The sequence below is a fragment of the Dromaius novaehollandiae genome, chromosome 27, assembly GCF_036370855.1.
Source record: "Dromaius novaehollandiae isolate bDroNov1 chromosome 27, bDroNov1.hap1, whole genome shotgun sequence".
Taxonomy (NCBI): Eukaryota; Metazoa; Chordata; class Aves; order Casuariiformes; family Dromaiidae; genus Dromaius; species Dromaius novaehollandiae.
In genome coordinates, this window is record NC_088124.1 from 782,938 (window position 1) to 852,879 (window position 69,942).

The following is a 69,942-nucleotide window of genomic DNA, read 5'->3' on the forward strand; positions in this document are numbered from 1 at the left end:
AAGCTGGCAGAGCCATTGCTGCTCCCATTTTCACACTCATGTGACTCTCCCCATCTGCGGCCTCTCCCTGTGCGGTGCGCAGGAATAGGCGATGACTGTGACTCTGAACTGCCACGTGCCTCCAGGCTGCAAGTGCCCTGCAGCTCAATGACACAGAAACGGGCACTGGCAGGCAGTGGAGGAGCAGGGGCCAGAAGGAGGGCAGGAGGGTCCTTTCCTACTGAGGACATCCTCTCCACCTGTGCTAACCCTGTGATCCTGATGTCTAGCACACAGCAGAGGCAGGGCATGCAGAGCTGGAGGCTCAGTCCAGAACTCACCCTTGGCCCCATAGACCTGAGCCTGTGGTCCTCCCTGCTGTCCTCGCCCAGTGATGCCCTTCATTTGGTACCTGCTCCTCCCCAACTGCTTCATATCATCCCTCAGTATGCAACAAGTTCATAGGAACTCACCTGGCTGGCAGCAGCTCCATAGTCTCTGGCAGATAGAGGCACCTCTTAGCGATGTACATGTCCTTCCATTAGGCACCAAGGATTGAAATAAAGTTTTGTTTCAACTATTATATCCATAAAGGTCAGGGACAGAGAGGACACATCAAAAATAACCAGTTGTTATGGCAACCAGGAATAATCTCCTTAGAGATTGTGTCATCCCAATCTATCTCCAGTCCAGACCCCGGCAATACATCAGTTCCCTGATACAGGAGACTGCACAATAGGTTGGCCACAAAAACCCTTTGAAAGGACCTATGTGATCTGAAATAGAGACTAAAAACAGCAGGCTCCCTTGACTGCTAAGCCCTGCCAGTCCCCCTGACAAGCCTTTCCTCTATTCCAGCTCCCTTTTCTAGCTTGTCCCATGATGCTCTAAAAAAAAAAAAAAAAGGAAACAAAACACAGGAATTTCTATAGTTTCACAGATGGAGGAGCAGGACAGGGACCTGCCCTTGCTGAGCTGGTGAGTCAGCAGCCAAGCCTGCACTGCCATCAGCTCTTTGCTACAGATGAGTGCTCCTCACCCATGTTCTCACCTGGGGCTGGGGAGAGCCCCTGCCCCATCCTGCATTGCTCCAAGCCCCAATGGAAGCTGGGGCTGGTGACGGAGCACCCCTTGGCCTGTCACACTGTGAGTCAGTGTCAGGGGTGTTCCTATATAAAGATCTCACCGTAGTGTCCTGACAACCTGTGATTTTTGATGACGGGATGCTGGGACAAGGTGGTGCATGCTGCTGTCTCCTCATTCCTACATGGGGCAATCAAAGCTGGAGAGGGATGGGGCCCCACCACCCATCTCCAGATCAGCCTGAGTTGTCTGTTCTGTGGCAGCTTGTGGCACCACATGACACAAAGCCCCCCATGGCCCTATCTGGAGGAGTCCCACTATCAAACCCTGGAACGGGCTGCCCAGAGAGACTGTGGAGTCTCCATCACTGGGGATATTCAAAACCCAACTGGACAACACCTTGGGCAACCTGCTGTAGCTGAGCCAGCTTTGAGCACAGGGGTTTGACTAGACAGTCTTCAGAGGTACCTTCCAACCTCAGCCATTCTGTGATCTCAGCTCTGGGAAATCTTTATGGTTCCTCTACTGCTCTCTAGAGGGAGGCACCCACACGGGAATGTCCCTGTGCCTTCCTCTGGCCCAGCTAAGGGTCACAAGCCCTGTCAGAGCCATAGCTATGGCTGGGAGAGGAAGATGTCTAGACACTTTGCAAGCTCCAGGTATATCACAGGCCAATTATTTCAGCTTCAGCTAGTCTGACATTCGTTTTGTTTTGTTTTGTTTTGTTTTGTTTTGTTTTCCCAACAACAGGAAATTCTGAGGACCAACTAGCCCTTTTTTAGTAGTCACTTCTGGTTGGCTCCAGCGCAGAACATGGTGGTGCCCAGGGCCAACCAGAACACAGATTTCTCTGACCAGCTGACGTTCCCACAGGTACAATGGCAAGATCTTGGCTCTGATTGGCTGCTTGGGTCTCTCCCACAGGTTTATTGGTGAAAGCTTGGCTCTGATTGCTCGCTGGGGTCTGTCCTTTAGCATCTCAGCCTGGGGCAACACCTTGTGTCACCACTGCACTGTCTCTCCCAGCTCCACCTCCCCCTCTCCCAGCACTGGCCCCCAGGGAGCCCTCTCCACAGGGCAACTGGAAGGCTCTTGAAGACTGGTGAGGCCCTGCACAGCCTGAACCCCTGCCCCATGGTGTGGGGGCAGCATCACTAGGGCTGGTCACTCTGGTCCCTTTTGCTTGCCCATGTCACTGTGAAGGCAGGGGACACGGGTGCCCACGGTGTAAGTTGTGCCGTGGGAAGGTAGTCTTTGCTCAGCTGGTGGCACATAGGACAGGCTGTCTGCAGGTCAGTGAGCTTTCCATGGGGTCATAGATCTCAAGGGAGAGACTTCCCTTGTCAGAGGTGAGCTCAGGTGCATGTGTTCCAGTTGAAGGAGCTCGTGTCACATCCTGAGGATGCTGAGACTATCCGAACTTCCAGCCTGGGGATCATGTTCTCTTGGGAATGCCAGTCAAAGTCCTGGACCACTTTTTAAGCATCTGTTACCTGTCTATTGCTCCAACCTGTAGTCTCAGAGCAAATGCCAGAGTATGAGAAAACAAAGCAATAGAAGTGGAAAATTATTGCTGTTGGCAGTCCTGAGAGCATTGAACAATATCTCTGATTTCTTAGGAGAATAATGGAAGGGAGTGGCTCCATGCAGCAGAGCATGGAGTAGGTCATAAAGCATATGGGTAGGCAGACACACTGGGCAAAATAAAAGAAAATGGGTAAGAGAGATCACTTGCATTCCTTCCCTCATTGTCTGGAGCATGTTGAATCTCCCTTTGTGGTTCTGGGTCAATGAACACAGCACATAAAAACAGAAAGGTCCTTTCCTACCCCATCATACACACATGGGGGTTTTTACTGGAAATCTCTGTCATTATCAGACATCAGACACCAACTTAATTCCCAGTCATTTGTCAGCATAAGCTCTTTCCTTAGCTTTTAATGCTATCAGCAACACCAGCTCCAGCAGGGTTCCCTGGGAGACTTAACCAGTGATCTCCATTTTTGGAGGGAATCCTACTGCCAAAATCACTCTGACTCTTCCCCATAACACACTGCTAATTCACATGTCCATGGATCCTGCTAGTCAGCAATTTCACCCATGAGTTCCCCTAGCCTCTCAGTGAAGAGTATCTGGTCCTGGCCATTTTTTCCCCCCACTATTCATGTAACCAATGTGTTCTGAAATTTTGTTCTACTGACATTTCCATTTGAGGGAGCTCATCTAACTTCTCCACTAGGAAGAAAGAGTCCAGCATGGGAAACCCCTGAGTTCCTCAGTAGGAAGCAACAATGTGATGGATTCATCTAACTTCTCTTTTACAGCTTATCTTCCATGAATGCTTTTGCTGTACTCCATCATATGTGGACTCCAGCCTCTTTGGCAGGCATCCATCTTTTGTGTATTTGACAAACTTCTGAATGCTAGCTTTTGTGCCTTTAGCAAGTTGTTCCTCAAAAAATTTTTGGCCAGTCTTATTGTGGTTTTACATTTCACTTGCCAAGGTTTACACTCTTTGCTGTTTGCGTTATTTAGATATGGCTATGATTTATTCAGATATATCACTTTACTTCCAACAGGCTCTTATACTTTGCTTTTTAATCACATTTAGTATAGTATTTCTAGAATCTCTTTGGATAGACAGTGTACATTCACTCTCTGCTTCTAATATCATCTCTAAATAATGTTCATGCTATCTGAAAACATTTTACCCTTTTTGGAGCTACTTTTAGTTTCTTAATTTCTTCATTGTCTTAATTTCCTCATTTTAATGCAGTCCTTCTTGCACTTAACTATTACTGCTGGTTTTATACTGCTGGTTTTCCTGTCCTAAGATGTTGATCATTTTGGTCATTATAATGATATTTTGGACTAGGTCTGATGTCTTGCTTGGATAGATACATAGCAGAAACATTAAGCCTGGGATGGATGAAGTGTGGTGGGAATGTCTGTTTGTGAAAGCACCAGAAGAAGCTGTAGAGAGGAAATTTAGAGAATGGCATGCATTGGTAACCAGAGTCACAATCAACATCAGTCAAGCACTGAGGAATGTAATGTTTGCATCGAGCCCAGATGGCTGCCCTCTGATAAGGTCCTGGTATAGATGACTGTCCAGCAGAAGACTTATGCTGTGATAGCAGGAAGGTGGCAACAAGGTCCCAGCACATCCCTTGTGTCTTCCTCCTATCCCAGCATTTAGACAGACGGCAGCCATAAAGACATCTAAAATGAGGAAGCCAAAACAAAGGGCAGCAACCCTGCCCAACACTCTTTGAGGGGGAAGTGAGCAAGATTCAGAGGCATAAAACATCTCTATAAAAACTCTTAATTCCTGAAGCGTATGAGAGACCTGACATCACCAGTTTGTTGCCAATTAAGAGGAGCCCAAAAGATGGAGTGAGGATTTGACTGTTGGCATCCTTTGTCCTCTATGTCACAGACTGGTGACCGCCAGGCCTTGTGCATGCACATCTAGGTGTGAGGGAGTGTGGGGTGAGTGAAATTAGGAGACAAGTGGTGTGAGAGACTGGGTCAGTTCTGTTTAAAATAAAATTCCCCTATTCCAATGTCTGGCACTGGATTCTGTTATTTTAATGCCTGACCTTAGGATCATGTACTGCATGTGAGTGGCAGCACCAGCCCCAGCCTGCTCCCAGCTGGCTCTGCCTTAGAGGCTGTTCCTGAAGTGGTCCATACCTGGGCTTGTGGTGGGGGGGCTGAAATGCTGGTGGTATCTGTGCTTCTTCCATCTCTGCAACTCCACCTGGTGACTTGGCTAGCTCAGGGTTCTGCCCCATGCCTGTTCCACTTACAGCAAAGCATGTTCTTGGAAGCAAGATGCATTAGCGCAGTACAGCTACACAGAGGCCAGGGAGTTGTCTGCGATGTGCTGGCCAAGCTGATGGTCCTTCTTCCACCTGCTGCTAGAGGTATTCTTTTGAACAGCCAAGTCAGATCCGACAAAGGCAGAGCCCTTGTAAAGTCCTGAAGAGATGCAAAGAGCCACCACTGTGGCTGCCAGCTGGAACTCCTGCTGCAGAAGACAAGGAATGGCTGGTTCTCTGCAGTGCTCATACCCACTCAAACACAAAGAGGTCCATGGAGAGGGGGTCTCCCAAGGGTAGCCCTCTGTTGTGGTTGCTCCCTGGTAGGCAGCATTGCTTCTGCAACCTTGAGCCCGGGTGAAGTTTGCAAGACAGCACTAATTTGCTGCTTAGCAAGTGCTCTCCAGCACTGCAAGATGATGATAATGATGGGGAGTGTGTACCTGCTTCCAAACACACTGACTGGCTTTGCTGACACCCAGCACATTTGGGGCAGACCAGGCTTGTCTAGGAAAATATCCCTGCTGTGTCATCCCTGATGCAGTGAATTTGGGGGCAAGGAGGGTAGGAAAAGGGTTATACAAAGGACACTACTGTCCCAGTGGAGGTGGCCCATGTGTCCACATCAAGGTGCAGGTGTGGGCATGAGGGCTGTGAGCACATCACCCTCCTGGGAAAGAGGCTGTTCACAGGTTCAGGGATCTCCTGGCACACGGGGGCAGGTTGTTGTCTTTCTTCTGGCACTCTATCCCAGCTGCATTCCTGCCTATTGACTCACATGGCCTGGAGCAGCAGGCCAGAAGGACTCTGCCATCCAAGGTCAGACAAGTGAGAGTGAGCAATGAGGGTGGAGGACCCTGGGTACCACCACAGGCTCAGGCCTGGGGGAACAGTAGATGCATCTTGCAGGGCTCCTTGCTCCTCCCAAAGGAGGAGAAGGTCCCCCCCTCTGTCTGGACACTGCTTTCCCCTCTCATAGGTTCCCCAGGGTTTCTTTCCCACCAGGCTGCTGCTGTCTGGATCCTCTGGGAACTGTGCCACTGTGCTGACCATGGGCTGACCAGGCACATGGCTATTGAAACCTGATTCCCCTGCAGTGATCAGTCAACAGGGTCCCATCTATCTGGCCCAGCCTCTGCATCCCTCCAAAACAAGGCAGAAACAAGAGGCTCTAGGGAAACCAGAACAGCACCAGGTGGCTGGCACCCAGCAGTTAAATGCTCCTTGGCACTTTTAAACAGCAGAGTGGGAAAAGACCAGAGGATATGGAAGAGTCCATGGTCCAAAAGGAGACATTCTCCAGGTCAAAGTCAGAAAATCTCAGCATCCTTGAATAAAGGACAGGAAGAAAGGTGAAGAAATTGCAATAGGGAACAGAGAAAAGTCATCTCAGCAAGTAAAGATTATTTAAACAAAGTACATAAAACAAAGCACATAAAAAGAGATGCCCAGAGTCATCTTAGATTAGAGACCAGACGTATCTCTATGTGATAGTGGCAGATGATACGATACAGGCAGAGGAAGGCGTCACAGACTACAAAACCATGTTGGGTAGTGGAAACAGCAGAACTCTCCCCAGGTGCCAAGAACCATTGGGGAGTGAAGCTGACTCAAAATAGAAAGTCTTCAAAGAATTACTAAGCTTCTAGCCAAGGTCATGGCACTGATAGAATTGGGCTGAGGGAGATCAGAGCGGCCCTGGGAGCAGAAAATGCAGTAGTGGAGGAGAATTAATGTTTGACCATTTCTGAGCATCTATGACTTACTACTATAAAACTCAAGGTCAGATCTTGGGAAAGGAGATTTTTATTTTAAACAGAACTGACTCAGTCTCTCACACTGCTCTCCTGATCTCTCTACTCTGTTTCTCACTCCCACACTCACATGCATACAGACAAGTGTGCACAAGGGGTCTGGCCAGGCCTCTGGTCCGTGACACAGAGGACAAGGGATGCCAGCACTTGAATCCTCACTGCATTTCGTGGGCTCCTCTTAACTGTCAACAAAAATCTATTTTTTGGCCAGGTTTTGGCCAGGTATGAACAGTTATTATGGCGGGATCTTTAACCTCTGAACCATGCTCACTTCACCTTCCCTTGAGACTTAGGCAGGGTGTCCATGGTCTCTCATTTTAAGAATCTTTATGGCTGCTGTCTCTTAGTGGTGGGATAGGAGGAAGACACAAGGGATGGGCCAGCCGCTTGTTGCCATCCTCTTGTTATGAGTGCAGCCTCCTGGGCTCAGTGTGTACATCACATTTCTCAGGATGTACCAATTTGACTGTAGTCCCTTCTTGTACCTCTGATTAATCATACAGGCCAGTCCCATAATCACTACACTAGTGTTTCCTCCAGTGCATTCACACCCAGATGCTCCCATCCATGCTTCATCCAGACCAGCCTTAGCATTTTGGTTACAATCTCTACACCATGATCCTGCCAAAGTCCTTACTTGGAGATGAGCAATTCTGGGTTCAGCCTGTGAGCTTCTGGCTGCAAAAGTGGCCACTGAAACCGATGTGAGTAGCCTGGACATTTGATAAGGGAGCATTTGTGCTCCTGCAAGACTAAAGAAGATCACTCTGCATAATCAGGGCAAATTTAAAGGGGCTAGATCAAGTATCTTCAGAGTGGCTAGCAATTAAAAGAAAGCTTAATTTCAAGTGAGAGTTGGTAGTTTGAGTTGAGGAAGATGAGAGGTGGGTTGACCAGACAGGGTTTTAAGGGCTTTATAAAGGCAGTTCTAGGCTAAAAGATATTTTGAATTACCTCTCTCCTTGCTTCATTTGGAAAATCTTCCATTAAAATGTTCTGACTACTTCCCTCAGTGTGTCATTTCTGATCCAACACATTTGGTGCAATTTGCTGTTGCCCGGCCTCGGGGAGGACAGAGCCCTCCATGCACCAGGTTAAGGGGCAGGATATCCTCAGGTACAGCTTTTCCAGCAGGTGCTTGACCAGTTTACACCACTCTCCACTGTAGGAGTGTCCTTGCACCGCCTGGCAGTGTTGCCACCTTCCTGGCAGCTTGTCCCTCCACTGGCCTGGGAGCCTTGCATGGAGCTAGCCCAAATACCCACCCGTGGCAGCTTGCCTGACATTTTGCAGTGAGTACTGGGAGTGGGCAGAAGGCCTTGGATATATCCGCATTTCGTGAGCTTTCTGTGCCACAACAAGGAGTCCAGGCATTCAGAGCAAGAACACAATGGCTATGCCCCATCTGCCCCAGCCTGTTCTGCTCCGTGCTGGCTCTCTGCTTGCCCAGAGAGCTTGCTCACAGCCCATGTGGCTACTGCCCATGTGGCCAAATTGGTACTTCCCCCTTCTGTCTTTGGAGGTTCACCTAGCACCCTGCAGGTAAAGGGACATAATGCCCCGAGGTTCTAGGTGCTGGAAATCCTTAAGTGCTTTGCCATGATGCCGGTGGGGTATCAACATTCACCTCCCTCTGCATTTGCTCTCTGCTAGCAGGATCAGGTTTGCTCCCATACAGTGAGCTCAGACAGGGTGTTTTAACTTCTGAGTGTCTCAGAAAGCTGGGAGAGACCCTCCAAGCTGGGCAGGACTCTGCCCAGTTGAACTCACCTGCATGGCCGTGATTAAAACAGTAGGATTAAGAACAATGTCCAAGAATTAAGAGACCCCAGGAGGCATCAGAAGTGCAGGACCATGCTGGGATTGTAGCCAGTTTCAGGACGTCTGTTCTCCATCATGTAGTCCAGGCTTTCAGCTTTCCCGTGTTGTGTTAATTCCAGCCCAGGTGGCTTGTGACACAGAACAGCTGCCCTCTGCCTCCTGTGGACCCTGATGTGTAAGTCTTCTTCAGCAGTTTGCAGATGGAGATGTCAGGTGCTTGACAGAAGAGCAACACTGTCTCCACTTCCCAGGCAGAAAGCAAAGTCAGAAATGGGCCTAAAACTAGCTACTGCCCAACAACAGTGCCTGGGCCCCCATGGGAGACATGCCTGTGACATATTGCCCTCCAGCCTGAACCTGCCACCTCTGCCTGTACAGTACCTAATGGGCACCACCCAGTCTGTAAGTGCTCCCCAGCAGTTAGTAGAAGCTGAAGTGTGTCCCAGGAATCCTTGCTCTCCCCTTCTCCAGAGGTCCCAATCGCCACAGCTCTCCCCCGTCTCAGATGCTTTTGCAGTCACCCATTGCTGAATTTGGTGTGTCCCCAATCTGAGACTCTTGACACCCAGGGCCTGATACTGTGGCTTCAGGGAGCCCAGCACTTCACTGATCACAAGGATGCTGCCCAGGTCTATCTCTGTTTTCGGGCTGTGCATCTTACTCAGCAGAGCAGACTGGGAAGCTCCTAGCATAATGATGAGGATATGGCAAACAGTAGAGCATGTCCATGGCCATGTGCCTTGCTGATATGGGATAGGGACAGAGGGGTGAAGAATCTGCCATAGGCACCAGCCCCAGACAGGCCCAAAGGGTTTCCATGGAGCTGAACCAGTTCTCCCAGGAGGCAACAGCCCCAATCCTGGCAGACTTATGACATCCACCAGTTAAGCACTCTGTCTTACCATCTTCTCAACAATTGCCCAAAGCCATGAGAAGTAGGAATATTTGCCCCACCTACACAGTCATGAGTGCTGGGAAGGAGTATAAATGAGTCCATCAACACCATACTGTAATTACCGCTGCATCAGTACAGCCTTGGTGCCACTGGGCCAGCTGGGCTTACACCACTCATCACTGCCACACCTGGAAGATATCAGTGGGATGCAGCTGCATTACCTGGTGACTCATGGCCACTGGCTATGGTGTGAAACTAGAGACACTGACCTGAATTTAGGGGAGAATATCTTACAAGCTGCTGGCTGCCTCCTACTTTATTGCAGCATTGAGGAACTCCAGTCCTTTAAGAGCTGCTGGCTGGAAGCCATGTGGGTTGGTGTCTCAGGGCTGAGCAACTCACTGTGTGGGACTGAGTCACAAGGAGAGCAGGGGAAACTGCCCGGGGAGTCTGGGTTTCCCTCCATCAGTGGAAGATCTCAGCCTCTCCATCCTCCCCAGCCAGCTGCTACAGACCCTGCTGCCACGTCAGACCCCAGAAGGCTGCAGAGCTCGGAACCGCTCAGGCAGACGGTGTCAGTGGCCTCAGGAATCCCGCTTGCACCAGAGCTCAATTTTTGTGCCTGGTCTCACGCTGAAGGTGAGGGTGTCAGAGTATATTAGTCAGCCATCGATGGAGTCCCTGCCTCACCCAGCTGTGGCTGTGTCCCCTGTGGCTGTAACATGGGTCACAGCTTGCCAATCACAGGGAGTCCAGTCTCTCCTCTGACATAACTGCAGGTTAACAATTTTGGCAGGGAGTTTTTCTCCTTCCAAAACGCTGCATCATCTAGCATTCTCCAAGCCTCCCAGGCAGTACCACAAGGGAAGAGGACTTTTAAGGCAAGGGCTTAGGAATTTCTCTTCCTGTGCCCTGCCCTCCCCTGGGCCTGGCCTGTAGATGCCTTCAGCACATGGTGTGCTGACTCTGCTTGTCTCTGGGACCTCAGAGGGGTCCTGACACCCCACTGTCAGGCTAGGCCAGGCCACAGGGCATCAGTGCAATCCCAGCACCACAGTGCCGTGGGCATAGGTACTGATCCTGCATGGCAGAGCGTGGACGGACTGGGATCTTCCCCCAACCCTGCAGCAGTCTGTGTGCTATCTTCATCCCTGCTTCCTCAGCCACGGCAACGAGGATGTGACCAACTCCAGGGACACCTTGGTATTTGGGATCCTTGTGTGGCCCTGCCTGCATGGGGCTTCAGCAAGGCTGCTCCAAGGGATACTCTGGTTCCAGAGAGCATGTTCATTAGGAGGGTGAGTCTGGAGGGCATGGAGTCCAAGGGAAGGGGCATAGGGAGGGCTGCTGTGCCCAGGCTGGCAGAGGGGAGAGGCAGTATGCTGTGTGTCTGGCAGAAATCCTGGTTGAGGAAGGAGAGGAGGAGACAGGCTTTCGGGAGGGCAGCACCAGAACTAGCCAAACTGCCCATCTTGTGCTCTGAGCTGCTGGAGGAGAGAGAGGGGTGCTGGAGGCTGGCACAACCTGTGCAGATATATGCAAGGGCTGTCCCCACACAGACCAGTGGGAGCTTCACTGGGGACACAGTCATGTGTCTGTGACCAGAACCTGGGTGCTGTGGGGCCAGGTCAGAGGAGGTGTTTCACAGAAACAAGTCTGTCATGCAGGTGCCGTGGGTGGGGGAGACATGGAGACCACCCCTCAGTCCTGCTGGGGCCTTGGAGAAAGGAGGAGAGTCGTTCTGGGTTCCTTAGGTACAGGGTCTCCAAACCCAGCCTTCATTTGCATGCATACAAGGCAGGGAATTTCCCAACTTTTCCTGTCAACAAGCAGCAGAACTTTCTGGACAGTGACCTTCGTCCCCAGATGGGGTGGGGCACCCATAGCAGCTGCCAAATGTCACCACGGTGCCCCACTCCTCACAAGCAGGTAGGTGGCAAGTCCCACTGTGCCAGGGGACAGCAACCCAGCCTGGGCTGCTGGCAAGCAGATGGGGCAAGAGCGTGGTCTGGGCCCATGCCCCCAGCTCTGGGGAGCACCCGCAAGCAGGGCCTGGCTTGGTGCAAAATCAGCAGGCACATCACCCCCTTAGCCTGGCATTTCCCCCCCAGAAAGAGCAGGGTCCCTTAGCCACCGCCCCAGTGAGGCTGCCCCAGCCATCAGCAAGGCTGGTGCACAGGAGTGACTGAGCAAACACAGCTCACCTTGTTCCCAGCCCTAGTCCCTGCAGGCCCAGTCACTCATGCTGGAGGAAGGGATGGGCTGTTGCACTTGCCCTGTGGTGCTTGATGGCCTTCAGAAAGGACAGGCATTTCTGAGGACACCCAGCACATTATGGTATCAGGCCCCAGCCACCCTGGCCATGGGCTACCCACTGCTGAAGAAAGAGTGGCATATGGTCAGTCCGGTGAGGAAAAGCACTTTGAGGGCGGCATGCCAGTCTGCAGAAAAAATGGTGGGAACGGGAGAGGCTTTTTGGGAGCCCAAGGCTGAATTGCGGTGGGGGGTGGGGGAGTTTCTGAATGGCACCCCTGCAGTGTGGGTACCTGTAACCCCCTTCGTACCCCCGCCATGGCATGCACATGGTCCAGCCACATGCTGCGTGGCAGAGGTAACCCTGGCTGGGGTGCAAGGTCCCTTTAGATACATCACAGCACCTCACAGGTCCCAGCTCATGCGTGTGCTGTGCTGGACATGGGACCCCCTCCCACAATGGCAGTGCAGAGGGACCATCCCTCTACCAGCGACGAAGCCCAGCAGCCCTTGCGCAAGTTGCTCTCTCTGCCTTGGGGAACTGGCAGGTTCCTCACCCCGAGCAGCTCTGCCAAGAGCACAGACTGCACAAGTGTGCTGTCTCCAGCTTCCTCATCTCTCCTTTCTAGGACTGAGAAGTTGTAATACCCCCAGTAAGTGCAAATCGCCCTCAGTTTTGCTTTGAGACCTTCAATGGTTTGGGCGGAGCATGGAAGAGGCCACCGCTGAGCTTCAAACATGACCGCTTGGCATCTGTTTTCCTGCAGACAGGTTGTTTTCCATCGGTGTTTCCCCCGTGCCCTGATTTTGGCAGGCAGGTGGATTACTGTTGCAGGACACCCAACCTGCCTCTCCCTCTGCTGACAAGAGTGGGGATGGCAGGCTGTTCGCTTATGACTCTTGCGCTGACACAGGTTCTTTGTACTCAAAGCTCCCCAGGTGGAGCTAGACCTTTATTGAACCCTGGGACTTTAAAAAAATGATAGTTCAGATCTTCCCAAGCAATTGCCTTGCCCCCACCACTCTCCAGCCCCAAGGACATGGTCGTGCCATATTCCCAGGTGGCTTTCAACCTCCATGGCTTAAGGAGGCATTGAGGTTCACTGACAACAGTGAGGGATATGAAGCATCTTCCAGAAAACACCTTATCTTGTGAAACAGAGGCTGATAAGCACAAGCCTTGCAGCACAGTGGCTTAACCAGTCATGCTCTGAGCTCTACCTGACCTCCCCTAGGACTTAACGGGGTATGTTGCAATAGTCCAATGCAACCAGCACCCCAAACCCAAGCTCTGTACAGGTCTGAAGCCTCTCAGCCTCAGCATGCCACAGTCAGAGTGGGAGCACACAGCAGCTACAGAACCTGAGATTTAACCCCAAGGCAGATAAAAATGGGGAATCATCAAAGCATCGCTAGTAGAGTCAGAGGGACTGAACTGAGGCAAATGGAGAACACCATTCCCTGCTCCCCTTTCCCCCTATAAAAAGGGAGGATTTGAAAATGTTTGATTTTCTACATGAAACTTAGCACTGTTTTTGTTCCAAGTCACACTTTTGCATTTGTGAGTCAATATGAATCAAAAGGGAAGTTGCAGGCTAAGTGCCAAGTGGGCTCCAACAGAGGGGATGGGTTCAGGGCCTCTCCAAATGGCCTTTTACTTCTAGGAAATTGCTCATTTTATTTCACTGACAAATATCTTTGCCTGGAGCTGAACTTCCTTGGGTTTCAGTTCCTCCCCTGAATATGAAGTGATCCCCCTGCTCCAGAACAGAAAAACAGCCCCTGCTCACATGAACTGATAAAAATGCTTCCCTGTGCAGACAAGCCTATGTCTAATGAAGGCCTCAGCCCTGGAGAAAGCTGTGAGGTCCCCTGAGTTGGTCCCAGTGAGGAACTAGATTCTTGCTGTGGAACTAGATTCTTGCTGTGGCTCAAGGAAAATCCCATGGCATTTTTGGTTTCCCCACTGCAAAATGGGGTTGAGTGTTCTTGGTATGCTTTAAATTAATCATTACTGGGAAATTTGCCCACAGGGAGAAGAGCCCGGAGGCCCGCAAGTGGACGGAAAGGCCGTGATGGTGTGGGTTTGTTTCAGCACTGCCAGCTGGCCGCAGTGAGTTCTGCAATTAAATGGCTGTGGTTAGAGGGGAGAGGCTTTTTACAGGCTCCCAGAGAGGAGATGTGGGTGTAGTAAGAGGGAATCAGTTAATTCACAGCAGGCAGCTTTCAGGAGCCTTTTGATGATTCCTACTGTGCAGCTGGCTGGCACAGTCGTTTCTAGCAAAGAGTCAGCTATTGATTTGAGTGTATTGGGAACAGCTGATCAAACAACAGAAGCTGCTTCACCAGAAAAACCCCAACCTTTGGGCTGAACCATTAAACATCATCATTATGGGAGACACCAGCTCGCACGTTCAATGCCATTAGGAGACTGATGGGAACTCCAAGCATCACCGCTATCCTAAAGGACTGACCCAGGCAGGCTGGGTCCAGCACACTGAGAGTTAGTTTTGAGACACAGGAATTGGAGTGGCCAGAAATACTAAGCTGGAGTCAGCTACCAGCATGAAGACAGGAAAGAAAAGACGAATTAGAAAGATGATCATCCACAAGGAGTTTTATCATCCTGTTTCAGGGCATAAAAATTACATGGAAGCATCTTCATTCAGGATGAATGGTCATAGCTGTGGTGGGTCCAATAGTGCCGAGCGCTGGAGGACCATGTTGTAGAGCTTCCTTGCCCATGCCCACCTCCCACATACCTGCCTTCAGAGCAGGATCTGGTGTAGCATTTGTCTCAGGCTTTGCTAGGTGACTGTAGCATGCACTGGCCCTGTGTGTATTTACCCTGTCCCTTCCCTGCCCTCTCCCCACTTTTCTAAGAACCATGTAGGTTAACAGCACAGAGCAAATAAGTGTGTATGAGCCTATTACTGCTTTGCTCCTATGCAGCCCAGAGTCCAGAGTGTTTGGTGAAAACAAAAGGGAGCTGTTTCCCTCCTCGCATTGGTTATCTGGGTCTTGTCTACCCTATGAGTCTCTCTGGCAACAGGCGACGTGAAACGCTGACACCGTGAGAGGCAACCCCGGCAGAGGGTGGTGGTGGAGGAGCAGAAAGGCTGACCAGAGCAGCTTGCCCAGCCAAGCCTACAAAGGAGCCAGGACAGACTCACCTTTGTTATATGGCGTCAAATACAGCTTGTGGCAGCCCTGAGGAGCTCATCTAAGCTTGGCCACAGACAGGCTGAAACTTCAGGGTTTTTTTTCTTCTCACATGTATAGCAATTTAATAAAAAGAGTGTTTTTGCCAACAGTGAAAAATTAGGTGTGAAATCCATTCTGAAAGTGCCCACTCTTAATCCTTTTCAAGCTGCTCCTACTTATAGGGGACTCTCCTTCACTCACAGAAACACAATGCTCTGAGAGAGCTGAGCTACACTGTGTTTAATTCACCATTCAGGTTTGACCAGGGGCACGTGCCTGCCAAAAGAAGGACGTGAGATGGATGAGTTCTGAATTTCCCTCAGCACTTGGCTGAGGTTGCTCCACAGCGATTTGGATCAGCACAGCAGTGGACAAACCCACCAACCCTCACTGCACGGAGTAGCAGGAGTGTGGCCATCTGGAGAGCACTGTTTCTGCTAGACCCATTTCTCCTTGAGGACATGAATGAGCTCCTCAGGCTTAAGTTGCAGGGGTAACACACATGATGAGAAGCAGAGCAGCAGGCCCTCAACACAGACCTGCTCTCTCAGGCTGCCTGCAAACTCAGCTTGACACCACTAGTGCTCTCATGTCATAAGAAAAATGTTATTCATGCTTCACATGGACAGTCTCATTTCCCTTCACATGACCAGCCATCCATCTATCCATCTCAGTGCATGGCGTTATGCTTGAGGGGGTAGTTCTCATATTGTTGTCCAGACTTTGAGCTTTCTCCGTTTCAGCTGTGCTCCAGTGCTTGGATGGGTTACAGTTGGTCACCCCACAAATCACAAGGCCAGCAAACACTGTCATTTAAACCAGGAGGGGGTATAACTCACCCCACTAGGATCCTTCGTGGGGGTGGCACTGGAGTACATGCGTGGGATGACAGTGGGTCTTCCCACAGAGAGAACAAGGGAGTTGAAGAAACTCATTGCCTGACGTTAGAAGTCCCACCTGACATTCATACACTTCAGTATCTTGCTGCTGGTATCCTCTGGATCCCCTCTGGTCAGGGAGAGACAGTCTAGCAAGACAGTCAGACAGGTCATCCATCTTATGACCCCCAGCTTCACCACTGCCCTTGCTTTCAACAAAGCTCTCTTGCTACAAAGGAACAGTTCAAAAAAGCCCCAGAAGTCCCCAAAAGGGGAAATACATTTGGTGTGGTGGAATAGAGGCTCAGAACACTTCTGATTTTTGCCCCTTTTCTATCACATGTTTCTGAATTTGTTACTGATGTGTGCCATCCCCACAGATCCCAGGTAAAGAAACACAGATCTTAGGTGGCGTGTGATTTTTATGCAGTGTTATGTATAACTGCGGGTCAGATGAAATTCCTAGAAGAGAGCATTTAGGAAAAAACCTCTCCCAGGTTACACTCGAAGTCTCTCACCCTGATAAAGTACCTCCAAGGAGACGTCTGCAAAACCCAGACACACAATCATCTCCCGAGAAACAGTCTCAGTCTGTCTGTGAATCTGGACCGGATAAGACGCTGCAGAAGATAAACGTGCAGTTCCCAAAATGACCTCGGGCTTCTTGCCTGGTACTCCGTTTGGGGACAGCCGGGGACCCCACTGACAGCCCACTGGCTGGTACCTCCTAGACCAAGAGAGGGAAGGAAGAGGAGCTTCTCAGACAGGCTGTTTGGGCAGTGATTCCCTTGGTGACAGAACCTGTCCCAGGTCATTCCTGTGCTGCTGAAATGTCACCTTGCTCTGGTGAACCCTGCTGTTGTCTTCAAGCAATTCCATGACACACCCAGCTGTTGTGTAACTGCAATGAAATGAAACTAAAAATAGCTCCCTCTTGCAGGAAGACACCTGGCTGTGTTGCGCCATAGCGGAGGCAGTGCCAGGCATTAGCACCCTGCCAACAGCCGGGTCCCTGCTCAGGGGCGAGGAGTGCACCAAGGGCTCCCTCCTCTGAGCTGATGTGGGCATGGAGAAAGAGGCGCTCTCTCCTGTGTGCTCCTGCCCCAGGCCCTGCCCTGCCTCTGTTCAGTTCTTGTTCAACCCCGTGACCGGACAGCGTGGTCTTCCTCAGGGCCATGCCAGGCTGCACCGGTGTTGTGCCCGAAAGAAAGGGGGCAAAGGCAGCAGGGATCAGTGCCCCTCACCCACCTGTGCCCGTTTCTCCTGCTTTCCCGTTGCAGCAGGAGCTCGCTCAGCACCAGGCATTCAGTGGGGTGCAAACTGATGTTGTCCATCCTTCAGTAACTGGGCATAATTAAAATGTGAACAGTGCTTGGCTGGACAGGTTTACATTGCCCTGGCTCCGCTGCCATCCCCACATCCAACTACAGCACTGTGTCCCCATACACACAGGGACTAGTTTTCTTCTCCCACTGTTCAGCTTTTTTTGTACACTCGATATTTGGGGTTTGTTCTCCACTCATGAGAACACTTGGCTCACTTTAGTTAATGGATGCTGGGTTAAGGCAAGAGTACTCATGAGCGCTGGGGTCAGTCCCCTGGTCTTTACAGAATTCCCACCTGGCTGCTTGCGGCCTTGGATCCACACAGAGTACCTGAAACAGTTTTCAGCCCACAGAAGTCTTGCATGACTCCTCAGGCTGCCACCGGACTCCAGCTGAGCCACTTTTCCCCTTCTGTAGGTGAACTCTCATAACTTGCTGTCAGAAATTTCTTCACAAGTGCCTGTCTCTGCTGCACCCATTGCTCACAGAACAGATCTCATGCATTTCCATTGTTAACCATCTGTAGAACTGAGAAAGACATGAAATCCTTCTTTTCCCTTTCCCCTCAGCATATCCAGATTATGCTCAGAAATCATAGCATTAGAGAGGCAAAAAGCAGCACGCAGGTGTGGGAGAAGAAGTGAGACAAAGGAGAGCAGCTAGGCACAGCTGGACCAGCTCCAGCCTGCAAGGCCAACACCAGAAAGCCTTTGGGCTAAGTGCTGTCCTGAAGATGTCAGGGACTTCAAGCAAAAGTGCCAGTCTCTTGGTGTGCCTTGGACTTCTATGGTCATTGTTGACTGGCAATTGCATGCGATAGAGAACAAGGTCCAGCCCAGAAGGGATGAAGGACTTGCATATGGCTGGACCTGCCGCTTCAGGAGCAGAGATTCCTTCTGCCTCGCCATGGAGGGTTATGGGGCAATGGGGTCTCTGCCAGGCCCACTGAGGTAGCTGGGGACCAACGATCCGTTGAGTACAACGCCATTTTGAGCAGAGCATGAGTCTTACCCTGCTGCAAGCCCATGTCAGCAAATGTCCTGTTCCCTGCCAGCTTCTGGAGAGAGACAGCATCTGGGCTTTGGGCGAGGGAAGAGGGTCAGATCTCTCCTGGAACTCCATTTCCCTTCTCTGCCTGTCTGTGGCTCCAGTAGGATCAGTTGTCCCAGCTCCCAGTGATACAGTAAGAAGCCCAGGTTCCCATGCCCTGTGACTTCAGCTAAGCAGCCCTTCGCGCTCAGGGAAAAGTGGGCATGGTGCCACACAGAGAAGGCAGCACATTCCCAGCTGTGGGGGGCAATGAGATTCCCTGGCTGCAGTGGGACAAGGCATCCTGGCCCCCTGATACTACACCATGCAGTGACAAATTCACTAAAGCCCCAAGCTCCTGAGCAGCCCTGCTGCTTCAAGCCTGATGTGCAGCCCAGTGCACTGCCTATGTGCCACAGGGCTTGTTCCCACACAGTGATCTCTGCCAGCCATTTCCAGGGGAGCCCTAGTCCAGCAGGCATGGAGAAGCGGTGACAGCACAGCACAGAGGTGATGGGTAGGTGACGGCTGGCCAGCACAGGGAGAGAGAACACATAAGGGAACAGGAGAGTGGCAAAGTGGAAAGAAGATGAGTATGGGGAGAGGTGATGGGTATGGGGGAGAGATGATGGGTACAGGGGACTGGTCACCCTTGATTCTGTTTCAACACCTGTCCCGAGGGGAAAGTCAGTAGAAAAAGCAGCAGCAAACCTTGGGAGAGCAAGATCAACAGGTCTAACACCTCTGATGTGGCTACCAGGGCAGGCACATGCAAGGGGCTTCCCTTGGGGCCAGACAGTCCTTCCCCTCACCCTCCCCACCATGGGCCATCCACCCAGGTCCCCACAGCTCCTCAGACTCCAGGCAAGGTGGCTTGGCTGTTCGAAGACATCCTCAGTCCAGGTTACGTTGCGGGGAGCCAGATTGGCAAGGGGGAGTACAGCAGGGGACAGGCCTTGCAGTCCTGAATGCCAGACTTTGGGCATCCTTAATGCCATTTGTTTGGGGAGGAGGGGAAATGCGCGTGAGAAAGGCTCAGCTGAGCAGTTCGTCTCCGATGCCGGGCCTCCGGTGCACCAGCTGCTGAGCTGCTCAGCCCTGGATGCTGGCGCGTCTCTGCAGCACTTGGCAGCCTCCTCGGGGAGTGGATCCGTGACCAGCAGAGGGCCCGGCACTGCTGCGCTGGAGCACGGTTTTTATTCTGGCCAGAGCTTTCCGGAGAGCCCAGAGCAGCAGTTGGAGCTGGACAGACAGGCAGCTCCTTGGGACGTCTGCCTTGCTCCCTGCAGCCCCAGGGTCCCTGAGCTGGGGGCTGCTCTAGGACACGGTTTCTCCAGAGAGTGAGAACGGGAACATGCCTTTGCCACAGGCTCTTGTTCTTCTGCTGCTGGTGCTGCCGGCTCCGGGGGCTGTGGCAATGCAAGGCAAGGCTGGGCAGCCTGAGGAAGGCAGCACCCCTCACATCCAGGGCGCAGACGGAGGAAGGACTCCGCCGACGATAGCCCAGGACAGAACAGAGCTCCGTCTGACGAAAGAAAGGCTGCGCCGGGGGACGGAGAAGGACTCCAGGTCAGTCCAGCAGTATGTGCCGGGGGTACAGGTGGAGTTCCCGCGGCCTGTCAACCCCGCCAGCCTGCACCCAACCAAGACCCTGCTGCCATCTAGCACAGACCCATCCGAGCAGCAAGGAGGGGTCCCCACGGATGGAGAGGGAGCACAGCCCCGAGCCAACCTCACCACAGTGTCCGACAAGCGGATGCAAATCCAAAACCCCTTGTACCCAGTGACAGAGAACTCCTACAGCGCCTATGCTGTGATGTTCCTGTCCCTCATTGTCTTTGCGGTGGGCATCATTGGAAACCTGTCTGTCATGTGCATTGTGTGGCACAACTACTACATGAAGAGTGCCTGGAACTCCATCCTGGCCAGCCTAGCCTTCTGGGACTTCCTCATCCTCTTCTTCTGCCTACCTGTGGTCATCTTCAATGAGATCACCAAGAAGAGACTGCTGGGGGATGTGTCCTGTCGCATCGTGCCCTTCATGGAGGTAAGGGGCTGCACAGGGCTCTGGAGTGCTCAGAGATTTGGGTCCTCTCTTCTTTTGGGGCTGTTAATGGTGTCCAGGGCTTGGCACAAAGGCTGTATGCCCCAGAGGCCCTGTCATGGGGTACTGCAAGGAGCTCAGCCATATTCCCAGTACTGAACTCTCCAACTGTCTGGGCCCAGAAAAAAATGTGATAACCATTTGCCTGGGAGAATACAGCAGCCATAGGCCCTTCCTTGGGGGCTGCAATCAATGCAGTGGGACCTGGGGCTGGAAAGAGCCTGTGAAACCCTCCCTCGTCCAGTCAGCGTGGGGCCGTCTGTCCATGGGGTCCATCTATCCATCTGTCCCTATCCCAAACTGACACCTGTCTGACCCTGCAGGTTCAGCCCCAGTTCCATGGGGTGCTGGCCCAGAGCTGGCCGTGGTGGGCTGGTGAAAACAGGCACAAGAACAGGGGGATACAAGTGGAGAGGGCAGCTGTGTGGAGGACAGGGGCAGGAGAGCCTGTGGTTAGGTTTGGGAATCTGAAATCCATGCCGATCCACAAGCCTGTCACAAGCGCGATGGGGTGTCCTCCATCCAGGGTGTGTGCCCAGCACCCTAAGAGATGGCTGCAGGAACCGTGGAGATGGGGGCAAGCAGAATAAGCAAAAGCTCCCCAAATGGCATGTTTTTGCCCAGGTCTCTCTCTTGCATTGAGAAAAAAAAAAAAAAAAAAAAAAAAAAAACAGACTATAGGGCCTTTCCCATTTTGGGGGAAGTCTGGCATCAGGCTGCTCCCTTCTGTGCCTACACATGTCAGACAGACCCAGCCTGGTTGCACATGTCACCTGGGACTCCAAAGCATGGCTTACTGAAGAGGAGGGGCAGACACAGGGCTGGAAAGAGGCAGCATCAGGTCCCTAGGGCCCCCCCTCTCAGGTTTGGTCAGGCCGGCCTGAGTTTAAAACCCTCCCATCCCACCAGGTGCCTACTCCCATGGTCAGTGCCCTACAATATAACGCACAAAAGACAGCCACAAGATGCAGGCCATGGCTCACGCTTTAACCCTGGTCAGGCTGGAGAAGACCCCCTGACCCTAAGGTGCAGCCTGCTCCTGCTTAGGCTTCCTATAACCACTGACATTCCCAGCAGCCATGGCCAAGGCCAGCCCTGCCTGTCCTGGTGTTGACATCATGCTGAGCTGGGATCTGGATTCCTGTCATTACCAGATCTGTCTGTGCCCATCATCAGGACTCATGCCTGCAGCTACTCAGAGGAATAACAGCCTGCCCCAAGTGCTGGAAGGGGACAGAGAGTGGACCTTTGGCCTCAGATTAGGAAAGCCTGTTGCCACAGGGAACCTGGGAATGCTCCCTGGATGTTGAAGATGCATGTCCCATCACCTCCCCTCCTCTAAATTCCCCTTGATGGCCCTGGGAACCTAAAATCCATGAATTCAGAGTGGGACCTGCAGGGCCCTTTGGGAGCAGGTCCTGGCTGGCTTCTACTCCATGACTGGCTGGATTGCCCTCTACTGCTTCATCTGACAGTGGATGCAGGTTCAGGTGACTCCAGCGCAGGGGCTTAGGTGTGGGACTGTGTCAGAAAGCCCATTCTGGGCATGCTGGGCAGTGTGCACAGCTGCTGCTTGGGCTCTGACACCAACCCGGGTGAGCAACAAGAGAGCTCCAATGCTCTCCACAGTATGCTGTTGGGTCCTGGATGCTGGCAGCAAAGAGACACCTGAAATGCCCAGTGCCTGGGGCAGCAGAGGCCTAGCAGGGCTGGAAACCCTGAAGAGGAAAGAAATCCCTATGTTGGCAGGGCAGGAGCATAAGCTGCAGTGAGGAGCTGTGCAGGCCTGGCCCCCACAGCTAGGGCTGCAAGGTGAGTGACACAGATGTCACCAGTGGAGCAGCTCTGTCCTGCAGCTCTGTCACCCAGTGGCACCATGACAGCTTCAACTCACGGGCAGAAGTGCCTTTGTGCTGGGTCTGCAAAGGCATAGGGGTTCCTGGGGCTTCTCTCACGGCTTGAGATGCACATGCCCTCAGCAGGAGACCCTGGTGATGCCACTGGGTCCTTCAGGTACAGGCCTGGGCTGGTGGTCCCTGCACTCTGTGTAACCTGCTACGCAGAGCCTAAAATCTGCCTCGATCACAGCTACCAGCTGCAAGCTACAGCCCATCAAGATGAAATATCATTTGCTGGTGGAGCCACGCAGTCCCAGTGTCTCTTAGCAACGTCTTCATCGCTCAGCAAACAGGAGCTGCTCATTTCTGGAGGTCTCCCACCCCAGCCTGTTCCTAAATGAAATGTTTGTTCTGCCTCTGCCCCCCCCTCCCCCCCCCCCCCCAAGCCTCTCATCTCACAGCCAGGCAGAGGCAAGACTCAGAGAGGGCCAGGAAAGTGGGCAGTGGACAGGATGGCATTTGCCTGAGCAGCTGGGCTCAGTGCCCTGGGTGAGGCTGGAAGGGATAGGGGATGGAAGGGAAAGAGGATGGCCCCCAAACAAACCCCTTCTTGAAGTGGCTATGCCATGGCCTATTTCCGAGCCACACATGGGTTCAGTGGCCATGTCCATGCTGAGGTTCCCTGCTGGGGGGGCACCTCCACCTGCAGTGATTAAGCAGCACCAGAGTGCCTGCCAGGCCCTGGGACAGCTCTGTCCCTGGAGAAGGCAGGATGGACAGTGGGACCTTGGGGCTGCTAGTTGCGCCAGTTGTTGGGGGGTGATTTGGGGGGGGGGAGGGGCAGCCAGTGTGAAGCCCATGCATCCTCACCACCGGCCACAGCCTTTACCATGGAGCATGGAATCACACCCTGGAGACCCCACCAGCCAGCCCAGGCCTAGAACAGCACAGGTCAGTGGCATGGAAGCCCTGCGATCCCCCCTGAGCTGCTTGAGGGATCCATGTCTGCAGGGCCCTGCCCTGCTCCTATATCAGCCCCCAAGATGAAGGATGGATGTCACACAGCCCCAGTGAAGCATGTTCCCAGCATGGTCCCCAGATGAGGCCATGTCCACTCTGCTGTCCAATTGCCAATGCAGCCTTGCCCTCCTGCCTCTACAAGGCTGGCCTGGGCCACAAAGCAAGGTGAGAAAGCAGTTGCAAGGCTTCTCTGCTCATCTGCCTGTTTCCCAGCACCCAGGGACCCTTCAGCCTGGGTGAGAGGGCATTGCCAGGCCAGAGCTAAATCCCTACCAAAGTAACAGCCAAGAGGTAAATCAGACTACAGCCTAGTAGTTAGTATCTAGTAGTAGTTAATGACGTTGAGTACAGGGTGATACTGCTGAGTGTAACTGGACAGTGATGCTGGGCACCAGGCACTGTGCTCTGCAACGCTACTTACAAAGATGCCAGCCCAGGACCACTGAAGAAGGTCCATTGGGGGGGGGGGGGGGTGCCAGGCCTGTTTCTTTCAAAATCCATTGACAGGTGGTTGCCTACAACATGGGCATCATGTGGTGCCCTGGAAGTTTTTCTGGGCACTGGGAGTGTTCCTTGGCATAGAGTGAGGTTATGCGGCTTTGTGAGATCAAGAATGGCCATGGGGGTTGGAGGCGAAGTACTCCTGTGCACCAGTGTGTGACCCTGCCATATCCCAGCCTGAGGGCTGTGGGACTTGGCTCAGAAAAATGATGCAGCTCTGGAGCTTGGACTATTAATGCTGATTTTGATCCTCGGTGTCTTGCCAGCGCTCCCAGAGCCATTGCGATTCCTCGACCTCCTTTGGCCTCTTCCCTTTGGCAAATGGGGATGTTTTTCCTGCCATTTTCAATGCAGCGGAAATTGCCCAGAGCTGATTTGTGACAATGGCAGTTTCAACTTGTTTGGCCTGTCTGGGAAGCAGAAAGCAGCTCTGCATAGCAGGGCAGAGAGGAGCTACCTGGGGGCCCTGGGAAGGCATTGGTGGGGGTGATGGGTCCCTGTTTTTCCTCTCCCAGAGCCATGCAGGATAGAGAAAGAGCCTGAGGGAAAATCCTGTCATTGCCATCCTGGCTGGACAGGTGGACATCTAGTAAGGCCTCTCCCTTCCACAGAAAAGGAGGCCAAGCAGGGATGAATTGGTCAAGAGACATGTTTATCCACTGCCTTCTTAGGTAAATGGCTGCAACCTGGGATGGGACTTCTATAAAATTTTGGGGGAAGTGTCTTGGATTTTACTCTTGGGTACCCAGCGGTTGCCACCAACCTGGTAAAGGCAAGCCCATCTCAGTGTCCCTGCAGTGAGGTGAACCTGTTTTCCCTCCTCCCTTGCTAGGTGTCATCCCTGGGGGTCACCACATTCAGCCTTTGTGCGCTGGGCATCGACAGGTTCCACGCAGCCACGAGCCCCCAGGCCAGTGCCCGGCCCATCGAGCAGTGCCATTCCATTATCGCCAAGCTGGCCGTCATTTGGGTGGGCTCCATGACACTGTCGGTGCCGGAAATCCTGCTGTGGCAGCTGGCACAGGACACATCGCCTGTGTCTGGCATGGTGACGGAGTATTGCACCATGAAGCCTTCATCCAACCTGCCTGAGTCCGTCTACTCCCTGGTGCTCACCTATCAAAATGCTCGGATGTGGTGGTACTTCGGCTGCTACTTCTGCTTGCCCATACTCTTCACTGTCAGCTGCCAGCTGGTGACCCGGAGGATCAGTGGCACCGAGAAGACATCTGAGTGCCGGGGGGCCAAACACAGCCAGTGCGAGGGTCACTTGAACTGCACCATCATTGGGTTGACCATCATCTATGGTCTCTGCACCACCCCTGAAAATGTCTGCAACATCGTGGTGGCCTACATGTCCCCTGACATGTCCAGGCAGACCTTGGACCTGCTCAGTCTCATCAATCAGTTCTTCCTGTTCTTCAAATGCTCTGTGACGCCTGTCCTGCTCCTGTGCCTGTGCAGACCCCTGGGCCAGGCTTTCATGGACTGCTGCTGCTGCTGCTGTGAGGGATGCAGCCCTGACACCACCTCTAGCGAGGGCAGTGCTGACAGCAAGCTCAAAACAGAGATGTCCTCCTCCATCTTCTTTGACAAGCCCCGGGAGTCCCCCCCACCTCTCCTGGCCCTTGGCACACCTTGCTAAGTGCTGCCAGGGAGCCGTAGAGATCATTTTACCACCTTCTCCCAAGACCAAACGTTTTGCTGTTAGTGCCTGTGTCTGGACGTGGAGCATGCAGAAGAGTCAACTCAGGGGCTGCGCCACAGGCTTCAAACCCCACACCGGGCAAGGGGTTTCCAGTCCACGTGGCTACACAGGCGGCCTTCTTGCCTCTGACAAAAGGCCACCAAGGACACCGGCATCCTCCTGTCCAGGCTCCCTGGCCCGGCTCGGAGAGGTTGCTGCCCTGGGAACAGAGATGTGCTGAAAAGGTCCCATCTGACAGCAACGAGGGTTTCCATGGTGACTTGCAGAGGACATAGCAAATATAACTTGCCCTCGTCCTGTTCCGTCCCCTCCTGCCAGCCCCCTCCACAGTAGAAGGCCCCAGTGACTACGTCCCATCAGATCCAAGCACTGCCCTGTAAGAGCTCAATAAATCGGTAACCTAGAGCACCTTGCGCATGCTGCCATCCAGCATTGCAGACCAAAGCCCTTTGGTTGGGGGGGGGGGTGCCAGCATTTTGGGCTTGGATGTGACCATGTTGCTCTCCTAAGACATGGGGTCTCTGGGATGGGCACGAGCAGGCAGGGTGGGGTGGCTCTGAGCTCAGCAAGGGGCCAGTGCAAGGGGTCGGTGAGGCCCATGCAGTGCTGGGCAGGAAAGCAGTGATGCTGGGCTCAGGGCAGCACCTGATGGAAATGAGGAAAGGTCCCCAGCAACTCTGCTCTCCTCCCTCCGGGTTGCTTCTGAGCATGCTGGTGCCAGGCCAGCCCCTGGTGCAGCGCCCTCCAAAGTGCCAGGCTCAGGGTTATTCGCAGGGCTCAGTCCAGCCCCAGGAAAGCTCAGTGCTGGGCTGAGGTACCCTGCGGCCTGGGAGGCACCCAGCTCATCTGCAGCAAGGTGCAAGCGCTGGCTCTCTTGCCCGGAGCCTCAGTGCAGCCCTGGCTCCGCAGTGCCTCGGGGCAGCGCCAAGCAGGGAGCTGTGCAGGACCACCGGACCCCAGGACCCCAGCACCGTCTGCAGCAGCCGGGCCCAGCTGAGCAGGGTTCCTGGCCTTTTCCACCTTGCTCATCAAGGGTATAAAAAACACAGTCCTGAGATGATGCCTGCAGGGTATCGGGGTTTCTAAGCACCACATCCGCCCCCTTGCCCACGGCTCTGGAACCCGCGCGGGCTTTCAGGAGCGCTTCGGGCAGCCAGGGCAGGTCGGGGGCGGCCGAGGGCAGGCCGGGCGCAGAGCGGCCGCGCGGCTGGCCGTGCCTGGGCCTCCCTCCACGCGCTTGGGCCTCCTGGCCCCGTTCGGCGGAGCTTGTTAAAGCTCCTTGTTCTCTCCCTTTGGCGTCCACCCCCAGGCCCGCGAAATGCCAGGGAAAGGGAGATGGTTGCTAAGGGAGCTGAATGCGAGGGGCTCACTGAGGGCTTTGTACAGGCAGCGACACCCACCAGGCTTTGCTTTCTCGGCCCAGTTGCCAGGGAAACAAAAGCCCCAGTTTTCTTCGAAGAACACGAGACTAGACTTTTTTTTCCCCTTCCTCCCCAACCAGCCCCAGGGGAGTCCCCGGCCCGCACCCTCCCCCTGAGCTGCTGGGGGCCGCGATGGGTGTTTAGGAGCATCTTGCAGCTCTGAGGATGGGGGAGGCAGGGAGAAGGGGGGTTTCCGTGCCGGGTGCAGGGATGAAAGAGGTCCAGAGCCCCCACTGCCCACCATGCCCTCACTCCCTTCCGCATCCCTGTCCAGATCCAGCAGGCGAGAGCCGGGCTCCTGGCAGGAGGAAAGGGTGCCCGGGGCGGTGAGCCCCCCCGCACACGGGCCTGGGCGGTGGGAGGAAGGGAGAAGTGGCTGCTTTCATGCGGCTCGCTCTGTGCCGGTTTGTCCTGAGCCCGGACCAAGGGCGAACAATGCTGGGCTTGTTGCTCCAGCCCCGCTCGGCTGGATGCGCGTGGGGAGGAGGAAGAGCTGGGGAGAAAAGCCGGGGCTGGGGGCAGGGGAGCTGCGGGCAGTACCAGCAAGGGCTGCGGGCGACGCACGCTGCACCAATCACAGGAACGTGGCCCCCAGGGCAGGCAGAGCCCCTCGGAGCCGAGCTGGACCTCATCCCTGGTCCCAGAGCACTGGGCTCCCATCTGCATGAGTACCAGCTGGGGTAGGACGTGCCGAGGGTCTCTCCAGCACCTCGAAGAGACTCTCCCATGGGTGCAGGAGAGCCAGCAGCACACGGATAGAGCAGGGAAGAGGGATACTCCCTTGGCAGGCATTGGGATGCTGCTGGGCACTGGGAGCTCAGGTACCCAGGCAGGGTGCTACAAAGCACAAACCACAACTCCAGCTGCTCAGTGCAAGTGAGATACCCGGGGCAGCCCCTAGAAACAGCTGGCACAGAGGTGCCCCCCACCATTGATGGCCACTGCCCAGAGCAAGTGGTTGGTGCAGTCCAGGGCACAGGGAGCCTTGAAGCAGCCTCTTAAGCCCAGCTCCAACCCCAGCATCAGTGCTGCGCCCCAGAACCATCTCAGGATGCAGCTCGTGGTGGGAGAGGAACGTCCAGCCGCTGGGACGACTGTGGCTGGAGGTCTCCTAGCCCATCTTCACATCCAGGCCAAGGAAATAAGGCATCTGGAGCCATGAGACTTGGCTCCAGCACCTCTTCCGTAAGCATGGGCACGCAGAGCTGCCAAATCTTGCAGGGTGAGTGCTGGCGTTTCCCAGCCTCAGCATTAACACTGAGGGGGACCAGTGAAGCTTGTGCCCTGCACTCCAGGGTATGCACATGGCCCCATAGAGGGAGGGGATAGATGGAGAAGGGACAACGAGAAAGCAACATGACTGCAACCACACCCACCAACGCAAAATTGTTAATTTATTATTATTAGGAGGCAAAAAAAAATGTACAGTTACAAGAATCATTTCCCAACAGAGGTCAAATCTGAGCCAAAATCTCTCTTAAAAAAAAAAAGAAAAAAAAGAAAAAGAGGGGGGATGACAACACTTTACAATTCATTAAATTAAAAAAAAAAAAGAAAAGAAAAGAAAAAGGAAACCTCTCTTTGTGCAATTCTGCAAAAATAAGAACCGAAGAGAACATCACAGCCTTGCCGCCCCCAGGAGCCAGTCCACGTAAGGGAAAAGGGCTCCGAGAGGGACCCTGCAGCCTCCCGTGCTGGCTGCAAGCTGCCTCTCAGCAAAATACAGGCAGGAAGGGAATGCAACGGCCTCCAGGTTACCTCCACCCTCTCCCCCCAGCCCTGAGCTGGAGAGAGGCAGGTGCCCCTCCACCGTGCCACAGCTCTGACCCCACTTAAGCACCCTCACCTCTTGGCATCAGTGTATCTCCCCCTGCCCCCATCCCACCAAAAGGGCCCAGCTATGTGTCCCCCCCACCCCCAAACTGGCCCATACGCAACCTGGCAAGGCCCCAAGGCTGTGCTGTGCAGAGACCCAGCAACTCAGCACACAGCACAGACAGGCAAAGCCTCTCTGACCCATCCCAGAGACTGGGTTTCCTCTCACTCTTTCCCCATGTGCTGGAAGGGACCAAACACTGACACCCACTGGCCCTGCTGTCCCCTCCACCTCACTGCCCTCGGGCCCCGAGGGCACGGTAGCTCCCTCCGGAGCCAGGACACCCCGGGCAGGCACAGGAGCCAGCTCCAGCATGGCAGCATACGGCAACAGGGAGCAGGGCACACGCCGGAGCACTGTCCTCAGGGTCCTGCATCCACAGGGGGAAAAGTGCCACCTCCTCTACCCGCCCCCCCCCCCCCGCATGATGTGTTCAACCAGATCAGAAACCAGCAGCCTCTAGCCAGGGGCAGGGTGATGCCTTTTGGCTTGCAGAAGCAATCGTGGCAGCCCGGAGAAGGTGGGCTACGTGAGGCTGAGACATACCTGTGGAGCAACTGGGGCAGGGGGAGGCTAGGGGCTGTCCCCATGCTTTCCACGGGTGGGGGAGGCTGCCTGGCATCACCAGGCCCCTCTGCACTAGCTCCAGGCCACTTAGGTTACCACTGCGGCTGCCCCGAGGCTCGCCAGGGCAGCCAGGGCAGCACCCTGCCCAAGCGTGGGGGCCCAGGCAGGCTCGGCCCCCAACTGCAGTCACCGTGCCACAGCAGATTTCCAGGGCGTAGGGCAGTCCGAGGGCCCTGGACACAACTCTGCCCCAGCCCTGGTCAGGAGGAAACGCAGGGGAGGGAGACAAGTTGCCCACGGCGGCGAGGATGGGGTGTGGGGCAGCAGTACGGGAGCTGGAGATACTGCGTGGAGGTTGATCTTACCAGGTCATGAGATCCCCAACCCCAAAGGCAGGGAGAGGAGCCTGGGGAGAGGGACGGCATTGCCTCCCCAGCCGGCTGTGCCCACCGCGTTCCTGGGTGAGCCCTGCCCAAAGGAGGCCAAAGCACAGGGAAGGGCTGTTCTTCTGCGAAGACAGGGCGAGGACAGGGCAGGAGCACTCCCGACCCCCCCAGGGAGGCCCAAGCCCTGGAGATACAGGCAAGGACCCCAGGGAAGAGGCGAAGGAGAACCATGGCACCTGTCTGCAGCCCGGCACAGCCCACTGCCCCAGGGGCTGCGTTCTGCCACCACGCTCATCTTCCTCACAGCACTGACCCTCAGCCGCCCTCGGGGAGCCCACAGCCTTCCTACAGCTCATAGGGCCCAGTTTAGTAACAGCGTTATCGCTTAAATTAAAAAATTAAAATATATATACATATATATATATACTGTATACACAGACAACAACAGAACAGTGCCAAAATGGGAAGGAGAGACAGAGAGAGGAGTGGAGAGAAGGGCAGAGTTGGACATTTTCTTTACAATAAAAACAAGGGCTCCACCTCAACACGAGCGGAGTCTGGGGTCCCCTAAAAATACCCATCTAGAGAGAGAGCTGAAGGGACAGAGCAGGAGAAAGAAGGGGGCATGGGCTTGTACAATGGCATCTTCCCGATATGAGCTGCGGTCTGCAGGATCTCAGCTTCTCCTAGACTTCGAGTGCTGAATAAGCCACTGTAGGGTGATGTCTGCAAAGGCAAGGGACAGTCACCTCCTGCCCCTCTGGCTGTCAGCCCCTCTTGCGTTTGAGGAAACACAGCCTGGGGTAGGCTAGTGCAAGGCTGCCCCGATCACCCCAGGAGGGAGTTTTCCTGCAACCCAGCAACCATCGGTACAGAGATACCAGTACTCACCGATATTGTCCTTTTCTTTGCAGGAGATAGAGTAGCAACAAATCTCTCGGTCCTGGATGGCAGACAGGTTCCTGCAGGAAAGAGAGAGCGAGCTCCGAGTGCCTGCTGCAGACCCCAAGGGCTGTGCAAGCATCTTGGCACAGGGCAGCAATGGAAGACATCTCTTAGCAGCCACTCAAACGGTCCCTTTGAACCCAGGGTCCGAGACCCTTTGCAAGGGGCAACAGCTCCCCACGCTCCTGACCTCCTTCAGGAAGGTCAGATGAGGACACCAGTACTCAGTGCTGGTGACAGTCACAGCATGCTCGGGGGCGGGGGGGGCCTCTGACCATCACGTGGGGTAACCAGGCTCATTCTGAACTGTCTGCTAGTGCTAAATAAAGGGACAGAGCAGTCCAGACCCCAAGGAGAACCAGGCCAAGAAACTATGCAGCTTCCTTCAGAGCTCCCTAAAACTCATGGTTACATGGAACTCCTGAGATGCAGCAAGGGGGATCAGGGAGAGGGTAGAGCACAGGGTGCCCACAGAGTAAGGGAGATCTCTGCTCAGAGGCACCGAGATGCTCCAGCCTGACCCCAGAGGGTGGATAGGGGGTGCAGAGATGCACAGACCCAAGCTACTCATCCAAGGCCTCTCTAGAACATCATCAGGCCCGAAGAGCTAGAAATCCTCGTGGACACAGACTTTTGACACCACACAAAGAGTCAGGGCAGAAATGCTGCAAATGAGTGCAGTGTCCCAGTCTTCTGGCAGCAAGAGAGGGATTCGCCTCTCACAGTGTAGACACGGACAAGAGGCAGCATCGGCAGGGCTGCAAGGAACCCACGTGTCAGCACAGCAAAGGCTGCCCAGAGGAGAAAGAGGTACGTGAACGTCCCTCGCACACTCGAGCGGGATTTGACCTCTCAGCTACAAGAGCAGTCCACTGTCGGCAGACACGCACTTGTACCGAGCAGCGGGGCAGCCTGGGCACTCGCAGATGGAGTGGGGCTTGGGGCAGCCTGGGCACTCGCAGATGGAGTGGGGCTTGGGGCAGCCTGGGCACTCGCAGATGGAGCGGGGCGGGTGAGGGCACCCACAGCGGCGCGGGAGGGAGGGAGGGTGCCTCCGGGCTGGCGGCAGCACGCAGCACCGACCCAGGAGCCGGGCCCCCAGCACGGAGCCCAGCCCCAAAGCACCGCCGGCGCGCGCGACGCCAGGCCCCAACGCCACCGCCGGGCCCCGACGCCACCGTGTGGCACAGGACGCCGCCGTGTGGCCCAGGACGCCGCGCTGCGCCCGGACGCCGTCACCTAGCTCCTCCCAGGCGCAGACCGGCCCCAGCAGCAGCAGGGCTGGGAGCGCAGCCCGGGCCTCGGCTTCCGCTTCCAGCTCAAGGTCCCCAGCCGGGACCGGCGCAAGCGCAGAGACCTGGCGCCCGGCATCCCTGCCTCCCGCCAGCAGGAATCTCTGCTAGACGCAGCTTCTCTACCGACCTCAGGCGCCCGGCCACGCCGACGGCACCCAGGGTGCCACAAAGCAGCCTCGTGGCCAAAGGCAGGAGTCCTGCACTTCTGCGCCCAGCAGAGCACGGCAGGAATGGGGGGGGAGTGGGGAGGACACTTTGCCTCACGGTGCCCAGCCCAGCGCTCCCCGCACGTGGGAAAGCGGACAGCCAGGCACGCAGGACGGGCGGTGCCGAGAGGGAGCAGTCACCCAGGCCGTGGGTATACTTACATCTTCTCAATGAGCTCCTTCTCATCCAAGGCACCAGGGAGGTCTCGCTTGTTCCCAAGGACTAGGACCTGCAGGGGAGGAAGGGGAAACACCTGAAGCCCCTGCCCACAAGACCAGACAGAAACCTGCTTTGTGCTACCTGGAACCGGACTCTGCTTAAGATGCAAGAGAGCCCTTGTCCGGTTCACCGGGACAAGCCACAGACAGAAAAACACTCTCTGACAGGCAGTCAAGAAGGAAGAGCACTTCAGTTAACAGCCTTAATTAGCTCATACACAGCATCTTCTCTTATATGTATTCTCTATCCCCGAATAGAAATTGGACTCACAGCACATCCTCCCTTAAGGGCACCAGTTTTTCCTCATGGCACTTAGGACATTCTCCCAAGAGCCATCTACCATCTTCGAGCAAAAATCCAAGTGAAACTGAGTGATGGGTTAAAAACTACATAATAAGGAAGGATGGAGGAGAGACTCGCACACAATGCCAAACCTGCTCTCTGCAGGTAACCACCCTAAAAAACCAACAGCTGTTTGCACAACGTGCTCAAACCTCTTCGGTTCGAGGCTTTTCACAACCATGAAGACATCCTCCAGACTACGCAAAGAAAATTATCAGGCAGTACCTTCTCACCCCTCCTGAGCACGCCACACAACTATCATCTGACAAGATCAGCGTTGAGGCTGTAGCTGCCTTCCCAGAGTGAATTAGGACCTCTGCAGCATCACAGCAACACAGTAGCACCCAATTTAAATTTGCAGTAGTCTTTTAAAGCCCAAGTTCTCGAAAAAGAGCACTCAGGAGTGCTGCAAATGCAGTGCATAACGTCAGGTACTTAATTTAGTTGGTGGTGAACATTTGGGATCTGTTGCAAGGTCCTAAATTAGCTCCTTTCAAAGGATGCCAATTCTGGATGCTCTGTAACTGCCCTCCTCTGCATTCGTAGTGTGCCCAGTGCTTGCTGTTGGTCATGCTATTTACAGCTCACCTCATTCAAATGTCACAGAAGAGCTGCTGCTCTCCTAGGAGACCAGACCTTAATGTCCTACCATAAATAAGGTGCAAATTCATGCGAGGGGACAGATCTTACACGTGGTGTTTTTTTGGCCTCTTCTAAACCTCCTCTCCCAGCAGTGAACATGTTATTTAAACTCTGCCTGCCTCAGAGCTGTCGTGGCCAAGCAGAGAGCAGCACAGGGCAGGCTTCCCCAGCCCTGTCCACTGCCACCCCAGCTCCTATCTAGAAAGCACCACTTCACAATGATTTTCTGCAAGGATGTAGGAGTGTGGCAGGGAAAAGGACCTGATATCGAGAACCTGCTTTGTAGCTTTTTTTTCCCCCAGTAACTCTTTTGCTCCAAATCCTGGCAACCTCCTGCCCAGGAACTGCAAGTGGCTGGGAAGGAATCTATATGGGCAATTGCTCACCGGGATGCCCTGGAGCTGTGGCTTGTCGAGCAGGTTGTGAAGTTCATTCTTTGAGGCCTCTATCTTCTCCTGGTCAGCAGCATCCACCATGTACCTGCAAGAAAAAGAACATTCCTGAGCCTAGGCACCTGGGGAGAGGCGTAGGACATCTCACCAAAGGATCTGGAACCCCTGTACCTCTGAGGTCCATGCCACCACCAAACCTTGTGTCTGCCTTCATACCCCATCCCTCATTCTCACATGGCCAGCCACACTACCCCCACAGGTTCCTGATCCAGCACATGAATGTGGTAGATAAGCAGCATCCTTCCCCCAGGACCCCTCTTCTCAAGGAAAATTGTGGGTTTGAGAGCAGCTTGTCTTCCCCAAAGGGAAGAGAGACCACTTGTTCCCAATGATCCTGAGCAAAGAAAGTCATGTTGCCAATAGATATAGCTAGCAAAGAGGCTCCCAGGTGCTGCAGTAGAAGCTGTAAGAAACATTATCCCCAAGCATCCAAGAGAAGCTTCTCTGCGCATGGCATCTCCTCATGGAGGAGCAGATACAAGTAAAAGGCAATGACAGATCAGGTATAGATATGGCATGGATGGAGCACTGCTGATGTGCCAGAGAGAGCTGGGAGGGCAACATGCTAGATAAGGGCAGCCCATTCGAACACAGCCAAGGGCCAGATGAGTTGTTAGAGACGTATCTGCTGAATTAGAGAACTAAGAGCAGACAGAAAAAAAACAGAAGATGGGGCACTGAAGAGAAGGGCAGCGAAGAGAGAAGGAGCAACTGAGGCCAGTGACAAAGATACAGGATCATAAGCAGAGAAAATGAGAAGAGTTGTTGACGAAAAAACATGAGATGGGGAAGAGATTCACTCCAGCACCAGAAGGAAACTGCGGTTAGGAGGTTGCTGGTAAGAACAACTGATGGGACTGTCACCAGAGAAGAGACTGTCACCAGAGAAGAGACTAAGTGATAAGTGATGTGCTAGCAGCCAGGGACCACAGGGAGACATGCACCTGAGACAGGAAGAACTTCCTTGGGAAGAAGGAGCAACTTATTCTTCTGCCTTGAAATAAACTTGGATGCAGAGACACAGGAGTGAAGAGGCCTGGGGGAAGCCAGCTGTTATCAACGTTTAATCCAAGCAAATGAAGGAAGGCTTAGAGAAGTACTTTCAGTCTTATTGGGTAGACACCCATCCTGCAAAGGACAAGAGGAAAGCCAACAAACAGGCAAAGGAGCGATCATCAAAGCAGTTGTTATTTTAAAGATCAAGAAGCTGAGAAAGAAGAAGTGAAAAATACCGTGAAGCTTTATCGGACCTTGCACAGTTAATTAAAAATAGCAAAAGAATCTTTATCTACTTAAATGGAGAAAAAGGGAAGACGTACACTACTGTGTTGAGAGGATGAAAGAAAAACATTACCCAGGTATTACCATAAGCCTGTTGCACCACAGTCAGTGCAGAAGGACTGAAGGCATGAGAAGAGAGATGCAAAATATACTCAAGATCGGGAAGACAGACTGGATGCAAACATAATGCTTTAAGAAACTGAAAGCATAACCTGGGTGACTACAAACCCCTTCATTTCCTCTCAACAAGACGGGCCATTCTGGAAAGATGTCTACTGAAAGCTAAGGAAGGAGGCAGTAAAAGGACTGCAAAGCATGTGAGCCTGTCTGAGAATTTATCATTTTCAGCTAAGCTCACTGCAGAATAGCAAGTACCAAGGAAATGTCCCAATCTACGGACCATTCACAAGAGCAGGACCAGCCACCACTCTCTTCCCCTTCAGGGTCCCACAAGCAGCGATCAGTGCAGGAGCCTCTCAATCAAGTTTTAAATGCCCCTTAAACAGGAAGCAGCACGTAGAAAATTCCAAGCCCCGGGCAGCATCCAACGAGCTGGCCCAGGAGGCATGGCACAGACCCTGTGAGCACCGGCCAGGACACAGATGTGCTCCTGCTACCTGGCTGCAGCAACTGTGAAACTGCCCAGATGGATCTGCAGAGGGAGTACAAGGTCCCAAACATCCACGGGCTTCCCACATTATCTCTGTACTGCTCCCACACTCCTGAACCAGCCATGAAAGAGAGCGGCTGTGTGCAAGTGGTTTCAAGTGTCGGATCCTGATCCAGAGCTGCACAAATGTCCCTAACCCACAATCTCTGACTACTCAGAAATGGACTGAGGTTCTCACGCACATTCGTTGCAATCTGTGAGTAGTTTGGGATTGGCAGAGGGAACACCTGAGCTGCACTGTCAGAGAGGCAGCTCCTGTTTTTAAGACATGAATGTCCTCTCATTGCCCTTCACTCGTCAGACCTACAGTTCAGCAGGGCAATACCAAAAAACAAGCCCTCCTTACCCCTTCAAATCCCAGGGCATGTTCAAATGGTGAAGGCCACATAAATCTGATTTTCTAATTGGGTTTAGACAACTCAGACCTAGGCTCCCAGGGTAAATATTTGTCCTTAGGAGTACACTGCTTGCTTCCCATGCATGTCTTGCCAGACTCATCTCCAGCCTGGACTCTCTGGGACTGAGTTGACTGAAACGTTCACAAGCAAAGGATATACTGGGACACACTCGGAGAGACTGCTAATGGTCCACAATAAGTATTGCAAAAAGACTGTTTTTCTAAGCACAAGATTTAACCAGCAGCACATAAATGCAGCAGTCTGGAAACATCCTTAAAATCACCGTGCTGAAAAGAGATGAGCCACACAAATTACCTTTACAAGCCCTTCAGATTAACGCATTGCACACAGGAGCTGCATGAGCAAGGAGAGGCCAAATCCAAGCAATACAGCAAGACCAAGTGAAGTCAAGTTAAAAGGAAGAGTTTGCAATGGCTAGTAGAGAACTTGTTCTGCTGGAGAGAATCAAAGTGATTTTGCTACCCCATGCTCCAAGCCTGCGGTGGCACAGGAACTGCAATGCCCCACGAAATGACAGAGTCCCAGGATGAAGCATCTCTGCTCCTGACCGGGATGCCCAGCTCCTGGTGCTGGCAGCAAAGGCAGTGCTGTGAAAGCCACCTTTGCTCTGGGCTCCTGCTGCATTGACTGAATGGCCCAGAGGAGCCAACTCAGCCACACCCAGCACCCTTGGGTGGGGTAAGAGGGGTGAAGGGATGTTCCCCCCGCCGCTGACTCAGCTGAGCACCGCTTCCCGTGCATCAGCGATGAAGACGGGGCTCTCTGCTCCTAGGGGATACTTACACGATGGCGCTCACTCCGCGGCAGTACCGCTCCCACATGCTGCGAAAACGAGGCTGGCCACCAATGTCCCAGAGCTGTGACAAGGAGAACAAGGCTTTAAACACTGTCCTGCCCTTCATTACAGGGAACCTCCTCACTGCCCACCCACCTTCCCATTTGCATCCAGCCTTTAATCCTTTCCAAAGGGGCTGACTGCCCTAACAAAGCATCCTACAGACACATGTATGAAACATCCTTTCCTCCCTGACCTTCAACCTAACAACGAGGCTTCAAACTCAACAAAGAAACAAAAAATCCCTAAAAATGCAGCTAAAGAACACAGAACAGACAGGCCAACTCCATGCCAGCTCTTCCAGCAACTCATCTGGATGAGATGAGGCCTCCCACTAGCTAGGAGGGAATCTCAGCCTACCATTCGCCAGGGACAAAAGAATAGAAAGCAGAGGGCGATCTAAGAGGCCAGCTGGCATGGACTGCACATGCTGTGTTAGTGACATGCTAATTACACTGTGCAGCCCTTTGCTGTCCTCCCAAAGGACTCCCGGAAGAGGATAGCTTAGCGAACTACACACTTGGGGAAAAACGAAGCCAGAATCCAGCAGGAGAGCCCACAAGTGCATCATGCTAGTTTGATTGTAGCTAGCCAGACTGCTCTGCTCAGTCATCAGCACCTTCTGCAAGCATGAGCGCCCAGGGAATAGCCTGAGAGAGCCCCTAAAGCCTGGCAAGGCTCTTCCCTGTGCTGACTACCCTAGGAGCCTGGAGGAATTGGCCTTTTGCTGATGCATCTATCATTTCAAAACTCACAGCATGCTCTTTGAAATGCTTCTGCGGCAAGCAGAGATGCCTCGACCACCTTTTGAAATCAAGGAGCAGTAGGAAAATGTCTAGCCCACAGTTACTTCCTAGTTCAATCTGGTGCCCCGGGAAGACATCAAAGGGGTAGAGACATCTTCTCCCTATGCTCCCAAGACAGAGGCCAAAACTGCAAGCTGTGAACTGCTCTTCCATCTAGACCCCTCCTGCCAGACCCTCCCATCCATCCTCAGCAAGGTGATTGTGCCCATGACTCAGGTAGTCCTCTCTGCTAACGAGCCAGAAGTATAATAAAATCTACAGCTTTGCAGCTTGGCCTGCTTCTCTTACTAGAGGCCTAGGTCTCTTACATCCCTATATGCCATCTCATCCGGTGGACACTTGCAGTAACCTAGATGGGCAGTCCTTCCCAGCTGCAGTCCTACAGAGACAAGCAGCTGGTACCACTGGTACCCTTCATCATCCAGCACAAGCACCTGAGAGTTTTCCTTGAACCCATCTTTCATCCCGAGAGTCCCCACTACAGACGTCTTCTGCACCTTACCTTTATGGTAACGTTCCCCTTGGTGATCTTCCTCATATTAAAGCCCACTGTCGGGATCATGTCTTCATTGAACTGTCCTGACTGCAAGGGACAAAATCAAACAGTCAGATGCGTTAGGAAACCAGAGGCTTGGGAGCCACGCACCATGAACCCAAGAGCCCCAGCCTGCCCAGAGCAGCACAGTAAGCCATCAAGTGCTGATACCCTGGCCGAAAATAATCCCAAATGCTCTGCCAGCTCTGTCCTGCAACGGGCACTGAGCAACCCTACCTCTTGTCCACACCAGAAGCAAAAAATAGTGCAAAGGAGACAAAATATCTGCAGGAGAGAAACATTGCTGCTATGCCAGGGACTGGGACACACCTGGCTGGCCCAGGGAAAACGTCCTTGGCTGGATGCACTTGTTGAAACCCTGAGGCCAGCTCTCCCTTGCAGTGAATCGCCAGCTCTGAACCCACACTAAGAAAGTGCCTCAAAGGAAAGCAGAAGTACAGTTCTCCACCACAGGATAAACCTAAATGCTGCAACTAGCAGCTCATTTCTACAGGGCGGTGGAGGTGGAAATGTAATCACGTTCATCTAATCTGGTCCTTTTCATTGCTAGATTTCCAAGTCCTTTGCAGGAGAAGGTTAAAATCTTCTCTTAATACAGGAAAAAATGCAAGTGTCCCAGTCAGTCAGCAAAATCACAGCATTGCTGTGCCTGAACCTCTCCTACCAAATCCCACTGTGACTCTTCCCTGCACAAACACCCTGAACCTCCTGCTTCAGCCCTTTGCTCTGCCTCCAAGCAATGCAGCTAAAAAACGCAAAAGCTTCTTCACCAAAATCCCTGCTCCTCTCCTGCAAGTAGAATGGGAGGTTTCCAGGCTGTGCTGTGCTGGAGCAGAGCTGATCCTGCGACTCCAAGCAGGCTGCCCTGCTATCAGCTTTGAAAACTGCCGAGTTAGAAATTGCTCTCTCCCAGACATTAGCTCTCAATAGACCAGCAATGACTGGCACCACTTTCACTGGCTATGGCTTGGGGTGAAGCCACCCAGGCACAGCTTCCTTAGTCTTGGCCAAGCAGAAACATCTTCCAGCAATACCAGCATGGATCGAGTTCCTCTTTAGCTACAAGCCTTGGGTGCCTCCACGTATTTCCTGCTTTGGATAATCTGCGGCCCAGACTACAAGAGAGTGACTTCTGCTTTCATTCATAGCTGGCAGCATGTCTGTTCATGTCTTTTACACCTCACATGCTTTGCCAATGCAAGAGATGGAGGCAGGAGAATTAAATTAGTTGCTGGGCTAAAATGCAGAGCCTTTCCCACTTGGATCCTGGGAACTAGGGTTTTTAGAAGTTTCCCACCCATATGAAACAATTATAAGTGCCCTTGACTTGGATGGGATAGGGACAAGCCCACAAGCATGGTTCCGCTTCATCAGCCAGGGTCTTTCTGCCCTCAAATCCTGATTGATAATGACCTGTGCAGGTCACACCATACACTGGCCACCAGTAGTGAGAACTGGTAGCCCAGTGAGCCGCAGGGCTCCATCTCTCCCCCCAGCACAGTTACCAGTGGCACAGAGCTTTCTCCCTGCTGCTGAGATTTCTTCTCCCCCCAAACCTTCCCTCAGGGAGGGCAGGACAATTCTCATGGCTGCCTCCGATGCTCAGAAGTGTGTCAGGCAGAAGCATGAAATTGCTGCAGATTTCCAGCACTCCAATGCTACTGTGAAACTAGGTTAGTCTTGTCAAAGACGGTGAGCAGGAGTCCTCCCTCTGCCGCCTTAGGAGAGATCTTGGCTCTTCAGGTCACGTGTCCAGTGCCACAGCAGAAAGGACAGGATGTTGCTCTCCTTTTAAAGCCCATTTGCTCTTCTAGAGTTTTCTGGTCAAGCCCCAAAGCTGTGAGATGTTTCCTAAAATCTCCAGGCACCAGCAGCTGGGTTAATCGGCAGGGTACAGGCAGAGCAGGGGGATGCTCTGGGCAGCCAGGAGCAGCGCAGCACTGCTCTTAACAAAGGCATCCCGTCAGGGCAGGGGGCAACGAGCTTTCCCACGCCTTCACGATCTCCCTTGCCCCCATTTATTACAGCAAAGCAATAGCTGGACATCAGACCTTTCAAGCCCATCCAACAGCACAGCTGTAGGCTCCGGACCTGACCGACAGAGCCCCAGGCAGAGCTGGTGCGACACCTCCAAAAGTGCCAGTCCCAGACAGTTTTTCTCTCAGAACAGGAGACTGCCAGCACCAACCCTCTTCCATATCTCTGGACACTTAAACACCCAAGTCATCCCAGGTGGAGGAGAGAACCAGCCAAATCCAGGTGACATGTCCGACCCCAGGGGGGCTAGCTCGCTCCTCAGAAACACAGCTGCCCAGGGTCCAGGCTTCAGCCATGTCATGAGGATGACATTTATATGGCCAGCACTAGAAATTCAGCACTTACGTGTTTTATTCAAGGGGAGGGTTTGTGCCATGCATATCTGTGCACTGGAATAGCAGGGATGTGAAACTGAGGAGCCTGGAAAGGTTTGGAGGAGCGCAACAAGGACCAGGAGTGCAGCATGACTGAGAAATAATAAACACGTGAGCACTATATAGCCTGAGAGCAAAGCACCCAAGCAGGTAAGAACTGCAGAGAACGGGGTAGTCACCTTTCCTCCTGCCACAAGGACAGGGACCCTCCAAACAATTACTAAAAAAGTTTGTTTTCTTCGCTTTTTTATGCAAAAAAACTTGTGGAACTCCCTGCTGCAGGATGCCAGGAAAAACAAAGTAGAAGAGACTTCCTTGGAATAGCAGAGGGTCCTAGGTAACGTGCTGTAGGTGATCTTGCTTGAGCAGGGGGGTTGGCCTAGATGATCTCCAGAGGTCACTTCCAACCTCAACCATTCTGTGATTCTGTGAGACTAGACTCCCTTGGCCAAAAATGATCCAGTCAATACTACATTTCATACATGAGGGGAGGATCACAAGCCCAGTCTTCCTTTAAATTCTGACGACAGCAAATGGCAATATCATATCCCAAGCAGCAGAAAGAAAACACACTCAAATGTGGAAAGGTTTTTTTGGTCAAACTTTCTAAGCTATTGTCAAGCAGGTGGAAATCAGGGGCTCCAGGAAGAAGTTTTTACATCCCAGTGAACTACTTAAATTCTAATCAAACCAACCTTGGTTCACAAATGCCCCGAGGCAACTTTCAGCAGCGAGATCTCTTCACAAAATCCATCTAAAACAAAGACAAGCATGATGAAACCCTAGAGCCTGAGATGCATCTTTTAAAGAGAAACAGCAAACGGATGCTCTGCTCTGTGAACAGAGCAACTTCCCCTCCATGTTCCAGTGTGAAGGAAAAGGTGACCGTAGCTTTTGGTCACCGAACGTCAGAAATGTGCAGGAACTACCATGCAGGGTGGAACTCATCCCAACTACTCTTGTTGGGATTTACAGGCTTAAAACATTGTTTTGCTAGGGCTTTTCCAGGTTTTCTTCCAGGTAAACAGTACCAGCAACACAGCCTGCAGAAAGGGAAAGCAATTTGCCCTTAACTGTTAAGAAGAATTTAGCGCCTTTAGCCACCAACTTTTCTAGATACACCACATCAGCAAGTCTGCAGGGTTTTCCTAACTTTTTCCACAGGTTCTGCAATACACACTGCTTCCCTTTTTCATTTCCCTTTTGCATTCAAAAAGCAAGGTCTGGCCGCTGAACAGGGTCTCAAACTAAAAAGTCAAAAACCATTTCTAGGATGAGCAACTGGGAAAGACTAGGGCAGAGAGGAGGGGAAAGCAGACAGGAATTCCTTTAGCTCTAGTTGAGATTAGGGGAGGTCTCTCACATACTGATGTCCAACACTGAATTTAGCTTTGCAATCCAGGTTTTAAAGAACTGTCAGGCTCTGAGGGGCACTGTTCTGGAAGAATCACACAGCAATCGCTAGCAGAGTTCGGGCCCAGCTCTTGGAAGAATTAGACATCTCCATCAGGGGATCCCAAACCACATTGTCACAATCGCTAGCTGTGCATAGGTCACTTTGAAAATGGTTCACACATGGTAGTGAATTTTCTTCCAGCAGGGAACGGGAGCAGCCGCGAGAGCCAGGAGTCACCTCTGCCTCTTCACAAAGGAAGCAAGCAAGTGCATCTCCAGTCAGGGGTAAACCTGCTGCCACCACAGTCCGTCCTTCCACTGCGGCGGTACCAGACTGATGCAGGGTGTTGTTTCACAAAAAAAAAAGAAAAAAAGGCACTATTTAAATCCATTTATGTTGCCCCCATCCCTCAGCAGCTCCCACCTTGCCGGCATGGCCCAGCATGGTTCTGCACAAGCAGCAAGGAAAGCATCCAGCAAAAAGACCTGCCTCCCTATTAAGGGAACAAAACACCCACGTGGGAACCTGGGAGAAGTGGCCAGTTCAAAACCCACTCACGCTGTCCCAAAAGGCCAAGTCAGAAACGTGACACTTTGGAATTGCTACAGGATGACTTTCACATAGGCCAAGTTCACCAGTCTCAGCTGCCTGTTTTCTTTAATGCACTGCAGTATGCTAGTAACAGAATTCAGATGTGTTCATGAGCTTCCTTCTGCATTGGCCTCTCTCCAAAAGTTGTACTAACTTTTAACGGTGGAAACATTATTCCATCCCTTCCCTCTCCAACTGGCCTAGATGCCAGTGCCTCCAATTCATTTTTAACCACCCCAGTTCATACTGCCAACCCTCTCAATGGCAGTTCAAGGAACCACATCTCAGCAGGTCCACTCCCAAAGAGAGCAGAGACAAGCCTCTTAGGGAAACGTTTTGCTAGACCCATCTTTCCCCCAACTCTCAATACACAGCGGACACAACATTTGTGCTGACAGCAAAGATCACGCTCAGATGTGCTGACGACACATTCTGCTTGTGCAGAGGTCATGAATGAGACAGGGAGAGACATCAGGAGAAATTCCTCTGGAAAGCACAAAAATCCTTGGAAGAAAGATCAATTTTGTTGCTACAACACATGGACCATGCCTTTGCAGGCTTTAGTTTAATGCAGGTTTTGCCAGGGTCCTTACAGCATCCTGCTCAAACTACCCTGCTTCTGTGCCCCATCTGGAAGACAGGCAACATCTCTGCACAGCCCCACAACTTTCCAACTGGGTTACTGGGAGCGGAGGCTGCCAAGATTCAAGTTTCTGTAGGTGCAGGGGCTGTTGCACATGGATGTAACATTCCCCACATGAAGGACCATCTCCCTCATCCAACTGGAGCTCAACAGGCCAGGAAAGCGGCATCTGCAGCGGCCACATACCATTAATCATCCTCAGCCATATCCCATCCCGGCAGGGCAGCATTCCTGCTATGTTCAGAGTCACCCACATCACCTCAGTTTTCAGCATCGTTAGCTGATGACTGCACTGCTCCTACAAAGGGGAAACACACCTGGGCACATCTGCAAAGAGACATAGGGTGAGAAGAACCAGAAGGCGCTTCTACACCACCACTGCCTGGTAAGATCTCCACCCCTATCTTCAGCTCTTTGCTCGTTGACAGCCTACAGATCCAGATTTTTCTCTGCAGAATGGCAAGCCAGCCGGGTTGCAACCCACCTTGTACCTGTGGTGTGTGAGTGGAGCATCTAGCTCAGTTTTGGTCCTACCATCCACAATATGCACAGACGTGCATCATTTTATCTGCTAGTTCAGCAAACATCCCCTCTCTACCATCCACATCAGAGAAAATACTGAGCAGTGATAGAAACCAGTGGTACTTCCCTCTGTTAAATCATTTCTGGTGGATGCAGAAGCACCACAAACTGCCTCCAGAAGATGCCCAGAGTCATGCATCCATCCTACCATGGTCCTAGGTGGGCCACGGCAGTACCAGTCGCTGTCACTCCATCTCCCGTGAGGACACAGGGCACATGAGCTCAGGTCTGTTCAGCACAACAAACCCCACAGGTTCGATACAAACACAGTGGGCAGACGCAACCACTCCAATGCCTCCCATGGGGGTCACTAGGCTCAGCGGCGATGCAGGACAAGACACATACAAATAAGCAAATTGGCCCTGCACACCACATTCACCAGCTGCTTTTGGAGAGCACCATGCACAACTGTCTGAAGCACCTTGCTAGAGCCAAGGCATCTAAGACTTGCTCTTTCCTTATGTCTAGGCAGCTGTTACCCCATCTTCAGAGAGGAATTGATTGCTTTCATGTGATCTGTTCTTGACAAATCCATGCTGCCTGTTTCTCAACCACTTACCCCTAGGTGCTCACAAACAGGCTATGCCAGTAATTTTCCAGGCACTGAAATTAAACTAATTAGTCTGCTAACTCCCCAGCTGCTCTTTTCCTCCCCCTTTTTAGGGTGGGAATGGGACACACTGAATCAGGGTTTATGCTTATCATTTAATCCTCACAAATACACCTATCTCTGTGAGCTTGATGGCCCAAGCTCACGCCAGCCCTGGGATGAAAGACCACTGTCACTGAGCTCTCCCTTGCCACCCAAACAGGCAACAGTCCTGGATCTTGTTCCTGGAGTTTCCGCTTGCATTGCATTGAGTAATTCATCGCTAGCAGGAGGGCTGCTTGCCTGGCCCCCTTTCGCAGCCATCCCTCCTGCTCCCCACGAGATTGCACCAGCAGGAACCTCTCCGTTCTGGCCAATGCTGCCTGAGGCACGGAGATGGCAGTACTGGAAAGCCCAGTCCAGCCAGGTTGTCTAAAGCAGGGTCTCCACCAGAAAACAGTCAGCAGGACAGAGGCAGATGCTGGCACTGCCCTCTCCAACTACTGTAAGTCTCTGCTCAGCTTCTAACAAGCCTCCCGCTCACTGCCCATGTTGGATAACTCCCATCACTGCAGAGATGGCTGCTAAAACACTTCCCCAAAGCTACCCAGCCTCATGCTCCTACATTACTGAATCTTCACTTTTTTCCTGCCCCCCCCACCATATTAGAAATTACGAAGTTTTCTGAAGAAAACCTACTCAAGTTCTAAACACAGATAGAACTGTAGAGATTTTAATTTCTCATGCATAATCTCCACATCCAGCCTCCCTGACCAGCTTAGCACAGAAGCTTTTGGGAGCCAAGAACACACTCTTTCCAAGCAAAGCCCTCTGAATGTTTACAGAGGCGCATAAATAAATCTTCCAGGAGCTGTTCTCTGAAATAGTTGGAAAAAAAATCCAAAGCATTGGGAAAAGTGATTTTTAAAAATACGTGTATTCTGTAAGACATAATGAACTGGTGATACGTTCAGAACACAATAAACTAGGAAATGGTGCCAGCCACCATTCAGCCATGATCACCCTGGCCACATTAAAGCAGCCTTACCTCTGTCCTGTCCCCCTCCCCCGCCAAGCATATTTAGTATCCGAGCTGCAAAACATCATGCATTTCCTTCATTTAGGAACACATGTGAACTGGGCTCTTTCTGAACTCATTTCCCGTTATACTTAAGCCCTTCATGTCATCTGTCATTTCTGATGGGCAAATGAGATCAGACTAGCCCTGCTGGATGTGCTCATCCCAGCTACTCAAGCACATTTCACGTCCCTGACAAGATGAGCCGTTCCTCGTAACGGGAAAGGAGAGCGATCGTTGTGACAGCCCCGCTCCACCGCGCGGATAGACGTTTCACTCCGAGTACTCCCGGGGGAGAGGAGAGTGCTCCACAGAACAAACAGCTGCACTTGGGCCTCGACTGGCCCATTTGGACCGGGAAAAGCAATGTTCAAGCCAGGCCTTTAAAACATTTCCTTTCGACCAAGGGTTTTACAGTGCTTCAGGACCCCGAGCATCACAGGGTTCACAGCTGTGGAGCCCCATGTCCCCAGGCCGCATGAGGACCCTGCCGGAGGCACCTGAAGGGACAGGGCCCTCCCAAATACAGTACGGCCCTCTGATCCTCCCAGGGAAGGAGCAGGCACACCGACCTGGGGAATGGAGGCTTTCATTTCCCTTCTATGGAGGATCTATGCAGGATGGATCCACTCCCTGAGGGACCTCGGCTGAACTGGGGCAGCCGGGAGGAAGAGCTGTACAAATCAGAAAAATATGATCTGTGCTTTTGCTCAAAATCCTCAATGCACTTTGGTTTCAATATATACATCCAGAGCCTAACATCACTGCTGCAAGCACATCAACACAGAAACGGGTAACCACAGATTTCCGGGACTGGCGACAAGTACCCCAGCATCTTCTGTTCATCAACACTGTACTTGAAGTAGCATGAACTACAGAAAGTCCTGATCAGCTCATTCTCTGCCAAGAGATAGCATTCACCTCCACTGAAGCTTAACTAAGAAATGGGAAGAGTTTTGGTGAACAGCGAGCCAGGTTTGTACTTTCAAAGTCAGATGCACCAGATTTATCTGCTACATATACAACCAGCCCCCTCTTATCCCTGGTACTGGCCCAATATTTGAGAATACTAGGTCACAAATGACAAACTTGCAGAAGTTTAGCCTGTGCAAAAAAGTCTGGCTCAGTATCCTGAAGCACACAGCTAAAAGAAAACCTTCCCTGGGTGGCCATGTCAGGCCAGTTTAGGCGTATTTCTCAGCAATGCTAAGATCTCATGTGACAACACCTACAACTAATGGATGCTAACCACTTCTACTGGCCAAGAGGCCAGGGTCTGGCTTTGCATCACCTCTCAGCTTGACCACTGAAATTCAATATCCCATGCTTAAAGCACTTTGGAAACCCCACAGGCAGCAAGCTGCTGCAGCACGACAAAACTGCACTGTGCCACACTCGCCAACTTCCCAGAGGGTGAAGTTTAACATCTAGGCCCTTATCTCCAAGGTACTCTGTTAGTCCCCGAGACAAACCAGCAGACTGCAGCCAGGCAATACTTCTGCTGATCCAGAGGTCAAGGTGAGAGGCCGAGGTGACCGATATTGCTGGTAAGCCCATGGACACCACTAAAACACTGTGCACTCCAGGACAAATTCATCCTATCCCCTGCAATGCAGCTAATAGCTTTTTGTGCTACTGAAGATAAAGAACATGGTATCATTGAAGCTCTCTTTCTTTCAGGAAAATGAGGCTTCTCCAATGAAAGAGAAAAATCCTTGGTCTCGTTTTGTTTCTTCATTTAAAAACACAGTGACTACAGTCCAAAGCACCAAGGACCACAGTGCTGAAGCTGCACTGGACTCCTCTGATCCATTATCCTGTCTAAGGCAAAAACTTGATTATATCATCTGTCTGTGCAGAAACCCTGCTTACAGAAGAGACGCACCTAGTGAGCTAGATCTTTCCAAAGCCTTTTCCCTGGGGATGCACAACATCTGCTAAGCCTCAGTGCAGCAGGTTAAAGGGAATGAGAAGCTCACTGCATAGTGCAGTCAGAGCAGGGGATAAAATCTTGCCACTTGGTGCCCATGTTTACTCCAAAGCCTGATTTAAAAGCAGACATTCATCCAAATAGCCCCAGGACAGTAAGGTGGAAAGAGCACCTTCTGAGCATCTCTGAACAAGAGCAGTAGCAATGTTTGCTCCCATCTCCTTCCAGACAAAATCCATTAACTGGCTACAAATTTATAAGCATTTGCCCTCATTCAGAATAAGTCTGTAATGGTGCAGCATCCAGCCAGGTGGACAAAGGTGGTGGCCAAACAAATCACAGGCAGCTCTGCTGTGCTCAGAAAGTGACAACTCACTCCTGGCCCAGGCTTTAGGGGTGCTGCAAACACACAGTTCCTGCCAGCATCAAGACATCAGCATTCCTCAGTCTCAGCATACAGCATGTTATAGAAACTCTGAAGAAAGCAAACGCCTCTAGATGCACGTACAGCACCGAGAGAAGGGTTAAAAGTGAAGCAGAGCTGAAAAGCTAGCTCCTCTGCTGCAGGCTTAGGGAATGATGCATGATGCAACCCTGCAACACGGGGACAGCAGGCAATGCCTTCTCCAGATCCTTTGGAACAAAGCAAAGGTCTCGACTTTGCAGGGCTCCCCATTTTCTGTCCCTTACTTCACGGAAACAGAACTAGCCTCTCTGCTACTCACTGCATCTCTCCAGATATTACAATGGACCCAAGCATGCCAGCTACACGGTACTACTGATCTGTGGCCTTAGATCAGGCTGCCCAACTCACATGATGGGACCTTGAAGGCTTTAGAAGACGTAGTTATTAATCTATCCCTACCTCTCCTCCCCTGCAACCTACAATATCTCCACACCTCTGCTCCAACACTGCCAGCATCCATCCAGCCTCCTCTCCATGGTCCTCTCCAGCCAGCTGGAAGCAGCACCAGACCTCATGCAAACTCAACACTGGACCAGCTTGGCATCTCATCTTTGAGATTATTCAGTCTCCCTTGGTCTTCCACTGAACTGTAACCCCCATTTTTTCCACTCTACCCTCATTGGTCTGCCTTCTCGGAGGCCTCCAGCCACTGCCCTGCTCTCAGTTGGACTTTTGCCCTTAGATACCCATTTTCCCCCCAAGCACACTTCCCAGAATCAGTCATAACCTTCCAGCCAACACTGGAGCAGCCAGCAGCAGAGCTGAGACTATTCACATCTTAGAGGCACCTGCAGAGGACAGCACTCCCTGGGTGTTTTGCCACAGACCCACAGTTTAGCAAGCACCCACTGCAGCAGCCTTCCTCGCAGGAGTTTTGGGGCTGCTTCCTTTTGCAAAAGATTCAATCTAGACCTGCACTTACTGCTAGGTCATCGCTTCTGCACCAAGACTGTTACTTCTGAGTCAGATGCTCATGAAAACAAAGCTTTGTGCTTTCCTTCCTTAGCTGAGTTTAGTCAAGGTGAAGCTGCAGGGAATCCTAGATTAGCCAAGCAGAAGGAATAACCAGGATTCTGAAGCAACACCACTGTTGCTGGAAGGCACAAACCTATCCTCATGGCAGCCTGTTGGAGGGCAGGTCTGGGAGAGGCGTTTCATCAAGTATTAGCTTCACTTTGCTTTTCTGTGTCTGAAAGGGGAAACATATGTCTGCAGCAGGCACCATTCATGACCACATGGAAAATACAGAGTGACTACAATTAGTTTATCCCTATATTCCAGTTGGCACTTTCTTGCCCAGTACATGGATCCAGTTTATCCCAAAGGACCACACCAGGAGCAGACAGCATGTGAACCAGCAACTACAAGTCTACATCTGATCTCCGTAGAAAAAAAGAGCTGAAAAACTACAGACAGTCACTGCAGTGCTTAAACTTACAACAGAGCAGGGCAACAACTTTGTCCGGGGCTGCAGGAAGCCTGCCCATTTATTTAAGGAAGCTGCTCCCTTCATATTCTGGAGTATATCATGTGCTCTAAAAGATTCAGAAAGGTAAAACTGGATTTAAACAAAACCTTTACTTTCTCCGAGGCTGTAAGGATGAGACCAAAGTAAATATTTAAGCAGTACCCATAGAAACCAACTCTTCCACCTGCTGGAAGCTGCTGCTCCTGAGAAGTAGAGTCAATTAGGAGGAAAAATCTGCATAATGGCAATAATTAAAGGCAGGCATAACGAAGCCTGGAGCCAGACTGATGTTGACACATTCGCCATTTTTAGAGGAAATGAGGACTGCATTCAATTTTTTCGCTGACAAAAACCCAAGAACAAAAATGGGAACCAAGCAGTGGGCTGAGTAAGCAGGAGGTGAACAGGCCGCACAGAAATACAGCAGAGCTCGCTTCCACAGTAAGTATCTTCCTTCTCTGAACTTCCCTGTCTCCATCTCAGGCCCTGTGTCAGTCTTGCAGGAGTCTTTTGCAGACATGAATGCAAATCACATATGTAGGCTTGAGGCTTTCTGAACTGGGCAGCTGTGAAAGGAAATGTTTGTGCGTATGTAGGCGAGAGGATCTGGAGAGTTCAGCACGGAGAGGCAGTGGAAGCAAAGGAAAAAGATGGGGAAAAGGAAAAATCCCTCATAATGCTGGAGCTAGTAGACTTTCACTGCTGGAGTCAGAGAAAATACAGCAAGTTGCTCCTTGACCATCTTCCTGCTCCTCAGATCACCTGATGCCCACTTGCAAGAGCAATGCCATGTACATGGCTGAAGTTTGAGCTTGCCTATATAAGAATTTACTTGCAATATATTTCTCATTCACCCCTCTAACAGAGCGTGCGTCTACACATTAAATCAATCGGGCATAGATGCCAACTTCTGAGTTCATACCTTGCCTGACTGCACATTTCCAAAGGCTAACAGGCCGTCAGACAACTGCTCATCACTCAAAACCCCACTTCCAAAACTTTCTGCAAAGTACAGGAGGAAATGAAGTCAGCTATCCCCAGCACCTTTCTCAAGTAGTGTATGGCTTCACCATGGAACAAAACAGTGATAGTTTAACGGAGGAGTTACAGGAGACGTGGTGATACATCCGTATGTGACCTCTCAGGTAAGGGAAACCAGAGTAGAGACCAGGAGTGACCATAAGGACCACGCAGAGAGAGAAAGCACCCATTGGACTTGCCATACCCCAGGGTCCTCAGCTCTTTGAAGCTGGGTGCATCTTTGAGGTTGGCCCTGCACTATGAGGAATGGGATCAGAGACCTAAATTATTCTACATTCATGCCGCCTTTTAACTTTGTATCACTCCGAAGCTATTAATGTTTACATTCTTGCTGGTGCTTCCTTTTAAGCTTTTGGTCTTTAATTGAAAAAATAGTTACAACACTCTTTAATTAGCAGGACTTCGGTACATCCGGACCTCAGGTTTTGCCAAGGGGGGAATTCAAGGACTATGTTAATTTGTCTTGGGTTGTCCCGTTGCTCTAACTCAGCAATCCTGTTCTCACACGGTGAATGGGATTCATGCTGCTTCACACACACAGCGAGACAGATGTTTCCACGTCCGGCTCACTGCACAGCATCTACACATGTTTTTCCTTGGGAAATTGAGGCCAGATATACCACAGTCCCAAAACACATCACATGGGCTCACCGTGCTGCAGGCTGGTCCCATCACGCAGGGTTACCAGCGCACTTCAGCTCTGTGATGGGACGTTCACACCTCTTGGCATGACTCTCTCAAACCAGACTGAGATGCGGCAGGAATTACCCTACCAGCCTCAATATCCAGGGAAGAAGTGTAAAGCAATCCAAGTGGCTTTATCAGCACAGGCTACACAGAGCCTCACTTGGTCGAAAGGCCCAGTTACGCACTGCGGTGAGCCGAGGCAGCTAGTGCAGGTGCAGCCGTGGACAACGCTCGCTCAGGGTCCAGCACACATTGCAAATCCTGAAAAGAGATGCGCCCAGCACCGAGGATGCCAGGCGCAGGGCATCTGTCCCCCAGGCCAGGTCCTGGGGCACCAAAGCCATGGGGTCGGGTCAGCTCGCAGCTCTATAGCACGCTGCTCTTCAGGGCAAGCAAGAAACAGGGTTTTTTCTGGTTTCTCGCCAAATGAAAAGGAGATGGTACACGACAGGAAGAGGAGAGCAAGAAGTCTGGCTCCTATTTGTATTCTGGCCCTGCCTGTCTTGATGACCCTGGTAAATCACTTTAAATCTGCTTAAATTTCTGCTCTGGATAATGAGGCTCACGCTTAGGCATCCCAGGAAATTGCACTACCCATGTTCTCATGGGTCAAGCTGGAAGAGTTTGCAACAGTGAGGTAATACTATTCCCCTGCCAGCTCCTTCTCCTCTTCTAGAAAAACTAAGAAATCCCCCAAACCTACCACCCTCTGGGTTATGAAGCCAAGGTGCAAAAGGAGTTGTCAGATGCCCCAGACTCCATATCAGGAGTCAGAACAACAGTTCACTGCCATAACCCACCTCCCTCTCCCACCTGTATCTTGGCCTTGCCAGGGCTCCAGACAAGGGCTGGGTCTCTGGTGGGTCCAGAGTTACTGGGAGACACAGGTGCCAGGCAGACAGGCAAAAATGGAGTAAAGAGACATCTCCTTGCTTTTCCCTCAGCAGAGGCACTATCAACTACTCTCTTCTTTACTTCGTCAGTAATTTTCAAAGACGCTGTAGGACCAGGATATGTCAATGCCCCTCCCAAGTTCAGGCCCCCAAGTGCAAACCTGCAAAGAACGGTCGGTTGGCCAACAGAGGGGATGGCTCAGAGCAGGCACTGAACTCTGTGGTCTGAGCCACAGTCGGGATGTGCTCTCCCGTCTGCTGCACGGACCAAAAGACAGGGGGTCGGCTGCCCACGATGGGCTGGCGTTGCCCGGGTGCGCACAGCCAAGGTATCATCATCTTACTGATGCCACTTCTACGGCTAGCACGGCTTTCCTTCACAGCTTCTATTTTAATAACTTTCTGAACAAGGCCCAAGTGCCAATACACCGCATCTGGTCCACCACACCAAACAGATTTGACATCTGTGCACCAAAGGCATCCACAGACCATGCCGCTATCTCCACGCAAGGTTTCCAGCAGCAAGAGCACGGCCTGAGAAATGTGTGTACATTTTAGGAGGTTTCTGCTGCTCTGCTCCCCTGGAAGACTCATTAGTCCAAGTGGGAGATCTGCAACATTGACTCAAAATGAGCAAAAAGCCCTCTTTCTCTAAACACGTCATGCTCTGAAGGGTTTCTAAACATGCATTGAGGGGTTCCCAATACTCTCCAGTCTCATTTGTGCCCCTTTTTACCCACAAACTATTCCAGGCAAAATGCAGTTAAAAAGTCCCTTGGTTTCTGATTAAAACCAAGACCAAAACATATTTTACAGCCTTTCATCCTACAATACTTCATGCTTCAGCTCCCTGCAGCAAGAGATAGAAAAAATTAGGTTGTGAAAGAAAAATCACTTCTGTGAACCACAAAAAGCCCCTTCTGCCAGCCACCAATAGCAGCTGCCTTCAGCAAATGCTTCATCTGGCAAGGACGATGGACATGGGCACGGGTCTGGGCTGTTCTCTAGGAAACCATCAGACTTCTTAGTCGACTGGATTAATTTTTTTTTTGCATCAGGATAAAGAACAGTAGCCAAAAATCCCAGAAGACAAGGACAACGCAAAGACTTCCAGAGCAGCTCCAGCCCTGAACCCTCCAGCCAGCAGATATCATCCAGGCAACCTCCAGGAATGTTTGTGATAGCCCTGTCTTTCTGTTAAGTTACAAGTTGCCACTATTATGAAATAACGTAAAGAAAAACTCACCAGCTTTCTGCTTTAAGCCTAATTGCACGCTTTCCTCTAAACCATGGCAAAGCTTTTCAGCCTGGAGAATGTTGCCTGGGCCTTTTGGGGCCTCGGAGATTTCTGGGGAAATCTCTCAAACAACTCTGAAATCTGACACTTCTCAAGAGGTTTTTTTTTTTTTTTTTTTTTTTTAAGAAACCTGAATCACAGCTATCTATTTATTTCCCTTCCTAACACTTTTGTTATATCGCCTTAAAAATAGACACTTCAAATATTTCTAACGCAGTATTATTTGGTTGGGATTTTTGGTGCTTTTTTTTTTTTTTTTTAATTTTCCCTGAGAAGATCTCATTTACAGGACATTTCCTCAAAAATCAGCGCTTATTTTTAGCATGTATCTGTCATGGAATTCGAACTTTCCAAACAACTTTATGGATAGAGGCAAATCTGTAGCAGACACCGAGCATCTTGTTCAATACGCTGAGATTAGCTGACTGCACTGCAAGGATGCTACACACCCCATTGTGGAAGTACCAACTCATAATACACCAGCAGAATATGAAGCCTGCTTAAAGCCATGCGTGGAGAATTTCCCTTGAGAGCTACTGTAATTACTGGATGTCACTTTTCCCTACCTCAGCAATATAAACTAAGTAGGAAGAGCCTTGCACACAGGAGCCTCGCACACAGGAGCCTTGCACATGACAAAACTCCCATGTATGAACTATTTATTTGCTGATATGAGACTCCCACCAAAGCCCACACTCTTGCTGAGCCAGGTCTGCTACACACAACTGGGTGCTCAGAGTCAGCCTCAGAAAAAGATGTGGCCGGTGGAGAAAGGCAAGCTGCGCTGGTGAAAGAGCTGTTGCAAGAGGAGAGGTGCAGGGATGAGGACCATCCCTTCCCCCAAAACTGAAACAGCCCAGGAGGTTCTGGATAAAGCTCTATCACTTTTTAAAGCTTATTTCATTATTTAAAGAGGGGATAAATTACCTCCTACTGTTTTTTCTTTTTTTTTTTTTAATGTAGCTGTTGCTGCCATTAACAGAGAACAGCAGGTCCAGAGCATCCGCTAGACCCTGCTTGGCACAGCCCTGTCCCACCTTGGGCATGTGACTGCAGAAAAAAAGAATTAGACGTGCAAATGGCAGGGATGAAGTAGCCCCATGAGGACTGTTACTTATTGAATGAGATGCCTTTGAACTGTCAGTGTCCCAAACCCACAAAGCTTTGCGTTACCCACGTTTGATGTGGGTTAGTTTGCTAGAAGAAATAGCACAAGATCCAACAGCTGAGAGCACTCCCAAGACAGCAAAATGGCTCAGGATCACGAAAGTCTAAAGTTAAAGGCCAGCAGGGACATTTTAGGCCTTCTTCCCTCTGCCACAAGGCTCTTCAGGAAAGACAGGATGCAAGAAGAACTGGGCTCCTTCATTTTCTGTTTCTGTACTGCTCAGCATCACGGGGAATCCTCCTCATGAAGGCAGCTGCAGAGTGCCAAAGTCTCCAAAGTAACTGCAAAATCACCTTTGACAGCACAGCAGCTTTCAGGGCCTAGAGCAAGCAGAAATAACATGCTTTGCTTTGGAGCTGAGCCACAGAGCAAAGCAACATGCAAGGAAAACATGCACAACAGGGACCACAAGGGAGGTGGTGAGGCAGTTGGAGAACTGGAAGAGCCGGAGATCCTCATCTGCATCGGCTTCTCTCAAAGAAACCCAAGAAAGCAACAACCCAAACCTCCACCATGATGGGGACCTTCCTATTGGGGATCTCGCTTGCTAGCGAGCAGCTCCCACCATGCAGCATCACATCTGGAAAAGGTGAGAATAATCAAGTTCCAGACCAAAAAAGCAAGGGGTGGGCGAGACTTTCCAGAGCATCCCAGCAGCATCTCTGCAGGCGAAATGACCCCAATGGCTTGGTGTCTACAGCTCAGAGTCCCCACAGTTATTGCTTCACTGCTGGCAAGGACCACCTGAAGAGCTCCTTGATGCCAGGGGAATTTTTTGCCCTGCAGACAAGGTAGCGCAGCAACGTGTTATTTTAGGCAGGAAAACAGCAAGCTGGGAAAGGTCAGGCCCAAGCCGCCAGGAAAGATAGCTTGAAGTTTCCACCAGGTGAGGATGCACTCGCAAATGGCAACCACAGTGCTGCCCTGGTGCAAGCAGCCAGTGGGGCCCGGGTCATCTCAGGCCACAAAGACAAGGTGCCACCACCTAGTTTCGGAGTATAGCTCGCCACTATAGGAGCAACATGCTCTCCCCTCCTCCTGCCTCCACGCAGGCGTGCAGGGAGCGGGCACAGCTCCCGGGACTGAACGCTGCTACAAAAAGTCACTTTTAGTGAGTGTTCATCAGGGAAGGCAAAGACATCGCAGCAAAAATAACATTATATAACAACCAGCCCGGACCAACAAGACCCGCAAGAAACACCAAGCGGAAAACCTCCACCCTGCTCCTCACGGTACCCGAGCCCTGCACGCTGGGCTGCTCCAAGCCCGCATCCTGCGCTCCGCAGCAGCGCGATGCTCTGCAAACACCTTCCCTGCAAAAGATCATCACCAGACCACACCCAGCACGGTCCACCAGCAGCAAAAAGGCAGGCTGCCCTGCGGGAAAGGCTGCTGGGCAGCGGGAGAAGACACCAGCCCCCCGGACCGCAGGCTCGCTGCTCTGCCCAGCACCGACCAGCGGCAATGACAAAGCACCTCTTCCAAAGAAGACTATGGAAGTTTCCATCCAAGTCCTACCAGCACAAACGTTACTACAGCTCTGTGACACAAAACCAAGCAAAACCAAAAAACAAAAATAAGCTAAGACAGGCAAGAGACCTGCCGCACTCCAAAACACCTGCAGCTCCGCAACTGCTGATATCCCACCCTGCGCCCCGGTTGCAAAAGGAAACGCAAGATCCCCGAATCCCCTCCGGGTATTTTCTCCTCCAGATGTGGCCCAGGCTGCAGCAAGGACTGCTGCGCACAGCTACCAGAAACGCGATTAATAAGCAAAGCGACTGCCTCTGCGATAACCTCCTTGCAAGAAGGAGGGACCCAAGCCGGGCACCCCGGAGCCCCTCGGGGCATCCAGCCGGGCAGCCCCGGGTCGCGTTGCCCCCGGGGAAGGATGGGGAAGCAGAGGAAGGGAAGGGCCGGCCTGGCGGCTCCAGGCCTTCCACCGCCTGCGGCCGCGGCATCCAGCCGCCCTGCGCCCAGCTCCGCGCGGCAGCCAGGCCTCACCGCGGGTCCCATCGGACGGCAACCGCGGCCGAGGGCGCTGCCGAAAGGGCTGGGGGCTCCGCTTCGCGCCCGTCCCCGCTCTCCGCCCAGCTCCACATGGGTTCGTAAGCGCTTTCTTCTCTTCCGTAGAACGGCTGCTCCGGAGCCATTTCTGCACGTTGCACGGGAGGGAAAAGGCTGCCGCCAGAACGAATCGCACCACGCGCAGGAGGCTCGGCGGGGGCTGCGGCCCTGCTGCCCGGGGGGAGGGCGGGGGGTCACGGTGAGGAAGAGGGACGGTGCGTTTAGGGTCCTCATCCACGGAGGCAGCCTCGGCAGGGCTGCAAGCGAGGCCGGGGGGGGTCTGCCCGCAGCCTGCCGCTGCGACCTGGCAGATCCCAGCAGCGCCGTGCTGGGGGGGTGCAATCATGGGGGTGCAATCACGGGGGGGTGCAATCACGGGGGGGTGCAATCACCGAGGGGGGTGCAATCACCGAGGGGGGTGCAATCACCGAGGGGGGGGTGCAATCACCGGGGTGCCAAGCCAAGGCCGCCCCCCCGCCCCGAACACGCCGCTGCACTGCTGGGCCCCGGCGGCAGGCGCGGCGCTGCGGGCGGTGCAGAGGCGCCTCCCGGCCGCGCCCGGCCCCGGTGCACCGCGGAGCTGGGGCGGGGGGGGGGGGGGGGGGGGGTGCCGTTATCCCGGCGCTCACCGCGATCACGTTGACGAAGGTGGTCTTGCCCGAGTACTGCAGCCCCACCAGCGTCAGCTCCATCTCCTCCTTCCAGAAGAGCGCCCGGAACCAGTCCAGCAGCTTGTTGAAGAGCGCCAGCATGGTGCCGAGCCGCGCCGCCGCCCCGGTATTGTCCGCCGCCGCCGCGCGCCCCGCTGCCGCACCGCCGCCCGCCCCGCCCCGCCCCGCCCCGCCCCGCGCCGCCGGGTGGGGCCCGCGCCCCGCCCGCTGCCGCCCCCTGCCGCCCGGGAGGACGCGACGCGCGGCCGGCGCGGGGCTGGGCGGGGCGGGGCGGGGAGGTGCCTCCGCGGCACCCCGGGACTCTGCACCCTGCAGTCCCGGCATTCTGCACCCGGCACCCCGGGACTCTGCACCCCCGGCACCCTGCACCCTGGCACCCTGCACCCCGGGACTCTGCACCCTGCAGTCCCGGCACCCTGCACCCCGGCACCCTGCACCCCGGCACCCTGCACCCCGGCACCCTGCACCCTGCACCCCGGGACTCTGCACCCCGGGACCCTGCACCCCCGGCACCCTGCACCCTGCACCCCGGGACTCTGCACCCCCGGCACCCTGCACCCCGGGACTCTGCACCCCCGGCACCCTGCACCCTGCGCCCGGCACCCCGGGATTCTGCACCCTGCAGTCCCGGCATTCTGCACCCGGCACCCTGCACCCTGCACCCGGCACCCCGGGACTCTGCACCCCGGCACCCTGCACCCTGCACCCCGGGACTCTGCAGCCCCGGCACCCTGCACCCGGCACTCTGCAGCCCCGGCACTCTGTACCCTGCACCCTGCACTCCAGCACTCTGCACCCCCAGCACCCTGGTACTCTGCACTCTGCACCCCCGGCACCCCAGTACTCTGCACCCCGGCACTCTGCACTCCCGCTGCCTCGGCACCTTTCACCCCGCACCCCGGCGCTCTACAGCCCCAGCACCCTGCACCCCCGGCACCCTACGCTCCCGGCACCCCAGCACCCTGCACCCCAGCACTCTCCACCCTGCACTCCAGCACCCCCGGCATCCCGGCACTCTGCACCCCCAGAACCTCGGCCCCCTGCATCCTGCACCTGGCACCCTGGTACCCTGCTGCGCCCTGCATCCTGCACACCCCGTCCCCTGATGCACCCTTCACCCCCGGCACCCTGCACCCCCGGCACCCCCGCTACGCCCCGCACTCCCGGCAAGCTCCACCCAGGTCCCCTGGCATGCCCTGCACTCCTGGCACGCTATACTCTGCGCCTGGTTCACCCAGTGCCCTCTGCACCCCCGGCAGCCTGCACGCTCTGTACCCCCTGGATACCCTGCACCCAGCACCCCGGTACACTCTGCTTCTGGCACTCCGCACCCCGTGCACTCTGCGCCCATCACCCCTGCTGTGCCCTGCACCCCCAGCTGTCTGCACACCCTGCATCAGGCATCCCCTAGACCTCCAGCACCCTGCATCCTTGACACCCCTGTGCCCTCTGCACCCAGCACCCTACATCTGGCCCTCTGTGCACCCTGCACCGACTGCACCTCGCACCTTCTGTACCCTGCACCCCCTGTGCCCCGCGTCTCCTGCACCCAGCACCCCCCTGAACTCCCCTGCACCCTGTACACTGAGCACCCCCCGCACCTTCCGGCACCCGGCACGTCCTGCACTTCACATCACCTGCACCCCCAGCACCTGGCACCCTCTGAGAACCCTGAACCCTGCACTCCCTGCACCTCGCACTGTGTGCACCCCTGCATCCTGCACCCCCTGCGCCTGTGCACTGCGCCCCCCCATCCCTTGCACCCACATGTCCCTTGCACCCACAGGGCCTGCTTGTGGCACGCTGCACCCCTTGCATCGGGGAGCCTGCACCAGGCAGCGCGTCTGGCACCTCACGCCCTTGCGCCCAGCAACCCTTGCACTGCCCGGCTCGTGTGGTGAACCCCACATTCGCCCTGGGGGGGACCCGTCCACCAGTCCTCACATATCCTGAACCCCACCTGACCTGTGCACAGCCCTGCCAGCACATATCCTGCACCCCCATCTGCCTCCTCCATCCACGTAACCGGGCAGACCCCCCCCCAACTCCTGCACCCTTGCCTGTGTCCTCCCCTGCCCCCAGCTCCCCCATGCACCCCAGGTCTCTTGGCACCTCATGCACCCTGGGGTCCCATAGGGACTCCCCGTATGCCCCACGGCACAGCTGGGCCAAGCCCGCACACACAGCCGTTCTCCTGGCCATCCAGCCCTGGCTGCAGCCCAGGGCCACGTTCCTCCTGCCTGGGTTAAACCCGGCCAAGGCAGGAAAAAGCGTGTCCAGGCTGGGGGTGAAGGCAGGTTGGGTGGCAAAGCTGGAGATCGCCCTCTGCCATGGGTCCTCCCTTCCTCAGGGCTGGTGAAAGTAGCTGTGCGGGATCCCTGGGCATTCCCACAGGATGGTGTGTCTCCAGCAGTCCCAGGGGCAGGATGGCAGCCTGGGAAGTGCCGGCAGGTCCCAACAGGGATCCAACCTCCCAAGCCTCAGAGAATGCTACTGGGGCCAGAAAAGGGGCAACACAGAAGTCCAGCCCGGCTGGAGGTGTGCTGTGGGTGCGAGGGGGCCCTCGTGGGTGCAACAGGGACATCAGGCACCTGCTATTTTCTTTTCACTCCCAGGACAATCACCAGTTCTGTGTTTTGGAGACAACAGAGGTGGCAGAGACTGATCTGGAAAAATGTCTGGGAATGAGATCAGAGCCAGTTTGACTTCTTAAACTCAGCACTTCTCCACCTGGCCTCAGTTTCCCCAGGTAATGAGCTGCATGTGCTTTCATATTTTTACCCAGCGCTTTGATTTCTTAAGGTAGGACCTATGCAGAACAGACAGCCCAGAGCAACGTTACAGAAGCCAATGAGCAACTTTCAACATGCAGCATGAGACATGGTCCAGAGGCATGACTTTCTCAAGGGATGCCTTTATGAGATATTTATATGGCCTGTCACAAAGCTGTTCCTCATAAAAGATAAGGTTGAGCCTTGCAGGCTGGAAAGCCCCTCACTTTCCCCAAGCTGAGCTCTGCTGGGTTGCAAGAGGATGCTAAACTGCCCCTGCAGTTCAGCTGCTTGTGCTGGTGGTGCTTTTGCTCCGCTTTGTCCTCCCGCATTGATGCTGAGCACTCAGTGCAGTATGCTGCAGGCCGTGACAGCCAGCTGTGCAAAGCCAAGGAGGTTTGGTTACATCCAGGCTGGAACTGAGCCGGTCCTGAAGGGTGAGATCTTCATCTCCTTCCCGCTTTCCATCCTTCGCCCACCAAAGGGCATTGCAGAGGGAAAGGAGTTGTCTGAGTAAAAGCTTCAGAAAAGAAGGGTGATGTCTGAGCAGCCAAATTTCAAGGGTGAAGCTATTAAGTGCAAATCAGTACTGGAAAGAAATCTTCATTTATGTCAAGGGTGTTATGTGGGTCACGAGAGCTCCAGGCAAAACTCAGTGTGGCACCACCCCTAGACTTGATTTCAGCCCATGGCTCCTTACTAAGAATAGCCTTACAGGGCTGACCTCAGCCAAAGCAGACAAGCAGAGCACGCTAGAGCTCACCTGTGCTTATGATAGATGGGGGCACTTTTAATTCAATTACACCAGGGAAAATAAGCAGGACTTTTCTCCTGGCAATTGTTGGTGAGAGCCGAATGCCAGCATACAGAGGAGGCTGCTCACTCTCCCGTGAGAGATGAGGATGCTGAATTCATTTCTATCAGCAGGGCCGCTTTGCTGTCTGAGAGACAAATGCATACACAGAGAAAATGAAGAAACTGAGTTGCCTTTGGATCTGCCTCACTGTGGATGTCTCGGAGCCCACGGCAATTAAGGGTAGGAAAGTTTCCATCATGTGCTGTAAGTCACTGAGAAGCTGGTTTTGTTTTCAGAGACTGAAACCATTGTTTCCAGAAATGCTGCAACCTGTTAAAGAAGATTCCTGTGTTCTCAAAGACAGGCCTGAGGGAAGCAGGAATATCATCGCTCTGTATAATCACCCCAAGATAGCTCCTCCACATACAAAAAAAATGCATTTTTCTCCCCAATTCCTGTTTGTAATTTCTGTATGAAGCTGGTTTTTTAAAAGATTCCAGCCCAGGTAATGTCCCTACACCAGTTTGGGGCTTCCCACCCAAAATGCCTGTGGCACTCAAGTTGTTAGAAAAGATTGCCTCCTGATAGCACGTATTTCACTTCAGTCTCTGGCAGAGAAACTCTGTCAGTCAGGTATTCAAACAAAGCATACTACTCTCAGCAGAGATGGGAGCTGGGTGAGTCCATCCCAAAACTGGGCAGAGACACAAGCAATTGAGAAAAAGGACTCCTTTCATGTGCTGTCCCCCATCCTCCACCATTCCCCATTTCCCTTATCCCCAGCAAGGGAAGGAGCTCACATCAGCACTAATGGATTTCGAGGTGTCTGGCTCTTTTCAGCTAGTTTGAACCATGGGAGCCCAAACTCCAGCTTTTCTCCCTCCGGAGAAGCTGAGCCCAGAGCATCTGCCAGGCACGTGCAGGGAGATGTGAGCGAGATCAGGCACCTACAGCTGCACTGGTGCAGCACTCGCACTGTGGGAGAGGGGCAGGGTCACCATGTCATCTCCATGCCAGTAGCATGAGACCAGACAGCGCATCTTGAGCGAGAGCCAGCACAGCTCCAGGCCCTCTCCAGAGAAGAGTGTGTTTGGATTTTCCAAAAGCTTTTGGTGTGGTTGTTCACCAGTTTCTTCAATAAACTAAACTGTGTCAAGGCTGTGCCCCATGTTAAGGTGGGGTAATGCATAGCTTATTCTACCCAAGAGGAGCATGTTCCCCAATCTCCGTGTGCAACTACTGGATTACCAAGGACTGACATGGATAGTCATCACTACCATGCCCTGCAGTGTCCCTGTGCTGCCAGCTGCCAGGTCAACCCTTGCCTCATAACAGTTCCTTGTACTGGGTGATCCTGCCCAGCCAGGCTGCTGCTGGGGGACACCTCATTCTCCACAGGGCTTCCACCACTGCTGGTGCTCTCAGAGGGATTGCACAGGCTGCATGAGCTCCCTAACACCCCAGGGCTGCCCTTGAAGCATCAAAGCATGCCTCAAAATTTCCTCTTTCTGTGCGATGGCTTAGTCATTGATTACCTGGAGTCCACGAGGATGCTGATGGGAGACTCCACATTGCTCACTTGTGGGGTGAGCCGTTATTGAATAACCCAGAATGCTGGATTTTGGTGCATCCTACCCCAGTGTCCCACCCTTCCAAGAAGCTGGCTGAAGCGGCAACCTGCTGCAGCCTGCTGTGGTATGTTATGCTTGATGAAGATTGCATGCAGTGCATTGGCACTCTCCATTAGCAGCAGAAAATTTGAAACACACTACTCCAATACGGCTGTGACAGCCCACAAATCTCCTTGCCACCAGCAAGAGATACATGCGCCACTAAAGTGATTCTGCATCACGTGGCCACTGTGGGTTTTTTTTTCTCCCATCCTAAGCAGCCTCCAGCTGTGAAGGGAACTGTCACATGGGCTATTCACAAGAGCAGGAAATGGCTTACCAGCTTGGGAAATGGCAGGCCAAAATTACGATCACACAGAGAAAGGACTTTTCCTGAACCCTAAGAGAGACCCAGTCTGTTGGAGATGTTATTCATAGAAGTCTGCACCCCGGGGCACCCGTCATCCCTGGCACCACAGCTTCTTGCCCCGTTGGCTGGGCTGTACCTCCAGGAAAGCACAGAAACACCTTGCAAAGGAAAAAGGCAGCTGGGTCTGTGTCAATCCTTAATGGGAGAAGAATGAAGAATGGGAGCAATCTTGGCCCCTATGAAACCTCTGGCCATTGATCTCGTCAGGGAGGAGAGATTTACCTCCTTTTGATGTGAGATTTTTGGAGAGTTTCCTTTCCTTTGCATGCTGTTTTTCTGCTAAAAATTCCCAAGCTGGGCACCCCACTGGCTTTATGAACAGGGTGAAGCACAGTTTCCCAGGACATACATATTAGCCTGACGCAGACAGACCTGCTCAAACACCCTGCTTCACTGCTGACACCACATATGAACCCTGGGATTTCCTTTTTTTGCAATAACAGAGGAAATGGGCCAGCATGGTGTGCTAGGAGAATACATACAGGGAATCTGAAGATGACATACTCAGATACTGCGGCGGTAATGGCCTGATAAGTGTCTTGAACAGATAAAGCTGGTAGAAATTCAGGCATCATCAGACTGAAAGACAAGAAAATTGCTTAACTGATTATAATCGGCATCAGAAAGCTGAACTGGCAAAACTCCCAGCACCTGACAGGAAATCTGAGAGCGGGGTGACAAGACCCCCTGCCCAGCTGCTAGTCCCAGAGAGCATCCTGCATGTCTTGGGAGACCCTGCAATGCAGCTCCCACTGCAAGACTGCCCTAACGATGCTCTCCTTTTGATATTAATATCAAAGCATGAGAAAAGTGGTGCAGTCTGGAAAAAGCAGGGAAAGATCCTGCCTTGGTGTGGTCTGCAGAGTGTTCAAGTCCTGCTGTTTGACAGCAATAAGGGGAGGAAAGACTAGGGGGCCACATTTACTGAGTAAAGCCTGTTTCAGATAAGCTCAAAACTTCCATCGGCAGCTTCAGAGACACTATCAAAGGCAACAGCATGACATAAAAGGGTTTCCTAAATTAATATTAAGAAGCATTGAGCCATGCTTTGACGCTTCAAGGGGCTCTAGGGAGCTCACAGAGGCTCTGCAACCTCAGCAGGTTGGAGCCCCACGGCAGACGAGGTCTTCCCTGGCAGCACCCAGGCACAAGAAGCTGCGGCATGAGGGAAGGGTTGACCTGGCAGCTTGGAGCATGGAGGCAATTGCTCCACCAGGATAATCTGCCCATTCCAGACTGCCTTGGATGGGGAATGTTATTTCAGACCTGAGGAGTTTCCTTGCTGCAAGGCCAGGAGTGGGTTTGTTCCCAGGGCCTCAGAGATGGGAAACAGGGGAGCAATGGTTACCCCCTTTGCAATGTTCCTCACAGCCACAGTTGTTCCATGTGCAAAGACAGACAGAAAAGCACGGACAGGGAATAGCCCAAGCTCTGGTTACCCTTTGCAGCTTAATGGTCACACATGACATTTTCAGGAGTGCCTTCCAACAGCATGGGGCTCACATACATGGGGGGCTGCATTAGCAGAGGGGTCTTTCACTGCCTGTTGCTCTTCTACTTGCTCTCTAAGACATTTTGCAGAACGAATTTGCTCCTCTCAGTGGGCAGATGCCACATGGCTTTATAATCCTATAGCAAATGCCCTGGCAAATAGTCTGCCAGGAGAGTCTGCAAGCACATGAGAACAACTAATAAAGACTGACAGGGTTCAGCAACACATGATAATTTCTGTAATGCTGGCTATTTTAACACCCCAAATGTTCCCTGAGACATCCCTGAAATGCCACTGAGTTTGCTATTTACACCCAGTGAGATTAGTCAGAAGTATCTGACTTCTGCTCACTGCCCATTCCTGGGCAAGGATATATTCACTGCTTTTATACAGAGTAAGTGTAAGAGCTTCAAGGAGAGGCAGAGAGAGAACAGGAGGTCAGGGCAGACACAGAGGGGCCTGAGGACTTGCCTGAGAAGTCAGGAGTACTGCAGAGGTAAGGGTGAAAATTCTCTTTTTATTCATGCATTTCTTCTTCAGAAAGAGCCATAGAGGCTAAAAACTGGGCATGAGGACAAAACTGCCAGGCAGCTGCTCTGCTGCATTTTGGGTGACTTGCAGAGTGGCGGAAGGGTGTCCATGCAAATGGCCCTAATCTGGGGACACCCCAGGGTTGGAAACAAACTCAGTCTCTCTCAGCACAAGGACTGACCCCTTTTTCCTTTTTCTCATCCACCAAACGGGCTACATCAGGGCTCATGGGCACTGGCAGGCACACGCTAGGCAGCCCCCAATTCCTTAGCAGTCCTCTCCGCCCAACAGTGTGCACACACATCAGCCAAAGGCTTGTTTTGAATAGCTTTAAAATATTTTATGGAATATCTCCACATTAAAATGGTTTGTGCTAAAATCCTGTCTCTTTCCTCTTCCTTCTGCCCTGAAAGCATGGGGGGGGGGGGGGGGGAGGGGGAGAGATGGGAGATAACCAAGCTAGTATTGTTTTGTTGTGATTTCAGCAAAAACTCAAGAATGTAAAACCCCACCCTCTTGCAACAGAAGACTAGGTTGCAATTGGAAACATGTTGCTTGCAAAATTTCATACGGATTTAGGAATATCCTCTGCTTTAAGGCTGTTGAGAAGGTGTTGGCCAGAGATGGAGACAAAAGAAAGCCACATAATGAAGGCAACCGACAATGCACCTTTGGTATTAAATTGTTGCAGCACATCTTTAGCAAAAAGAGCCTCACGGAGTGTATGCAGAACAAGCCCAGCCCTGAACACATCATCAGCCTCTCCCCACAAACGATACAAAAACAAAAGAGAGGCTCTGTTTATTTGAAGCATAACTGAACCAGCTCCAGGTCTAATGGGATAGACATTTTTGTGTGGCTAAAGGGCAAACGATGCTCCCAGCTCTTACCCAGCTTCAATTCCTCCACATAGCTTTCTCTTCTAGCTGAGGATAAGATATTGCATGTTTTGAAAGCGAGAGCTTCTTTCAGTCGGTGAAATCTGCCTCCTGCTCGCAGCAATAGGCACCTTTACCACTGACTGGATCCCTCACCTGGACCTACTACAAGCCAGTCCGTGCCAGGGCAGGGAGGTCCAGCCAGGCTGAGGGACTGCACTGCCCTTTCGCAGGGCTGTGAGGCAACAAGCTGGATGGGTTTGCTCGGCTGTGTTCGTCCAGGGGCATTTGTGCCATGCTGCTGTCACGTGGCCCGGCGGGAGCAGGAGCTATTTTGGCGGAGGTCTCTCCAACGCTAGTGCAGGAGATGTCGGCATGAGGCAGGGGAGCTGTCAGCCCGGGGGAGCTCTGTGTTACTGGCCTTCCGCCTCCGGCAGCTGGGAAGCGAACAGAGCTAGTGTGTGATGGAGGAACTGGTACTGCTCACTCGTCTGGATCATCCCACCTCTGCAAAGGGAAAAGCAAGTCCCTTCTGACACCTCATCAAAGCACAGAAACCCCGTCTAACCCCGTTGCCTGCTCCCTGCCTGGATCATGTGTGCACAAATATTCCTGCTTCACCTGCCATGTCTGAATTCATCTGAAACAGGCCCCAGAGCTCCGCAAAGAGTATTTGGATTCAGAAGCATTTCTGGGTTGTTCAAAACACAGATTAGCAACAGATTCAGCTCTAATTTTACTGGCACTTTGCTTTGAAAAATGGCAAAACTGAGCATCTCTGAGTTTGGAGGGCAGCAGTGTCTGCAAGGAGATAGGAGGCTGTGAGGTTTAGTAGCTGAGATGGAAGAAGCAGACAAGCTGGCAGGTTGATGGGCACTCTCCCTCATTTCCTCAGATCCCCAGGGCTACAATAATCCTCACAGCAAAACTGGCCCAGCCCAGGGGAATCATTTGCTGTCTCCATATTTGCATCTTTCAGCGGCCCTTCCAAATTTTTTGTCAAAAATTGCCTCCCTACGTCCCTGTCATGCCAGTCCCCACACCCTTCCCACATCTCTCCTGCCATGCTTTGCACCCAGGACGGACATCCAAGGAGCAGGCCTGCCATTGCCTTGAGCACCCACCTATCTATACGGAGACGGCACACGATTCCCAGGATATCCACCTCTCCCGTATCCTTCAGCTGCTGGCAGCCAATCCTGGTAGCAATAAAGCAGCCCGTCCGGCCGATTCCTGCACTGCGGGACAGCAAGAGCCAGGTCAGACACAGGTATCCTGAATACAGCAACAAAATCCACTGACCAGACCCTGGTCCAAGCTGGCCAACCGGTGAGCTGCCATAATTTCTTCCTAGAGGGATGGTGGGGTCCTGCACCAAGCTGTCAGACCGTCTTTCTTAGCCAGGCACCAAAAAACTTTGGCTGGCCTCATTTTGCCATAGCAAGGGGGTCATGCTGTGTTGCACAGCCCAGCTGAGGTGGCTCTGGAAGCACATGGCTAGTCTGTGCCCTCCATCCCTGCACAGTGCAGAGGTCACAGCAGCCTCTTCATCTCCTCTCCTAGCCATGGTCTAATCCCAGGGACAAAACAGCTTCTCTTGAGGTGGGAAAGCCTGCAGCATCATGCTGTCTGCCTTTGTGACACAGCAAGAGGACTGTCGCACAGGAATGACTGGATGCTGTGCTCTGCTGGCCCCAAAATCATTTAGCAGTGATGTGAACCAGCAAGATGGTTTGGAAGGTACACAGAGGTCACTCCCTCCAGGAGGGATCCCTTGCAAAACAGCTTCACAGCTGAGCCACAAACTGTGCACACTGCAGGGGAAGCAGTAGCCTGAGCCATGGATCTGCCATGGATCTGTTGGTTCAGTCCAGGACCTTGCATAGCCCTGGAGACTTCAGAGCAGCACTCCTGACAGGAGGTGTTCACAGAGCCAGGTGGATACCAGATTTCCTTATGGGGAAGTGGTAGCTCTGCACCATGCTAATATGGCTCTCCCTACGCCAGGACAGGAGTTACTGACTCCAATATGTCTGAAACTGGGGTGTTGTGCCCTGGGATTTCTGCATCACAGTGGGAACAGCTCACAAGTAAGTGCACATGAAATTTTCCCAATTGGCATTTTCAGGCTAACCCCAAGTTTAAGGACATGCAGGCGCTCAGGCAAGGGGAAGGCTTTTACCTGCAGTGCACGATGATGGGCCCTGGGTTGGCTGCAGCCTGCAGAATCTCCTCCACTTTGGACACCAAGTGCAGCAGGGGCTTGGCTGACTCAGGTGTCTGCTGGTCCGGCCAGGAAGGGAAGAGGATGTGTTTGACCTGGCGGCATTCACCTTCGAGCTTCCCCAGCACAGGAGAGAGAGAAATCAGGATGTGGGAGCACAGATACACAGGCCCACAGGATGTGGGCCAGCAAAGGTGTGGAGTCCAGCTCAATCAGGGGCCGTGCAGCTTGCACCCATCTTATCTGCTTTTCTCATTCCTGCCAGAGACCCAAGAGAGAGCCAAGGGCCAGGGACACTCCTGGGTCATTTCCAAGCACCCTACTGGGATGAGACCCAGCCATGCCCCAGCCACCCTCCTTGGACCCCATGTGGGAGCTGCAGTGTGCCCTGACCACGTCTCTGCTCAGAAAGTCAGGACCAGATGCAGCATGTCCCAACATACTCTCCACAGTCCAGGCAGAGTCAGCAAGACTGTATTGGCTAGTGTCAGCCCACGGTGACTAAGAGAGCTGATGGGCCACAGCCTGTTGGCACAGTGCAAGCAGCAACAGACTAGTCTAGAAGCTCTCGCCAGTCTGACCCTCTCTCCTCTTTCACTCGAGGCTGGGACCTTCCTGGCTCCTGCTCTCCTTCCACCTCTGCCAGGCAGACAGGAGCTCTGCAGACCCCTCCTCTGGCAGGGAGCACAAGACCCAGTTCTCCAAGACACAGACCTTGCACAATCCTTACACACAGCACTGCCATCCTGCCACAGAGCCCATTGGTGTCCTGAGCACTGCTAGGCCCTGCTGGACATCCCATCTTGCCCCCATCAAGGGGCTTGAACCCACCTGGATGGCGAGGTCCCGGACCACGTACTCCACACACTCGCTTACCCCCTGCACACGGATGGTGAAGGGGCCATAGGTACCCTCCTTCTCAGGCCAGTAGTGGACACATTTCTGAAGGTAGAAAGCAAGGTTTGTGACTGTGGCAATGCCCAGGCACCCACTGGGTGTCGGATCTACACTTACTTGTAGCTCTCAGGAAGAAGCATCACTTTGGGTTCAGGGACAGGGGAGGCAGGGAAGGTGGATGCAGACTGACACAGAAGGGAGCACAAGGAAGAGATAGATCCCCTCTCCTAACCATCTGATCCCTCTGCACCCTCTCCCTGCCCTCCCATATTGGTTTCAGGCCCCAGAGCTACAGTGGCTCTCCCTGGCCCTATAGGAGCTGTGCCTGCTCCCATCCATGTCCACTGGTGGGATCCAGGAGGATCCAGCCTGCCTGGTTGAGGGCACACTACAAGGGACACTGTGCCAGCCAGGGAGAGAGGAAAGGGACAGGAAGGAAAGGGGAAAGATCCCTGTAAGCTGGTGCTCCAGGAAAAGGGACGAGGAGCTGGGGATCCCAGCCAACACCTTGCAGGGGAACTGCAGCAAAGAGCTGTATGGTCAGGCCACCACACAGGGGCACAGCACCGCCTGCTCCCATCCCAGCCTGGATCCATCATCTGAGAGCTCCCAGCCCTGGAGGAGAGCTGCTCAGTGCCAGAGGGACACTGCTCACTGCTGGCTCTGCTCCCTCTCCCAGAGGATGCCCTAAATCTCCTTATCCTATTATCTGGCTAGCAAAGCATGCCCAGAGTGGGAAAAGGCCACGTGACAAGCAGAGGCTTTGCTGGGTGGTGCAGGACTGCAGCTGTGGGTCTCATCTCCTGCATCAGGAGACAACCTCTGAGGGCAGAGCAGAGAAAGCAAGCAGGTGCTCAGACTACTTGCTCAGCAGCCACGTTTGCTCTCACATAACCCTGTCACGCTGTTATTCTCCCACGCTATCCTTCACTCCAAGCTGGGGTGCTGCGTTCATTCTAGGGAAGGGACAATGGTACCTCTTTGCGTTCCTGGAGCTTGGTTATCATGACGATGAGAGGTGCCTCCTCCTGCCACACCATCTCCCAGAAATCAGTCACAGTGTTCAGCATGGGCCCCTGCGTGGCAATGTACTCCCGGGTGCACCCCGCATAGCCCTGCCAAGCACATGGGTCCTGTCAG

At 52.9% G+C, this 69,942-nt stretch overlaps 3 protein-coding genes across 7 annotated transcripts in view; 1 reads left to right on the plus strand and 2 right to left on the minus strand.

Annotated features, from left to right (window-relative positions):
- Positions 1-19,311: 19,311 nt before the first annotated feature.
- GPR37L1 (G protein-coupled receptor 37 like 1) lies at positions 19,312-25,684 on the plus strand. Its single transcript, XM_026101201.2, has 2 exons — positions 19,312-20,152; positions 24,401-25,684. Exons 1-2 carry the CDS (start codon positions 19,460-19,462, stop codon positions 25,211-25,213), a joined length of 1,506 nt encoding a protein of 501 aa, XP_025956986.1. The 5' UTR covers positions 19,312-19,459; the 3' UTR covers positions 25,214-25,684.
- Positions 25,685-28,072: 2,388 nt separating this feature from the next.
- On the minus strand, positions 28,073-57,348 carry ARL8A (ADP ribosylation factor like GTPase 8A). Its single transcript, XM_064498275.1, has 7 exons — positions 57,132-57,348; positions 38,142-38,222; positions 36,782-36,855; positions 33,563-33,656; positions 32,135-32,202; positions 30,418-30,488; positions 28,073-30,252 (listed from the first exon to the last, which is right to left on the minus strand). The coding sequence occupies exons 1-7, from the start codon at positions 57,252-57,254 to the stop codon at positions 30,203-30,205; spliced, it is 561 nt and encodes a 186-aa protein (XP_064354345.1). The 5' UTR covers positions 57,255-57,348; the 3' UTR covers positions 28,073-30,202.
- An 8,226-nt stretch (positions 57,349-65,574) lies between these two features.
- Positions 65,575-69,942, minus strand: part of PTPN7 (protein tyrosine phosphatase non-receptor type 7) — an 11,531-nt gene continuing 7,163 nt past the window's right edge. Inside the window, exons 6-10 of one of the 5 annotated variants that reach the window (XM_064498064.1) lie at positions 69,780-69,917; positions 68,782-68,847; positions 67,864-68,021; positions 66,806-66,919; positions 65,575-66,188 (exon numbers count right to left, since the gene is read on the minus strand). In XM_064498064.1, coding sequence (XP_064354134.1) covers positions 66,095-66,188; positions 66,806-66,919; positions 67,864-68,021; positions 68,782-68,847; positions 69,780-69,917 — 570 coding nt within the window. In that variant the 3' untranslated portion in view covers positions 65,575-66,094. Of the gene's footprint in view, positions 66,189-66,805; positions 66,920-67,863; positions 68,022-68,736; positions 68,848-69,779; positions 69,918-69,942 lie in introns of all 5 variants that reach the window. The other 4 variants (XM_026101204.2, XM_026101203.2, XM_026101206.2 and 1 more) reach the window with 4 other exon arrangements.

Excerpts from the sequence above, each read along its gene's own strand:
- GPR37L1 (XM_026101201.2), top strand. The coding sequence starts at position 19,460 with ATGCCTTTGCCACAGGCTCTTGTTCTTCTGCTGCTGGTGCTGCCGGCT. Across the intron at positions 20,153-24,400 it reads GCATCGTGCCCTTCATGGAG|GTGTCATCCCTGGGGGTCAC; the intron begins GTAAGGGGCTGC and ends CTCCCTTGCTAG.
- ARL8A (XM_064498275.1), bottom strand. The coding sequence starts at position 57,254 with ATGCTGGCGCTCTTCAACAAGCTGCTGGACTGGTTCCGGGCGCTCTTC. Across the intron at positions 32,203-33,562 it reads CACAGCTCCAGGGCATCCCG|GTCCTAGTCCTTGGGAACAA; the intron begins GTGAGCAATTGC and ends CCTCCCCTGCAG. Across the intron at positions 30,489-32,134 it reads AAGGAGCTCATTGAGAAGAT|GAACCTGTCTGCCATCCAGG; the intron begins GTAAGTATACCC and ends TCTTTCCTGCAG.